General features: G+C 42.8%; 3 protein-coding genes across 3 annotated transcripts; 2 read left to right on the forward strand and 1 right to left on the reverse strand.

Moving 5' to 3' along the window:
* Window positions 1-13,621: 13,621 nt before the first annotated feature.
* Window positions 13,622-19,399, reverse strand: pck1 (phosphoenolpyruvate carboxykinase 1 (soluble)). The gene is made up of 10 exons (XM_080462179.1): window positions 19,291-19,399; window positions 18,682-18,976; window positions 17,937-18,121; window positions 17,605-17,808; window positions 17,062-17,249; window positions 16,690-16,852; window positions 16,355-16,579; window positions 15,052-15,183; window positions 14,861-14,956; window positions 13,622-14,670 (listed from the first exon to the last, which is right to left on the reverse strand). Exons 2-10 carry the CDS (start codon window positions 18,903-18,905, stop codon window positions 14,213-14,215), a joined length of 1,875 nt encoding a protein of 624 aa, XP_080318305.1. The 5' UTR covers window positions 18,906-18,976; window positions 19,291-19,399; the 3' UTR covers window positions 13,622-14,212.
* Window positions 19,400-28,779: 9,380 nt separating this feature from the next.
* LOC308109180 (charged multivesicular body protein 4b-like) lies at window positions 28,780-36,945 on the forward strand. Its single transcript, XM_080462593.1, has 5 exons — window positions 28,780-29,131; window positions 32,312-32,489; window positions 32,895-33,009; window positions 33,375-33,501; window positions 34,739-36,945. Exons 1-5 carry the CDS (start codon window positions 28,948-28,950, stop codon window positions 34,801-34,803), a joined length of 669 nt encoding a protein of 222 aa, XP_080318719.1. The 5' UTR covers window positions 28,780-28,947; the 3' UTR covers window positions 34,804-36,945.
* A 2,949-nt stretch (window positions 36,946-39,894) lies between these two features.
* On the forward strand, window positions 39,895-51,644 carry ahcy (adenosylhomocysteinase). The gene is made up of 11 exons (XM_080461108.1): window positions 39,895-39,991; window positions 41,594-41,784; window positions 43,432-43,507; window positions 44,871-45,023; window positions 45,804-45,916; window positions 46,009-46,216; window positions 46,620-46,707; window positions 46,794-46,911; window positions 49,118-49,240; window positions 49,332-49,403; window positions 50,354-51,644. The coding sequence occupies exons 1-11, from the start codon at window positions 39,964-39,966 to the stop codon at window positions 50,483-50,485; spliced, it is 1,302 nt and encodes a 433-aa protein (XP_080317234.1). The 5' UTR covers window positions 39,895-39,963; the 3' UTR covers window positions 50,486-51,644.
* The last annotated feature ends 20,149 nt before the right edge of the window (window positions 51,645-71,793 follow it).

Raw genomic sequence — 71,793 nt, forward strand, 5'->3', positions numbered from 1 at the left:
ATGCATCATGGCATGGTCATTGAATTAAAGCTTAACCCTCCCGACAAAGTCAGAAATACTTCAAGACAAAACCGTAAAATATGCAGAACGTTATCAGATGAGGAAGGAAAGAAAATAAAGAAACGGGTTTCCAAATCCAAGAGACACCCAGTGTAATGAGGACATCTACACGGTTAGAAGGGGGAGGGTGTAGCCCTGTGTAAAAATACCCTATTAGATATTATTAGATACCACACATTAGTTGGAATATGTGAATAAAAATATTTTGTTTTGGGTTGAAATTTGAAAAGCACCTTTTTTGAGGAGTTGTTTGTTTGTTTTATGTTTTTTTGTTCTAAAACTTTTTGATTTCTTTTTCTGGTGTTCAGAGATGAAGTTTGTTTTGGTTGACACCCCCATTGTGTTGTAACTGCTGATTGGAGGGAGCCAACAGAAAGGGGTGGGGCTAAGGGTGGGTGCAGGTGAAGTGAAGTGCCTGCACTCAGTCTGGGTGAGAGAGGCATCAGCAGCAGAAGCTCCACCAGTGAACCAAATGTTTGCAAGTCGACCAATCGTGGGCTTAAGGCAAGCATTTCTTGTGGCAACCAAAGAGGCAGAAGAAGGCCAACAACCTGCCACCTGTTTTGGAACGGTCCTGCTGTTTCTTCTACTGGAGAAAGACTCCTGAAAGACTCCTGCCCAGTTCCTGCTACCCCCCTGCTCTCCCTCCATGACAGAACCCCCCCCCACACACCCACACACAGCCCCTCATCAAACCCCTGTGAGTACTGCACCGATCATTTTGCAGCTCCTTGAGCGAAGCGGCCAGAAAGTTTGGGCCTCACCGGACCCAGACGTCGAAACAGGCCGGCCGCCAACCTTTTGCCAGTGGTACCGGGTGGAGGGGTGGGTGGTGTGATTAACCATTCAATTATCTTGTTTTGGGGGTTGTTTTTGTTGATTGATGATTTGTTGCATAAACGAAGCGCCTAGAGAGTTACAAGGATTTTTGATTTATTGGCAAAGTAGAAGATTGTTTTTGTTTGAGTGAAGGATTATTATTTTGAGTTCGAAGAGTTAAAAAGGTTCTGCGAAACCAGTTCTGTTGACCATAAGATTTAAACCTCATTTGTTCAACGGTTTAGCGTAAAATAGTTTTCATTTTAAGAGAACCCTTGGTTGAAATTGTCTTGCTCTAATTTATTTTTTGTTTTATAATAAATGTCCAGAAATTTGGGTATATAAGTTATTGTTGTGTCCCATTACTTTTTGTTGATATGAACTCAGGCCCTCTCTCATAGCCTTCACATGAGAATCGGGGTTACACTTAAAAGAAAAAATACAAACATTTTAACAAAGCAAGAAAGTTTATTAGATGCATCAGCAAAAATGTCCAGGAGAAAAGGAAAGATAGAACTGTTAAGAAACCAAAACTACACGTCACAATGTAGTATTTAATACTCCAGAATGCATTAGAATGCTCTATGTAAGGTCTATTACGATCAAAAAATGTTTTCATTTATTAGCGACATAAACACCACCAGATTATAGCGATGTAATCTTCATATCTGCCTGAAAAACTCTCCTCAAGCCAGCCGTTATTCATCTTGCTGCTTTCCACTTCCTGACCGAAGCTCCGTTCAACTCACCATCACTGCCTGGATTTCTTGATAAACTGGACCGACAGACAAACTCCCTGCTTCCATCTCATTTACAAAACTCCTCTGTCGCTGCAGTCCCTTCTCAATATTCACAAGACTAATCTCAGTCTACGTTCCAGTAGATTCAATCAAAGGCCACATGTCCTTCATTTTGAAGGTTTTATTTGTTTGTTTATTGTCTCATTGATTGTTGGTATTTTAGGCATGTTGAGTAGTCTTTAATAAACCAAGGTATTGACAAATTAGAATTTGTTCAGGGTTCAATCTAAATATATTTTGGGGGTAAATCAAATATCTCTTCATTTTTAAGCAAAAAGGTGTTTTTGTCTGTTTTTGCTGCTGAATGAAGACAGACATGACGTCCATCCGTTGTCTTCAAACAGCATCTCTGAATGCACCGATGTCTTCATCAGTGATGTCTTCATCAGTCTTAGTTTGTGTCTGTTATCATGACACTTGTTCACTTTCTCTGTTGAACCGCCGCCTCCTCTCTAGGAGTTTTCATTGTACTTTGTTCCGTCTTGTTTTTCGTCCCCGTCCTGAACTTTGGTTTGTTTTTCCCATTTTTCTTCGCCTCAGTCTAAAAATCATCATCTATTAAAGTTAGGTTTTTGTCCTTGCAGTGATGTGTCGGTACTGAGATGTTCTGTGTCGTTTCTTCCACACTGAGGCTGCATGCAGAGTTAAAATTCAACACTCGGAGCACATTGGCTCATTCTGGAAGATTTCCCCGGACAATAACTCACCGACATCTTGGACAACAAGGATTCCTTCATCCTGCAGCGAGGATTTGATGCTTCGGAAACCTCATAAGTTTGATCCCTAGAGGTTTTCAGTCAATGCTGCTGACAAATGAACTCTGCTCGAAGCACCAAAGTTCATTTCAAGCGAACTGAAAGTTACTCATACTTGCAGTGACGTGTGTTAACCAGCGGGGGCAGCAGTGGACTGAAATGAAGAAAACTCTCCACCGATAAAGGCTGACCTCCCAGCACCCTGGAAAAGGAAACCTCAAAACATCAACACCGATTTCTCTTGATGCAGTTTAACGTTGGCAGTCAGTCCATTTCGTCTTCCTTATCTTCATCTGGCAAAGAGTTCATCATTTTCTTACCACCTATTAGACAAATATAACAACGTGGGAATGATCACACAACACAGGGTCGAGTGCAACTGCTTTATTTCTCTTCCACTAACGCACAACAGATCTAAACTCTTATAAAAAAAAAAGTGTCACTCCGCTGATAGAAATAGTCCCCTAAATACAAAAGAATGAATATCATCTCACATTCTTCTTCTTCAAATGACCTGAACTCATTTCACAATTTATACAAAACATATTAATCTCATCTTGTTTACACGACGGTGTTTCAGGTGAAAATGTAGTTTTTGTGTTTTCAGTTTAGAAAAGTTTTGCCTTTACATGGCAGCGTTTTGAAACACACAAACAGCAGAAACACTGAAAACGATGTAGTTTCATGTTGGGCCACTAGTCGGTGCTGTTGGTTGTTCTTGTAAGACAACCGCACACACGCAGAGAAAGATACGTTATACGAAAGTTTTCTTTTTTTATTAAAAAACATTCTCAATATTCAGTACTCCAAACCAAATCAAACTGATGGATCTTCTGTTGGTCCTTCTTTTCCTGGATGCGTACCAACAAACTGATTGGATCAGAGTAGGATGGGGAGTTTCAGCTGGTAAACCAGGTTCAGACTGGATCTTTCATTTTCAAATGGAGGTTCAAACAGCATGATGTTCTTTAACATCACCTGGATTTCATTTTCAACATCGATCGGACGGAGCTGGACCGATGACGTCTGGGTGACTGTCCAACGTGGGGAAGTCCACTACATAACCAAACACACACACACACACACACACACACACACACACACACACACACACACACACACGCCTGATAAGCTCTGACCTTTGACTCTTTGCGGCCTCTCCACCAGTGTCCACCCTCGTTAAATTCCCTTTTCTAGGTAATCATTGCCAGACGAGTGCATGCGATCTATTGGGGATTATTTTAAATTGTCTGTCGGTGTGAATTTGAGTGTTTCTCTCTCTTGATGCCCTGCTGACCCGCTGGTTGTACCATGTCTTTGCCAGCTATCAGCTTGGATCATGTCCACCAATCCTGCTTTGCTGAACTCAGTGAAGCAGCACAGAAGATGGACTCCACTTATATAAGTCCTCACCTTCAGCACTTCTAGAGTTTGGGAGCAACTAGTTCAGTGTCCTGAAACTGGACAGAACGAGACTGGAGATGGAACCATGGCTTGGAAACGGCTGCTTCTTGTGTCTCTTTGTCCTGGTACCTGTTATTGATCGGTATAGATAAGACGATTTGTGAACACTTTGTCCTGAAAGTTATTCTGTTAGAAGAAGACTAAATGGACAAAGTTATTAATTTGAATGAGTGGTGCAGAGTGGTCATCCAATGACATTTTCAAAATAATAGGCCCTGTTTACACAACGTGAAAATGCATGATTTTTGTTTCAGAAAAGTTTGGCGTTTACAGAACAACGTTTTGAGAATGATGTCTGTCATTTTGAAATGCTGAAACTGATGTAGTTTTCGTGTAGGCCACTAGTGGGTGCTGTAGTTTTATTTTTGTAATGAAACTAAACATATGTTTGGAGAGAACAATTACCTCTAAATATTAACAACGGGAGAACGCTGGCGTTCTAGTGGACAGACGACCAAGTTGGATTGTTATTATGGTGACTGTCAAAATAAAAGTACCAAGTCCCAAGTCATGACACCACAGAGGAATCATTGTTCTTACTGCCAATCTACTGAGCATGTGCACTAGAACTTTTTACTACGACCGCGGCGCACATGAGCAGTAGCAGCATTTTCAAAACGTTTAATTTTCAGCAGCTCCAAGTACTGTTGTGTAAACGGTGCCTTGGGAAAGTGGTCATAATGATGTGGCTCATAGTTTTCTGTAAAATAAATGTTGGTCCAAACTAGAAATTTGTTCCAGTTGACTTCGGAAGTGGAAAATTTTGAGAGATAAGGAGGGAAAATTGTGTACACCTGAAAAAACAGTAGTTTTCAGTTACAGCGTTGAAGTTTTAATAACGAATATAAAGTATTCATCAGGAAGCACAGGAAGAGTGTGTAACTGCATTTCAACACATGAACAAAGTTTTATTCAGCAGTATTGTCCAATCCAGGGATATAAGCTCCCCATCTTTGTGATATTCATGGAGCTCAAGTTTTGATGAACTATCTTGTTGTTTGTTACTACAAACGAAGCCGCCTCTGTAATCTAGTCTCGTAGTTAAATAGTGGAACATTGACCTGAATGTGATTCATGGAAAGTATAAAGCAGACAGGAGGAAATACGGTGGGGGAAAAAAGCATAGAAAAGATGGAAAACTTCACATTTTTTCCAATCAAGTACAAACCCGGCACCATTCAGATGCTGATTTTAATCATTCTAATAATGTTTAATTGAGCCCTATAGGAAGACCGCAGCTCGCTGGCAGCCTTTACATAAGAGCGTTTTATCAGTCCAGCTGATAACCTGTCCAGCCTGCACCAGCTGAGATATCAGCATCCGTCGATTCATTCATGTTCTTCGTAATAAACAACTGTTTAGAACTGTCAGTTCTTTAACGTTAGCGTCAATCCTTTGTGCTGAGCTGACAGTTTTCATATCACTAAACCACAGACTCAAAGGGAACGACTCAGAAAAGAATTTACGCAACACTATCACTGGAATGGCCTAATTTCTATATTGACTGTCAACTGATTGTAAAAGTTTAACAAGGAAACAGATTTTTACTGTCTGTCAGGACTCAGGTCTTTTACATTCAAGGTTCAGACCCTGTTTACACGACAACGTTTCAACTGTATTCGTGTTTTCGTTTCAGACACGGTATTGTTTCGAAAGCGATGTAGTTTCATGTTGGGCCACTAGTGGGTGCTGTTTGGTGTTTTTTTGTAATGAAACTGCAGCTAGAACATTCAAATCAGACACACACAGGCCACCATTAGATTACATCTGACTGGGCTAATATCAAATAAAAAGGCTGTAAAGTAATTAAATGTCCTCACAACTCCCCTGAACAGTTCACAATGTTGGAGACTGACAGAGAATCACAATCACAATCAGTTTTATTTGCCAGATATGTTTAACATATGACGAATTTGACTTTGGTAGGAAGAAACTGCACTCTCAGGACAAGTGTAAACATTAAATAATAACAATAAAAAAATCTAAACAGTAATTAGAGACTAATATGTACAGGATAAGAATAAGACAGTGGATAACAGTGCAGTGGGTAAGTAGTGCAAATAATGATGAGTGACAAGAGGTAGTGAGTAGTTACATATATAAATACCATGCATATAGGTACAGCCGCAGTGACAGAGACAGTTGTTCTAGGTTCTTCCGCAGCAGCAGGTCTGACATTCTGTGACTAAGTAGTGTTCATCAGAGTGACAGCCTGGGGAAGAAACTTCTCCTGAAGTCCACCGTCATCTCCACAGTCTTGAGCGGGTTCAGCTCCAGATGGTTCTGGCTGCACCAGAGGGCCAGCTGGTCCACCTCCCGTCTGTAAGCTGACTCACCATCCGGGTTGAGACCGATGATGGTGGTGTCGTCTGCTAACTTCAAGAGTTTCACATAAGGGTCCCCTGAGGTGCAGTCGTTGGTGTAGAGGGAGAAGAGCAGTGGGGAGAGGAAACAGCGCTGGGGGGCGCCAGTGCTTATTGACCCGGTGATGGATGCGATGCTCCCTAGCTTCACCTGCTGCCTCCTGTCAGTCAGGAAGTTGGTGATCCACTGACAGGTGGAGGCCGATACTGTGAGCTGGGTGAGTTTGTGGTGCAAGATGTCCGGGATGACGGTGTTAAATGCAGAGCTGAAGTCCACAAACAGGATCGTGGCGTAGGTCCCTGGGGTGTCGAGGTGGTGCAAAACGTAGTTCAGTCCTATGTTGACTGCATCCTGCAACGACCTGTTTGCTTGGTAGGCAAACTCCAGAGGGTCCAGCAGGGGGCCTGTGATGTCCTTCCGGTGGTTCAACACCAGCCTGTCAAAGGACTTCATGACCACAGACATCAGGGTGACGGGTCTATAGTCATTGAGTCCTGTGATGACCGGTTTCTTTTGGACTGGGATGATGGTGGAGCTATTGAAGCATGAAGGCACGTGGCACAGCTCTAGTGATGAGTTGAAGATCTGCATGGGGGGGGGGGGGGGGCAGCACAGACCCTCAGGCCCCGTTTACACGACAACATTTCACGTGGCAACACCTAAACCCTTTAAAAAAGGAGTGTGTTTACACTGCAGCAGCGGACACAGAGACAACGATGTCGTTAGTATGCCGGGCCACTGGAGGGCGCTGTTGCTTGACTTTGTTATGAAACTACACAGACGTGTGTGCAGAGAACAAAACACTATAAACGTGAACAAAAAGGAGAGAACCCGACATCCGCATGGACTGATGATGCATCGGATGCTATCAGGGAGAGTCTCAACTATTAAACTACTGATCTAGACGATAAAACTAGAATATAGACCACAGGTCGTACCACTATGTGGCCGCCATGTTTGTTTACAACTGGATGAGCAGGAGGGAGGGAGAGATGTGCATGCGCAGTAACAGGCTCTGTAGCCTCCATCAGTCTCTGCAGGAGGGATTTGCACCGTGAAAGAATCTTTCTACCTTGGGAGCCGGATTAAAAACTTTGTGGATACAGTGCATCCGCAAACTGGCGCCGTGTAAACAGACCCCCCAAAAGTGAAGAAAGTTTTGCAGATACCCTCGTATTCATTGTCGTGTAAACGGGGCCTCAGGCAGGAGACACACCGTCTGGTCCCGGAGCCTTCCTGGTCTTTTGTTTCTTGAAGAGCTGGCACACTTCATTCACGCCTATCGTCAGTGCAGGTGGGGGGTCCGAGGGTAAGAGGGACTGGGTTGTGGGGGGGAGCAGGTAGGGCAGGGTCAGACTGTGGGCGTGGAGCTGATGCACTGGGTGATGGGTGTGAAAACCTGCAGTAGAAGCTGTTCAGGTTCTCAGCCAGTCTTTTGTTACCTGCAGGGTGGGGGGAGGGGTTCCTGTAGTTGGTGACCTCTCGGGGGGAGGGGTTCCTGTAGTTGGTGACCTCTCGGGGGGAGGGGTTCCTGTAGTTGGGGACCTCTCTGGGGGCCTTTCCAAACTGCTGAGGGGTCGTTCTCTGAGAAGCTTTGTTTTATCTTCTCAGTGCCGCTCCTCTTCGCTGCCCTGATAGCCGTCATCAGTTTGTTCCTGGCCTGTTTGAACAGGTTCCTGCCTCCACTCCTGTAGGCTTCCTCCTTGTTGTATGTGCAGATGGTCCTGGTCTGCGCACACATGTCCTCACAGAAGCTGATGTATAATGTCACAGTGTCAGTGAGTTCATCGAGACTTTCTGATGCAGCTTCAAAAACCTTCCAGTCAGTGCAAGCCTGCTTCGACTCCTCTGTCCATCTCTTTACAGTCCCGACTACAGACTTAGCAGATTTTAACTTCTGCCTGTAGGTCAGGAGGTGAATCAGGCAGTGATCAGAGAGTCCCAGAGCTGCACGGGGGGCAGAGCGATAAGAACCCTTTAATACTGTGTAGCAGTGGTCCAGAGTGCTTTCTCCCCTCTTGGGGCACCTAATATTCTGTCTGTATTGAGGCAGTTGGTGGGTGAGATTTGCTCTGTTAAAATCCCCCAGAATGATGAGCAGGGAGTCAGGATGTTTATTCTCCACGTCTGCAGTCTGCTCAGCCAGGTGTTGTAACGACTTTATTACGCAGGCCTGAGGTGGGATGTAAACACCGGCCATAACAAACGAGAAGAACTCCCGCCGTGAATAAAATGGTTCAGTTTATGAAAGAAACTCTCCAGATTTGGGCTACAGTCTTCTTCAACACTGTGACATCTGTGCACCAACCTTGGTTTATGTCGAAGCATATTACACCTCCCCTCGTCTTCCCAGAGAACTCTTTAACACGGTCCGCTCTGAGGAGCTGAAAGTCCGGCAGGTGTACTGAGCTGTCCGGGATGTGTTCACTGAGTCAGGTTTCAGTAAAACCGAGGCCGGCGGATCTGCAAAAGTCTGAGTTTCTGGTGTCAAGGAGCAGCAGTTCGTCCATCTTGTTAGCCAGGGAGCGGACATTCACCAGCTGAATGGATGGAAGCGCAGTTCGTAATCCCCGTTGCCTCAGTTTAACGAGTGCGCCTTCTCGCTTACCTTGTCTGCTGCGTTTCCGGCAAAGTCAGTAGAGAGCCGCTGCTCCTCCGGCAATAATCTCTCAACTACGAGAGAGCACAGTACCGAGGCGGCCATCTGTGACGCCATCTTGTTCCTGGAGAGAAGGATTTAACAAAGCTGTCTACATTTCACACCAAGAGCCACCGTCGAGTTCTGTGCATCTTTTGGCCCAAACCATGGCTGGATGGTAGAGAAACAAATGCAAGAGATGGGACAGACCTGGGGGTGTTCCAGACAGGAAGTTCAACAAACTGAGTCTCTCCCTGAAGTCTGAGTCGACTCACTCTGAGGTGAGAAACGCTGAGTTTCCAGTTCCAGAACAGCTGATCTGAACTAGTTCAATCAACTCTGAGTATGTGAACCTTGAACTAGTTCCAGAACAGCTGATCTGAACTAGTTCAATCAACTCTGAGTATGTGAACCTTGAGCACGATGCATTCCTCCAATGACTTGTCATTTAACTTTAGATGGCAGCAAACAGGTAGAAATAATTAATCGGTGCAAAATCTGAATTTCATTGCAGAGCAATCTAACAAGAGAAAGGCGACTTGGAAGCAGCTGAAAATTAAATATAAAACCGTATTTAAGAATGAAAGGGCAGATATGCATATATGCTATGATTGCACCTCACTTTAATTTAAATTTTAGTATTTAAATTGACGTAGGCTATTAAATAAAATAAAAAGTCATTGAGTAGTTACTTCAAGTAGTAATTTAAACCCCTAAAGAAAAGTGGTTTGAACTCTGTTAATATCCTACTGAGTAGATTCACTCAATGTTCACACATTTTCATTAGAGCCTGGTCATTTAAAATGTGACGATGTTTACATCAGCGCTCAATAAAATACTAAGGGTGACATTTCTAACCGCTCTACACACTGCTGCTTTACCAATAAAAACTTGGCTGGTAGAGCGATTGCCTCCCGATCGGAAGGTTGCAGGTTCAATTCCCATCTCTGCCTGCCTACATGCCAAAGTGTCCTTGGGCAAGACACGCAACCCCAAACTGCCCCCATTGGAGTGACAGCGCCTTGCACAACTGCTGCTTCCAATGGTGTGTGAATGTGTGTGTGAATGTGTGTGTGAATGTGATGAACCATGTAAAGCGCTTTGGGGCTGCTGTCAGCGAAAAAGGCTCTATATAAGTGAGTCCAGTTATTATGTGGTGTTTTTGGTTTTATGTGTTCTTTTGACAGATATGTTTTATTTGGTTTCACAGTGAGCTTCACGCTTTGTCCTGTGTGACTGTGCATGTGTATGTGTGTGACTTTGTATGTAATTCTATAAATAAAATTTGTAATGGAAAAGAAGGAGACCCCAGGCAGAATAGCTCCTGCAGAAAGTCAGGAGCTAACGGGGCTCTCAATGAAATGAACAAATGAACCTGAAAGGCTTGTTAACGCCAGATGATCAGTGGCTCAGTGTAGCCTGGTGCCTGGGACACACCCATCCTCTTGTGTGGAGTTTGTATGGTCTTCTCGGGTAAATTGATTAACTCAGTCTTATGCTGAAGTGTTGACCTGTACACGTCCTTTCACCTCTTGTTGGTGTGGTGAAACGTCATAGGGATGCCGATACTTTGATAAATCCTGAATTAGATCCAGCAGGAAAGTCACACACTTTTCACACCAGATCATCAAATCGTAATTGTATCAGGTAAATGTGAGATTCTTCTTGTACGTCACTTGGCTGTCAAAAAGGCAAAACGTTGTGAAACACACTCACAAAGCTGGGAAAAAAGGGAAAGTCATGCAAAAGATGCCGTAGGAAAATGTCTTTACGGCTAACAACTGATCTGTCGGGGGAGAAAAAAGAGGTTAGATAAGAAACGTGCAACGAACAGATGTTTTTCAGACATGCAGTAAAAGAGCCTGTGAGGTAATAATTTCCTCAGATAAGGAAGCTCAAAAGAGAACATGCAGACACTTCGTGGTCCATGCAACATAAAGGTGTAAATCATTATCTTAAAGTATATTTTCAGGAACAAACTCAGACAAACAAGTCTGTTATTGCCACGGGACAGCTAAGAAAAAAAAGAATCTTTGTCCTATTGAAGCAATATTAACAGATGCAGGTTAGAGAACATTATACAGGAGGTGAAACCAGCTCATTCTAACACGTTGAAGGAGATAAGATTAAACTCTGGACTTCACCTAAACAAATCCATCCAAACAGTTGGTGGCAGTTCTTTTTAGTTTAGTGTTTCTAGAAAAGAAGAACATCAGTTTCAGAGAGAAATCGATTGAATAGATTCTCTGTTTTACATTGTATTTTGTGTTACCTGTCTTTACCTGTTCTACAGTGTTTTGATGTGGTAGAATTCAACATGCTTGAAGAATGCATTGATAAATAACCCTGGGATCCTAATTGAAAGTGTTTGTATTTGTATTTTTAATTTTCATTCATTTCAGGCAAGTGACATTTAATACATTTTGCGCAGTCACATACATGTCCAATATCCCTACACTCACACACACACACACACACACACACACACACACACACACACACACACACACACACACACACACACACACCTCATATATCTGATAAACATGCCTGAAAAGGGGTAGGAAGGAGTAAACTTATCAAATCCTACCCCTTCTCCAATATTTAATAGATATATATTATAACTATCTTTCTCTATTAAAAAGGATTCGTATTATATATGTAAATATAACAGTAAGAATGTTATCTAATATAGAAGACTTCCAAATCCTCACTCCACTAACTGCAGAGCTCCTCCTCCTCATTGTTGTTCCAACACTCTTGGTTCTGAAGTCCAGATTCCCCCTGTAGTTATAGCCCCCCTCTCTATCAGTACAAAGGTTCTGTATGTTGTCTGGTAGTTGCTTGTTTCTCGCTCCGTGAATTAATATAACTGTTTCGAATTCTACCAGATCAGGGAGTTTTAGTAGGCCGGAATTAATAAATAAGGCATTAGTGTGGTCCATGAAGCCTTACGAACCAGTCTGATGGTCCTGGAAGCCGTATGAAGCAGTCTGATGGTCCAGGAAGTCTTATGAACCAGTCTGATGGTCCATGAAGCCTTATGAACCAGTCTGATGGTCCTGGAAGCTTTATGAACCAGTCTGATGGTCCTGGAAGCCGTATGAAGCAGTCTGATGGTCCAGGAAGTCTTATGAACCAGTCTGATGGTCCATGAAGCCTTATGAACCAGTCTGATGGTCCTGGAAGCCTTATGAACCAGTCTGATGGTCCAGGAAGCCTTATGAACCAGTTTGATGGTCCTGGAAGCCGTATGAACCAGTCTGATGGTCCTGGAAACCATATGAACCAGTCTGATGGTCAATGAAGTCTTATGAACCTGTCTGATGGTCCATGAAGCCTTATGAACCAGTCTGATGGTCCAGGAAGCCTTATGAACCAGTCTGATGGTCCAGGAAGTCTTATGAACCAGTCTGATGGTCCATGAAGCCTTATGAACCAGTCTGATGGTCCAGGAAGTCTTATGAACCAGTCTGATGGTCCAGGAATTCTTATGAACCAGTCTGAGTCTCTCTTCTGGAGTGTGCACAACGGTCTGAGTGAGGATTTGTAGGTGTTGCCCCACACTTAAACACGGTAATTCAAATAAGGTAGTATTAGTGAGCAGTATAAATATGTGGTGCTTTTTTGTTCAAGCAGTATTTTGCTTTGCTGAGAAGTGAAACGTTTTTAGATCATTTAGTTTGAACATGTTTAATATGAGGTTTCCAACAGATGTTTTCATCAATTATCACACCCAGAAACTTAGTTTCTTTAACCCTTTGTACTTCTACACCCTCTATCATAACTTTTATATCTGTCCTCCCCTTATACTTACCAAACACCATATATTTAGTTTTATCTATGTTTAGCAAGAGTTTATTCATGTCAAACCACTGATGTGATTTCATTACTGAGCTGTTCTAAGTTCTCCTCTGTACAGAAAATGTTTGTGCCGTCACCAAACAAAAAAAAAGAAGTATTTCAGAGATTTTACATATATTTATATAAAGAATAAATAGTTTAGGTCCCAACACAGACCCCTGGGGGACACCACAAACAAAGTCCAAGCATGAAGACTGAAAATCCTCCATTTTCACAAACTGAGTATGTTGCTTAGATAAATTTTCATCCACTGTAGAACCACACCCCTGATACCATAACGCTCCAGTATATTGATTAAAATGTCATGATTTATTGTGTTGAATGCTTTTTTTAGGTCTATGAACTCTCCTACTGCACATTTCTTTTCATCTCTGGAGTTGGTGATTTCTTCTTTCGTTTCTAATAATGCCATTGAGGTGGATCTTTGTGATCTGAATCCAGATTGGCGTTCAGGCAGCAGTTTGTGTTTATCAATAAATGTGTCCAATCTGTGAGTGAAAGCTTCTCTAAGATTTTGGAAAATTGCGTCAGTAGAGTAACGGGCCTGTAATTATTGAATCAGTGTCTGTCTCCAGTTTTATAAAGTGGGGTGACTTTGGCAGTTTTCAATGCAAAAACACAACTTTCTGAAAATGCTCGGGCTCTGCATCGATGTAGAAACGCTGCGACTGTGCACGAGCACCACTTCTGCAGTAAATCTGATTTTGTGCCCCCTTCGTGTTCCAACACTTCTTCATGTGTATTGTTTTGTTATCTATCTTATGATATACATAATAACTTCTGTTCATTCAAATCTCAAAGATGCACCTTATTTTAAATGAGCAGATCATCGTGAAAGATGAAACAAAAGCACCAGTAAGTTTAAATACTTTTTTATTGTCATCTCCCTTTTTGGAAGCTCTGGATTGCAACAAAACAAGAACAATACTTATCAGCACAGTATAAAAATAAATTAAAACATTCAAACCAACACAGGAAGTGAAAACATAATTCCCCCGTCTTGTTAGAAAGGGTCACACAAACAAGTGGCGCTGAGCTCGCGTGCTCTCCCTCTGTCACTGAAAGCACGATGTGCATTTAGAATAACTTATTATTAAATAGTAGACACACATTGGGAAGATGCTAAAAAGACACATGCATTGGTGACATTCTAAAAATAGTCATGTCTTTAGTTAGGGAACTACCCAAACAGGGTCTTTTTTTTTTTCTTTTTTTTTTTTTAAAGATACCAGTGTAAAGAATTATGAAGAAAATTGTCTTTTTTTGTAGAAGATAAACACAAAGAGAATTTCTCTCAGGAATATTTCAAACAGTCACTTTCTATTATAGAATTTCATTGTGCAATTTGAGAGTTCTCATCTGGAGATTCACGATTTTCATTGTGGAATTGCTTTTGTTCTCAATCTGAAGAGTGACCGTGGTCACTGTGGAGAATGTGGTTCTTCTCTTCACATCTGTTTGACCCTCTGCTGCAGGAGATCCAGCTGCCGGGAGACCTCGTTGGGCAGGTCGTCGTTCACCTGCGTGGTGAAGTAGTTCCTCACCTCGCCCACCTCCTTCTGCCAGAACTCCTGGTCCAGGGAGAAGAGCTCGTCCAGGTCCACGTGGCCCCGCAGGCCCTGCAGGTCCAGGGAGCCGCGGCACGGCAGGTAGCCCACGGTGGACGGCATGGCCCCGGCCTCGCCGTTCACGCGCCTGAACATCCAGTCCAGAACCCGGATGTTGTCGCCAAAGCCAGGCCACAGGAAGCCGGCGGTGGGGCTCTTGCGGAACCAGTTGACGTGGAAGATCTTGGGCAGCTTGGCGCCGGGGCGATCGGCCATGCTCAGCCAGTGAGACAGATACTGACCGAAGTTGTAGCCGAAGAATGGACGCATGGCAAAGGGGTCGTTCATGATCACCTTGCCTGGAGAACAGAAGCAACAGAAAGGAAAGATGTCAATAAATTCGAAGGTAATTTCAATGGTCAGCGATGATTGGTATATTATACTAAATTTCAGTCACCCTGCTTTGAGTTGGTTATGAGAATCAAGTTGGTTATTTATTGTTGATTAAATAGTCAACTCTCTATTGAACCTAATCAATGAGATACTGACCTTTGTGTTCGGCCGCAGCAGTGGCCTCCGACCTCATGGCCGCTCCGACGAACACTCCGTGCTGCCAGCTGAAGGCTTCGTACACCAAGGGAACGCCTGGGAGAAGCAGGAGGATTTGATTAGTGCAATCAGTCTGATTACAGATAAGTACTTCTGTCTTCTTTACTCAACCACTCTGAACTGCGTCTCACCTTCGGGCCGGCGTCCTCCGAAAATGATGGCCTCGATGGGCACTCCCTCCGGGGATTCCCACAGCGGGTCGATGATCGGGCACTGTCCGGCCGGAGTGCAGAACCGAGAGTTGGGATGAGCGCAGGCTTCACCTACGAGAGAAAATGAACGGATGGAATATTATCCTTCACCATCTTCACAGCCTACAAGTTCAGAATCTTGTTTTCACACAGTTCGGTTGCTCGAAGGACAATTCAAATTTTAATATGAACTTTTGACTTTAGTTAATAAAAGTACTTTGAGTTCCACATCTTGGTTGGATTACATTGAGAGTCAATATTTCTTTTTTAATGTGCGCTAACTTGCTAAAACTGTGACGATGTGGACAGCAGGAAGTAAGCACACTGAAAATGTTGAGCTGAAACATTTGAAATTGAAGTATTTTCACCATCATTTGATTCATATTTTCTTATTCAACTCATCACAGCCAGTCTTCTTACCTAAAGTTGTTTGATATTTGTCAATAAGAAGCTTTTTTCCCCTGTTTCCTTAGTCATATTATTCGACAGAATATAAGTAAGGACTTGATTTCAAGTGAACATTCATTTTAGGGGTCTGTTTACACGACAGCGGTGCTCGGAGCTCATAAAACTTTTTGGAAACAGTTTTCAAGGTGAGACTTTTAGAAAATGCTCTGTCGCTGTGTGAACAGGTGAAAACAAGACTTCCTGGAATTGCTTGGACTCTGTGTCCTTGTTGATGGTGGAAACTATGCTACTGCGCATGCACACCACAGCCATTGTAAATAGTTCTTCTGCACATGCACGATTAAATTGACAGTAACAAACATGGCGGCCTCCTCAGTGTCATGACTAACGAGTCCATATTTTAGTTTTAAAGACCATATCGGTAGTTTTATAGTTCACAGTTACCGTAATAGCATCCAGTTCCATATGAATGGGAATGTACACCCATTGTTAATATTTATAACGTCTTGTTCTCTGCTCGCATGTGTGTGTGTGTGTGTGTGTGTGTGTGTGTGTGTGTGTGTGTGTGTGTGTGTGTGTGTGTGTGTGTGTGTGTGTGTGTATTACAAAAACAGCCAACGGCGCCAACTCATGACCCGGCATACTAACTACAACACTACACATTCTGTTTCCATTAAAACAGACATCGTTTTCAAAACATCACTATGTGACTGTGACACTTTTCTGAATTAAAACGATGTGTTTTCACTTGAAACGTTGTCATGGTAACGAGGCCTGAGTTTTTTCTCAGCTGCAGTTTCTCGCCTCCACTTGTTTTGAAAAAGAGATTTCTTACCGTCCTCTGAGCTCCACTGCTTGTTCTTCCAGGATGTGATTGTGACTCCCTCGGGCAGCGATTGGTCCATTCCCTCCCAGTACACGCCGCCGTCGCTGGTCTCCGCCACGTTGGTGAAGATGGTGTTCTTGACGATGGTTGCCATGGCGTTGGGGTTCGTTTTGGCGGAAGTGCCGGGCGCAACGCCAAAAAAGCCGTTCTCCGGGTTGATGGCACGCAGGTTACCTGACAAGAGGAGAACACAGGAGGAATTACAATCGGTCAGAGAACATCTTACGGATTATTGGTCATGTTGCTGTTCCTGATGACTTGTACAAAAGTCTTTTCTTTGTCACCTTGGTTGTCGAACTTCATCCAGGCGATGTCATCTCCAACACACTCAACCTTCCAGCCAGGCAATGTGGGGCTCAGCATGGCCAGGTTTGTCTTTCCGCAGGCGCTGGGGAAGGCTGCTGCCATGTATTTCTTCTCTCCGGCAGGGTTGGTGACTCCAAGGATCTGAACACAACAAATATTTGATTTGGTGAGAATAAGATAGAAGGAATGTGTCCAAACATTACTACCACAGCAGATATGAGAGATATTATTCAATTATCACAAGGACATTCTTCCAACCATCTTATTTCAAACTAATGATTGATTGTTCTTGCATTGCTTGAGCTTTCCTACGTCTGAACTAAGTGATGTTTTCATTTCCATCTCCTCACCAGCATGTGTTCAGCCAGCCAGCCCTCTTCTTTAGCGATGCGGGACGCGATGCGCAGAGCAAAGCACTTCTTTCCCAGCAGAGAGTTTCCTCCATAGCCGCTGCCGAACGAGACGATTTGTCTGCGATCCGGGATGTGGGCGATCAAGGTCTGTTCGGGGTTGCAGGGCCAGTTATTCACCAGGGGCTCTGAAAGAGGAATCAGTACATCGGTTAGTTTGTATCATGAACAGAAATTGTCTTATCTTTCTTTCTTTTTTTTTTTTAAATCAAAGTGTTGGAGGACAAGCCCAACCCGACGCCAAAAACTTTTTTTTTCATGGATTCCCTTTGGAATTTAAGCCAATTATCTCATGCAAGAAAAAAAGACATTCCTCTAATCTCCTGATTGTTTTGCACATTTTTAACCCCTTCAACAGAAGCCTGCCCCACACATTTGTAGCACTTCATAAATGAAACTAGATAGTAGGATTGAAGGTTTATCCTTCTGTTTATGCAGGGGTTCACTGCACCTATAAAACCATTTGGTGTGTATGCGACTTACTTTTGAGAGGCAGGGGACAGCCGACGGAGTGTAGACAGCGGACGAAATCGCCGGTTTCCAGAGCGGGCAGCACAGCCTTCCCCATCCGGGTCATCACCCTCATGCTGGCCACCACATAGGGGGAGTCGGTCAGCTCCACGCCGATCTTAGAGAGTGGAGAGCCCACCGGACCCATGCTGAAGGGAATCACATACATGGTGCGACCTGAGGACAGACAGAGATGGTTACCATCACCCAGTCAGTTTTCATTGGTACAGCACCTCCCAGGTATCATACTGAGGGTTTGGAAGACACTTCATTCCATCTGCTGTGACTTTGTCAGTTTGTGATACCTTTCATGCAGCCGGGGAATCGCTGATTCATGGCTTTGTCGAACTCTTCGGGGGACATCCAGCGGCCAAGCTGGCTGACTCCACCCCCCAGAGGCGTGGGCACCGTGTCCCGCTGGTCCTGGGTCACAATCACCGTCTTGCTCTCAACGCGAGCCACGTCCATCGGATCGGTCCTCGCCAGCCAGCTTCAGAAGGAGGAAGAGGTGGAGAAGAAGAGGAGAGAGTAAGACATCATTAGCTGTTGGCACGTGAGCTGCTTGATCTCCAGTTACACTTCAATACATGACCAGAGTGAGAAGAGATATTGAACGAGAAACTTTGACTTTGACCACCAGCTCTGCAAAAGGAGTCATTTAAAGCCAACACAATGCTAAATATCCATGTTTACTTTATACAAGGTGCACAAGGCAGGTTTGCTTGAGCATTTCTGATGTACTGGTGCTGGTGTGTACGATTACCTAACTACCTCCACTTACAGGTTCACTAGACTGCGGACCTTTTCCTGCTATGTTGTCTGTTTAAACAGCGTCTGACGACTGACTGCTGTGCATTGTCATTAAGTGAAACAACACTGGGAACTTTGCCAGTTCCTTCCAGCGACCACTGACTTCAAAAACAACCTGAGCTGTGAGTTCAGGATTGGGATCTTTACCACAATATAGCATCTATAAAAAAATACCTTTGAGTTATTTCAACACATCCACGAATCACCTGGGAATAAAGAAAAACAAAAAGATTGATGTACCAGTTCTCATATTTGCTGAGCTTCTTGATCATCCCCTGCTCCTCCAGCTGGGCCAGGATGGCTCGGTTCTCCTCATCGGAGCCGTCGCAGATGTGGAGCGAGTCGGGCTGGCACAGGGTCACATTGGCTTCTACGAACTCCCGGACGGCCGGGCTGAAGGCGCCGACGTCGCCCTGCAGGATCCGGACGCCGTTCTGGTTCTGGGACTGGAGCTGAGGAGGCATGATGGGGAGGTCTGGAGCAAGAGAGCGAGAGAGCAGGAGAGCGGAGAGACGGAGACAGGAAGTCTGGAGAACTATTGTTCAGGTATCAAAGAAGGTGTGAGATGGGAAAGTGAATATTTAGGATAGAAAAGAGAGAAAAGTTGTGATATTTGAAGAAAGTTGAATGAAAATTGAGTTGAAGAGAAAAAACACAAAGAAAAAGAGGAATACATTAATTTTTCACGTACATCCTCTTTAAAAATCTGATCGAAGCAGCAACCCTGTGCAGAAAAACTCCATATCCAAGCTCACATCTCACACACACACACACACACACACACACACACACACACACACACACACACACACACACACACACACACACACAGATGGAGCACTCGGTTACCTTCAGGAGATAGTTTGGTGCAGGGAGCTGCTAGCTTGGCCTCATCGGCTGAAGTGTCTCTGCTGCTTGTTCTCAGGAGAGCCGAGGACTGTTCCTCCTTCTTGGTGTCTGCTGTGGAGAGGACTCCCTCTCTTATACCCGTCAGGTAGGGGGGTGTGAGGAGGTGTGTGTGCACTGCAGGAGGGAGGCCTGTCCTCAGGGTTATTTGCATGAAGCTGTTGTTCCCTGCAGGCCTGAACAACACAGATCAATCATTTATCAGCAGGTAATCTTGTTCTCATGTAACCAGTTCCCGCCGCCACCGGCTGAACACTGAGCGCTGACTCAGGTCTCAGAGGGAGACGGACTGATTGATATTCATCACTACTGCAACTGTCCGGTCCGTCTGTGAAACATTGTCCGGAATGAATATGTCTTTTATTTATTGCAACTCACAGAAAGTAACAGATCCAATTAACATAAAGGGACTGAAACACGTTTTGATTCAAAATGAGCTTATTTTGCTTTTGTGAGTTTCGATTGATTTCTACCTTTGCTTAAATAACTAAAGTTCTTGATTTTACTTTTTTACTGCAGCGTTTACTCCTGGTGAAGTAATCTGCTGTCCTCTTGTCCTTGACCTTTGACCCACATTGTCGGATGATGTAAGTTCAGGGTTCAACGTCATCAGGCGTGTGTGTGTGAGTGCGTGTGTGTGTGACGTGGGCAATGACTTGGCTGGCCTCCTTATTATTGGCTGGCTGACGGAGGCTCGAACTCTGGTGGGGTCAGAGGTCAGCCAACTAGATATATCTGTGTGTGTGTGTGTGTGTGTGTGTGTGTGTGTGTGTGTGTGTGTGTGTGTGTGTGTGTGTGTGTGTGTGTGTGTGTGTGTGTGTGTGTGTGTGTGTGTGTGTGTGTGTGTGTGTGTGTGTGTGTGTGTGTGTGTGTGTGTGTGCAGTGCTGACCACATTTACTGACTCTTGCAGGTTAATCAGATTAAAAGGCTTTGTAATAAAAACACTAAAGGGAGTAATCAAGACTATTAGTAGCGTCCATTTTCATATTCAAGACTTGTAATTGTTATATTAAAATTACATTTATTTCACGTGTCACGGAGGTGGTGTGTAAAAGCTGGCTGTTTTAATGACATTAAGACGTTCGCTTTACAACCACAAGCAGACTTTTAACTCTGTGAATTACTCACACAACAGAACAACAACAGGAAATTACCAACGGTATAAACTGTCCCCCCGGAACTCTCTAACTTAACAGGTTCCGTATGCGAATTATGTAAACTCACTACAACGCATCGTGTTTACGTTTTTGTGTTTTTGTTTCAGAGAAGTTTTGCACTTACATGGCAACATTTCCACGGCTACGGCAGAAACGCTGAATAAGATGTAGTTAGCATTGTTGTTATTGTCCCTCTATAGCAGGCTGAGGATCCACCAAGGACAGAGAGGATGCTTGGGGGAGCAGAGACAAGGGATTCAGATTGATCGGTACTTACGAAGCAACCAGTCAAATCAGTCGATTGAAGCACATCGACGGGACAAAAGGCCGACAGTTCTTAGCATCAGCACACATGTCAGTGAAGAGGTTGGTACAAGCACAGAAATACCGGGGCAGGAACCATTAACCCACCCTGCCAGAGACCTTCAAGGGAAAGATCACATTCCCATGTTTGATCCGGATCAGAGTCTCTTCAGGGAAAAACAGTTTCGTTTAGGCAACGTGAACACTTCCACAAACTCTGAACCGGAGCTAACAAGCGATCTCTGGTTCTCCTGAAATACTGGGTCTCTGACGGGAGGAGAGGATGTGATGAAGTGCACAATGCATTCTGGGTAGTAAACAAGAAAAGCTAACCGCACAAATCAGAAGAGGTTTTCTTTCTTTCTTTCTTCTTTCTTTCTTTGTCTTTTTTTGAGCGGTGGGAATGGTATGGATTAGCTGGAACCAGGAGATGGCGGTAGTGCAACTTCACAGGAGCCAACTGCCGTTAAACCCAAGCGATGAAGAAGGGAAACAGTCATCAGAGACGAGAGCGATGGGAAACAATATAGCTAGATAGAACCAGCAGATGGCAGTAATGCAACTTTGTGGATGCAAACTGCCGTTAAACCCAAAAGAAGAAGAAGAAGCAGAAGAAACAAAAAGTTGGAAAATATCTTGCAGGCAGATGTGAAGTAGTGAGGAAGAAGCAGTGAGGATGACTCTCATTGATATCTGGACTGAAGACTATATATCGCGGTTGTTTGTGGCTCCTCATTAGCCACAAGCTAGCCTCGCCACCACGGGCTAAAGCAGCGGGACTTCCGGTTTCTGTCTGGACCAATCAATGAGCCGTGTTTCTTCTTCACTTCCTCTATGGTCAGTGTTTGTTTCGGACGACAGCGCCCCCAAACCTGCAGCTTGTGTAACTGCATGACGTTTTCCAGGCGGTTTGATCCGGTCTCTAAAGTGAATGTGAATGCCACTGAACCAAATGAAGTGAACCGAGTCCCGGACTATCCCAATGTGAAAGGCCCCTGAGAGAGAGCGACAAACCGTTAACGATAATCTCATTGGCTGCGTCACTGAAACAACCAGGCAGTTCTCATGATTGAGGCTCAGGCTTGATCACCATGTGGCTGGCCAACTTTAATGAGGGTGTCTAGTGCTTGAAAGGCCAAAACTCCACGATTCAAAGGTCCACTGCTGACGATGTGCCTCAACATTTACATCCTTCCATATCTGAGACACAGCTCCCACTCCATTCTTGAACAGGAAATGTCATGTGACGATAATTTTTTTGGTACAAAGGACAGTTTAACATCATGTCTCGTGTTTAATGATTCCCTATGTGCAGAAGAACTATTTACCAAGGCCGTGGTGTGCATTAGCAGTAGCAGCCTTTCCGCCGTCTAAACGAAGATGGAGATGAAATAGTTACATTTTCCATAATTTCTACGGAGATGGGATTGGACCATCAAAAAGTTCCACCATTTTCAAAATATTGCAATTTCATTGTCATGCAAGCAGGTTCTGTTAAGTTTATGTTAATAGACGTTATGTTTCTAATTCATGTTGTAATATTTTTAACCATCTGTCCTTCCTGTTGTCTCTGGAGGATTTGGGTTAAACCTTCACTTGTCGGGATCCTGGGAATAAAAGATGGGGAACCAATCTTTGATTTATTGAGATTGGTTTCAGTGGGAGGAGCTCAAGGCTCTGCCGCCTAACAAAGTCATTGTACACCTTCAATATGTAAAATAATAGTTAGAAAATTACATCGCAGAGATGCTGCTGCAGTAAAACAGCTTCATAAAGGTCTAACTGTATCCTGATGAAACACTTGGCGAAAGCAAGTGTTTTATTGTCTATTTCAGGTCTTCTGGTAAAAGTTACATAACACAAGCAGCTGAAGTGTTTAATGAACATTATTGTCAGTTGTACAATAACCTGCACACGATCGTGAAACAACAAAGGGATCTTGAACCTGCGGCTGAGCAGTGATGGCACTTGTTCATTCCTTTGCAAAGCCATTGCCACAATAAAAGGAGATATCAAAATATATGTAGGTTAGGTTAGGTTAGGTTAGGTTAGGTTAGGTTAGGTAAGTTTGGTCCATGACTCCCAGTCCAGAGTCTCCTGGGACTTGGTAGTTTTATTTTGACAGTTCACTGGAACGTCCATGTTCTCCTATTGTTAATGTTTAGAATGATTTGTTCTCTGCTGCATGTGTGTGGTTTCACTACAAAAACAAACTAGAGCTACACTCAGTAGAGCGCAGACTTTCACCAACACCACATTTGTTTGCGCAACCAAGTTAGCATCACTAGCATGATAGCCGTTAGCTCATATCAATGCTAACTAAATTGGTCAGTTAGCTACATCACTGTGTGAAACACTGAGCGGGGAGTGTCTCCATGGCAACAGATGCTGATCTCCTTTGATCTCATCGATGAGGTATCGCTCTCATCCGCTTTGTAAGGAACATTTTCACACAGTTTTTTGGGGATTTATTCAGAAACAAAATTGAATCGATTGGTTCTTGGATGATGAGAAATCCTCCCTTAAGATTTCATGAAATTTGGGTTCATAGTTTTTGCGAGAAGTTGGTAAAATACATACATACATACATACATACATACATACATACATACATACATACATACATACATACATACATACATACAAACAAATACTGACGACAACATAACCTTCTTGCCTAACTTTCATTGGCAAGGGTAACAACAGCACCCACTGGTGGCCTAACACAAAAACTGAATCGGGTTTCAATGTTTCCCCCATTTCTGTGTAAACGGACATCGTTTTCAAAATGTTACCTTGTAAATGTGAAACTTCTCTTAAACCAAAGTGTAAAAAGGACGAGTTGTCGCATATACGTAGCCTCTATGAGGGGCATGTTTGAATCTCACTGAAGTAAATACTATGAACTAATATTGAATAATTATCATCTTTATAACTCTTTAAATGATAATTATGAGAGATGTCTGACAAAAGTACTGGTGTGTGTGTGTGTGTGTGTGTGTGTGTGTGTGTGTGTGTGTGTGTGTGTGTGTGTGTTTCAGTGCATTTACAAGCTTTCTGGGACAAAAACACTGATAGGACATTGCTGACTGAACAACATGCATACATAGGAAATTTCCCAACGACTGATAATGTCATTTTGTGTCTCCGCCGTGCAGCAACAACACAACAATTAAAGTAGTGGCAACAATTTCCCACCTGATTTCCCTTCAAATGATAATGTAGGGTTAAAATATTAGTGTTTCAGATGATAAGAGCTCTCTTCTGGGATTATTAGGTGATGGATGAACACAATCAGACGAGTGGTGTGTTGGAGTTTTCTTCTTTCAGATTCAAAAACAAGTGAATGTGACACCGCCTGCATGTCAGGACTGTTTACAGGAGCAGCTGAACTGGATGTTTCTCAGCAAGCTTATACTGTACATATTGTCAAAGATAAACCAGGTTTCTGTCCTAAACTGGCACATGCAGATATGCAGCTCGGGGAATGCACCTTTCATCTAAAGAGATTATTTATTTGTATGATTTCAATTCATTTTTTTAGCCCCGTAATGCTGCAATACAGTACAACTCCTGACAGTCGCTTTATGAGTTAAAAGTGCAAAAAATAAGAAACGTAAGAATGGACTTGTATGAATGAGGCCGAAAGCTTTCATGTGTATATTGTACACAATCTTTTGCAGATATCTGAAGATAACCCTGTATCTCTGCTTTATGATAAGAAGAAGAGAGAGTTTGACCTCTTGTATCTCTAAAGTGAAAAGATAAGAGAGGCTGGGTATAGAAACAAAGTTATTATCAGCTGAAGACGACCAGTGATCCCTCCGTGGGTGTTTCCTCAGTGAAACATAACCAGAGAATTAACACATTTCAATTCTGACATGCTTTTTGATTTCTTGTAGTTTTCTGGCCTCGGACAACCTGCTGTGGCCCAGAAGGTTCAGAACAACAGTTTGTTTTTACAGCATAAATAAAGTAAAAATACAGTTGAAATCTGATTTTTTTTATTTTATTATAACACAAAGTTCCATAACCCTTTTTATATGGCACCGATTAAAATTATTGGCCCTGACAATGTTTATAATGTGATGTTTAGAGATAATTCAAGACTTTGAAAACACCAGGATATGTTACTTTTATACCTTATATCTCCTAGTAGGAGTAAAACAAAATCAGATGAATCTCATCATTTCTGGTTTAAGAAATGCTCTTAAATGCTCTTATTGGGATAAATGTCTGTGTTATTTGCCAAAAAGATGCCCTCTGGCTCGGATTTGAAAACAACTCCCAAGGTGGAACTTTTCGAAAATGCTCTGACTCCGTGGAAACTGAGGGAAACGCAACTTTTTGAAAACAGTTGTTGCTTCAAAAACAATGGAAAACTTATCAGGTGCAATCCAGGCACGTCGTCCACATTGTCAAGTGTCCGTCTACTGAGCATGTACAGAAGAACCATTTACTATGCGCAGTGGCGCGTTTCCACTGTCTACATGCAGACGGAGCCCAAGTGGTTTCAAAAAGTTGTGTTTTTAATCGTTTCAACTGTGACGGAGTTGCAGCATTTTCAAAAAGTTCCATCTGGGGAGCTGTTTTCCAACAGTTCAATTTTAAGTGTCTTTGACCACCGTTGTCATGTAAACGGGTCCATAAAACACTCCAGAAATGTTGTGTTTTCATTTATAAAATGAGAAGAAACGGGGCCTGAGTTGTTTAATTGTTTTTGGATTCCAGAAACTAAATATGGACGTTTACGAAGGAGGGTTTGTCTTATGAGCTTTGTGCCTCCAGAAAAGTTTTGATCGCTGGCTTTGGTCAATTGGTGACTCTTATGTTGGCTGCGATCGACTCCAGTCCCCATTTAAATGACATTTTTGCACTTTTAAATCAGCTTTTAGTTTCTGCTGATCAAACTTCCACGCCCATCTGCACAAAAACAACACAATCTGAGGAGACAATCCCTGAAGTACAACAAAATCACGCAGTAGCGGGGCAGCCGGAACGTTACTTTCTTAAACAAACTCTGTGTGTGTGTGTGTGTGTGTGTGTGTGTGTGTGTGTGTGTGTGTGTGTGTGTGTGTGTGTGTGTGTGTGTGTGTGTGTGTGTGTGTGTGTGTGTGTGTGTGTGTGTGTGTGTGTGTGACGACAGCAGCAGGGAGAAACTTTGTGACGTGTGTCACCTGGAATCTGCCCAAACCGTTCGGAGCGTGATTCCAAGCAAACAGGAGTACGAGGTTAAAGTACCGAGTGTTCTGACGTAAAGCAAGGCACACCTGATAACACGCAGGGGGGCTGCACTCTTCATCAGAAGAGGAGTGACTGCAGGTAACGTGCTTTTAATGGAAGTGTGGTGGAATCTGAACGTCTGCAAAGAGGGAAAATACACAGAGGGTTGAGGAGAGTCCACCAAAGGTGGTTTGTTTCTCAATGAAAATGAATTTAAATAGTTGGAATAAAAGTGACTCACTGGCTATGTGGCGGGAGTCACAGTAACAAAGCCAACAGGAGAAGCCAACAGGAGAAGCCGACAGGAGAACTCTAGAAGCTTCACATTTCAGACTAAAGTAGAGATTTGCACACACAGAAAGAATAAGTAAACTCCACACAGAAAGACCCTCAAGTCTGAACTTCAACCTGGGATTCCTCTCTTTGGGCCGAGCCGGGGCTCCGACGGTAGAGTCTCTCGATCGGAAAAGTTGCAGGTTCAATTCCCCATCTCCACATGTTGAAGTGTCCTTGAGCAAGACACTGAACCCCAACCAGCACCTATTGGACGGATAGAGTGCCATACATGGGAGCCACATCCATCAGTCAATGGATTTCCTTCTGGCATTAATAAAGTATTTCTTTTCTAACCACTATGCCACCATGCAGCACAGGGAATTTACCTTGACACAATACGATTTATTATGTCCAGCCTGCAAAAAATAACCGTCTGTCACTGAAACATGAATTTCAAATAAAAGATAGAATAAAATAGAAATACTACATTAGTCGCAGAGGCAAATTCTAAACTTAATCTAATAAAATGGGATTTTTAAATAGAAACTGGACACTCTCTTGGTGGGGTTTTTGTGCTCATTTTCTTTTTGCAAATTTATAGTTTTCTTCTTCAGTTTTTTGTGTTATACTGTAAGTAATTATGAAACAGTTCAGATTTTCATACACACCACTACCACAGCGCTGCTTATCAGTGCAATGTCTGGGAGTAGAGCGCCACCCGGTGGGTAAAGTGTGAACTCTGCCACCCTTTCCCAACACAGTTTATTTCTATGACAGATATTACAGGCCCTACAGCTGACGTCACATATTACCATTCTGTAACTGAAAATATTCTGTAAAACTACACATTATTGGCTTTAATCTGTCAATACAACTTTGTGAAATATCCATTGAACGCAGGGTTACTTCAATCTTTCTTCACCATTTGAACTTAAGATGATCTACTGCCTGAGGCTGCAGCCAGAACATTTATTTTTAAAGTAGTTTTCAGGGCCTACAATGGCATTCTGCAATATCACCTCCACTGGATGTACGACCAACTGCAATAAACAACATTTCAGCAACTTAGAATGCCAAGTCACAGTCCTGTGGTTATTTTGGCATCTGTTGGATGAAAATGGCGAAATACTTGAATTGGATAAATTTAACAATAAATATCATCTAAATTGCTCTATTAGAGAAAAAAATAAGGTGAAAATTATTAACTGTTCCCAATAGAGTTTATTCATTTAATTAAAAGCAACCTTGACAACAATCTAGTCCCAAACTGACCAAATTTAAATGGCAATTATATGGATTTTATTTACACAAAAGATCAAATAATTAAAAAATGATGTAAAAATCGTGTTTTGTTTATTCAATGTATCTTGGATTAGTGAGAAAGATTAAAAATCTCTAAGGTTATAATCAAAATTAAATAGTGGCAATTAAATTTCAAATTTCTCCAGATATAAAGAAATTCACTTTAAAATACTAAACGAACTTTAACCAGGAAATGAATTCATTCAAAAAGCATTTAAATTTGAGGTAGAAAAATGTCATTTATGTCACGATAATGTGGAAACAACTGAGCATCTATTTTTTGAATGTGCTTCAGTGCTGATAGAAAGATCTGTGAACATAAAGTTCTTCTCTTGTCAAACAATACAGACTTTGATGGTTACACGTGGTAAACAAAGAAATTCAATTTTTGGTCAATATTATTGGCATCATATCCAAATTCTATATTCACAGAGCTTGTATGGCAAAATCCTCCCCATCATGGCCTGCTCTCAGAAATGAATTGGCTCTGTTCTCCAAGTGTATAGGTAACGTTACAGTAAAGAAAAATTTTGTTTCCTTAAATCTGAGAACAACTTATTGTGATCCTCGTTTGTTTTACTTATTCATTTCCTCTTGTAATTTGATCATATATATATATATATATATATATAGTTGGCTTCAGAAGCACTGAGGACTTTTAAAATTGAATCTAAATACATACGTGGAGAGAGAGAGAGGGGGGCTTATTGAATTCGTAAGTGGATATTCAGGAAGTTGATTTGAAAGAAAATCATTGAAAGTCAATCAGACAAAAACATTTAAACCCTTTCATTTTTTAAAAATCACAAGACATAGCTTCCATAATAGAGGTGTCTTTTATTATTTAAAATGCTTATAATTGAATGTGAAATTATGTGAATGGTCTGTGTTTGTTTTATTGTTCAATTGTTCTGACTTGAATAAAAAAAACAACCTTCTGTGGTTATTTTGGTGAAAGTTCCTCAAAAGTAATGCGAAAATAGTAAAACGCATTACAATTCAGAGACAATAATATTGTAATGTGATTAATTATTTCAATTGACAGTAACTAAAATTAGAAAACATTACATTAACGCTGCCTTTTTAAAATACTTAAAATCTTGCCGGGGAATTCCTGCCATGAGCGAGAAAGCACGAGTCACGCATGAGTCACGCTGACGTAATGACATCACGAGGCCTGTGTGGAGAAGCGGAAGTAGAGAGAAAAACAACAGAAGGAGCAGAGGCAAGAAGGAGAAGGGCAGTTCGGCAAACTAACACTCATCTGTCTACTGTCACAGAGTACCACCTGGTCGTGGAGGCCCAACACACCGGTTCCCGTTCAAATTCAACACCAAAATGTCGCTGCTTCAGAAGTTATTCGGGAGCGGGGGTAAGGGTGGGAAAGCGCCGACACCCCAGGAGGCGATCCAGAAGCTGAGGGAGACGGAGGAGATGTTGACCAAGAAACAGGACTTTTTAGAGAAGAAGATCGAGCAGGAACTCATAACGGCAAAGAAAAATGGCACGAAAAACAAACGAGGTGAGTGACAGAGCGAGTTAATTAGTTGGTTAGCCTCCGGGCTAACGGTGAAGTTGTCATCTGGCCGGTGTTTTGGATGTATTGGTTTCCATGTTAACTGGTGGCCCACTCTCTTTAGTGTCCCGTGTTACTACTAGAAACAGCAAACGTTGGGGGGGCGGGAATGAGACTCACAAAAGTCGTGACAGTTCGAAGGTTTAATGTAAGCAGCGCTCTCCGGGACATCTACGGGTTTCTGTCGGGTTTATAACATTTGCGATTATCAGCAGTAAACGACGTCGGTCACAAGTCCACAAGGAAACCAGTTAATCCGAAACACCGCCTGTTTACGTGAGGCACGAATGTCAACTTTATCAGTTAAATTAGGTTTATTCTGGAAGTCAAGTAATCAGGCAACTGGCTGGATAACGATAAGAAAAGTGATCTTCCAGCTTTAAAACTCAAGCTCCAACGTGGGTTATATCTCCAATAATCTGAAAGAAACGCCACGTTAACTTGATTGTCAAAATGTTTACTCAAAACTTTTATTTATCCTGATGTAATGTGTTCGGTTTAAGATTAGTCTTTTAACATTCTATTCCCCTTTATATTTCCACTCTTTTTGATTGAGTTAATGTATTTAGATAAAAGTCCTCAGTCCAACAAAGATGCTTTAGATGTTTGAGTTATGGTTTTAATGTGGCTAATTAAGTTTTGTTTGACCAAATGAACTTTCTATAGCTGAAGTGTAGAAGAAGGTCATCAATATTAACATCCCACAAAGCGTCTAAGAGAGAACAAGCACTGTTAAATAGAAATACAAATTCCAAAGACATTGAGATGGTTTGTTTATCTCATTCAAAATATCCTGCAACAGTTTAGCATTTTTAACTAATATTCTCTTCAAATTTTCCAGTTGCGGGACTCTGCTCAACTCTGAAACTATCAGGGCCCGATTACACAACGTTTTGAATGAAAACATGTTGTCTTTAGTTACGTTTTCAGTGTCTTTATGCACCGTTTTCATGTAAACGAACCCCAAAACATAATGAGAGTTTTGCATTTTCACTTGGAAAAAGTAGTGTAAATGTGACTTTAGTCTGTGATCATTTTACCGCAGGCCCGTTCAGAGCTGGTGTTAAGGTGCGTTTTGGATGATCCGATCACGTGGTGAGCCCAGATGCAGACTGCCCAGAACACTTGTGTGTCAGGCTAACCACTTAATTTCAAATTGTGTTACCACTTCCAACTCACTTCTGCTAGAAGGCCTGGTTACGTTACAACTCATCCAGCTTGCGCTGGACGATATCCTGTCCAGGTCGCTATAAGGCTCCGCGTCTCTGCAGATGCCCAGACATGGCCATCCCTGTTCTTTTTCATAGTTTCTTTGGAGAGTTTTAAAGACTTTATAATTCAGACCGACGCATTCTCTTAAACAAAAACAGGGCGCAGGCTGACATTTACATGTGACATATTTTCCTACAATACTACCGTCTCTGGACACATCCTCACTACAAGCTGGTCACACTGGACAGCCTCTGTGGTCTGATGCGTTCCTGACCGCCTCAGGAAACACTTTGAGTTAAAGTGAAAGCGCTTTGGTGCCTGTTCACACGTCACATCGGATCAACTGAAACAGGTTAACGTCGGTGTCTGAATGTTCCCGACTACAACAATCCTGTAGGCTGTTATTTTTTCCCGCTGGGGTTTGCATGTTCTCTCTATGCATGTTTGGGGGTGTTTCTGGAGTCTCTGACCCTTTTCTGGTGACTTTAAACTGACGGTGTGTTCAGGTCTCTGTTGTTATCCAGGTTTTATTCTTTCACATATTCTCTCTGTTTTCTCTGGTCAACACAAAATTCAAGCTTAACAAGCAAACCGTGTCTGTTGATATATATTCTGAGGGATAAATCCTCGCAGATGTCTGAAAGTGAGCACAATATTTTCCTCCATGATATTTTGGAAAAAGAGTCTTAATCACTCTAATCTAACAATCTAAATAAGTCCAAGTAGTATGAATATCAATGTATCTGGCTATTGATCTATCTGAAGCCCGATCAGCAGGCCAGCCTGATCAGACTCTGGTTTCTGGGAATATTTCCTACAGATTCCCAGAAGGCCAGCCTATGAGCTCATCTCCAACCTCTTCATAAACGTCCTCCTCGTACTGAGATTACTCTGAAACCTGATTTACAACATAGTTTATCGGTTCAGTGTCGGGAAGTATGTTTGACTCTTTATACCTCTTCATATTATGCATAGCTAACTCGTCTCTACATCAGCTGCATAGTTGCAATGTTTATCACCAGAGGTCTTCATGTCTGAAAAGAAAGCATCTATTATTGGGATAAATGGAATATTTCTTCAAATGTGTTTTCTTACCATAGTGACCGGCACCATTGGCCTTTGCAGAAGATCTAATATTCCCAGTTGGAGCTCCAGATTGATGCATTTATCTTGAAAAAGCGATGAACTATGCTTGAATGTATAAACTGGACACATTAAACTATTGGTTACACAACACATCCAACCAATAAGTCTACAAAACTCTGATGTACTCTTTAGTTTTTTTTGTAAATACCACATTGTATTGAAGGACAGTTGTACTCAATAATGTGTTGGGATTGTTGGAGAGGCGGTAAAATATGAGTGATTTATCGTAGTTTGACACTATTTTGCAAAAGCTTTTTTTAACTCTTGACATCTTGTTACAAAAACATTATTTAGTGACCTATCATAGGTTAAGAGACCTGAAATAAGGCCGTGTTTACGCGGCAGCATTTTCAAGCAAAAGCGCCAAACTTTCATTGCGTTCTGGGTGTTTGTTGATATGACAACGCTGCTCGGACTCACTGAAAGCCCAACTTTTCAAATACACTCCTCTGTGTAGACGGTGGAAAGGCTGCTACTGCACATGCTCAGTAGCTGACCAGGTCCATATTCTCCTGGGACTTGGTACTTTTATTTTGACAGTCACTGTAATAATAATCCAACTTGGTCGTCGGTCCACTAGAATGTCTGTGTTCTCCCGTTGTTCTCTGCACCATCTAAACGAGGCCATAAAAGTAAAGCTAAAGTCTCCAGTTTTATTTCGGGTTAAAAATCCCCAGACCAGCAGACCAGAGTGTGGTTCATCAGCTGGAGCTGGACGGGCTGATTGGTGGTGAGACTGACCGTGCTCGCCGTTCTCTCTCCGTGCAGCCGCCCTGCTGGCCCTGAAGAGGAAAAAACGCTACGAGAAGCAGCTGGCTCAGATCGACGGCACACTGTCCACCATCGAGTTCCAGAGGGAGGCTCTGGAGAACGCCAACACCAACACCGAAGTGCTGAAGAACATGGGCTTCGCTGCCGACGCCATGAAGGCCGCCCACGGACACATGTGAGAGACGCCTGGACACGGGTGGTCGTTAGAAATGATCACAAAGGGTTTTCATGTTGAAATTGAGCTGTTTACCTTTGAATGCTCATCATGGCCCCCGACTTTACTCTCTGCGTGAAAATTAAGCAGTTTTTTTTTTTGTACTAACGACTCTCCTATCGAGTGATTAAAAAAAGATTTATGATAATTATAGCCTTGTTTGGCGAAAAAAAAAGATCACTGATCTCAGGTTGTTGAGTTTAATAAATGTAAAAAAAAAATTCCATCTGTGAACCCCTCACACTGTATGACATGTGTAAGACCAAAGATTCAAGTCCCATCACTGTGTACACGCCTTAACTATAGTCTGAAGATGTTTTACGGTTGATTGAAGTTTGTGAAACATTTCTCGCATTTATTTCACAGGGACATCGACAAAGTGGACGACCTCATGGCCGACATCACAGAACAGCAGGAAATCGCACAGGAGATCTCCGACGTGATTTCAAGACCGGTTGGCTTTGGGGAAGACTTCGACGAGGTGAGAACAGAGAAGCTGCATGGTGATCAGAGACCAAGTGTAACTGGAGATGAGACACTTTGACGAGCCTGTTTGGTTTATTGGAGCAAAAGATCTGCAAAACACGTGCTAATCCCACTGATTTCCTCTGTTCGTTTTATTTTAAAGATAGAAATCTACCATCCAAATGGTCAGAATTAAGTTTCATCTGTTTGAAGTAGAATTTCATATCTTCAAATAAAATTTTTTTTAATGTTCAAAGCCTCGTTTTACAAAAACATCTCAAGATGCCACAAATTTAGATGAGTCAATGAGCTTCCACCCTAAACTCTGTGCTTTTCTACCTTTTTCTTCGTTTACAACCTTTGGATCTTTTCCTTGTCCAGGATGAGCTCATGGCCGAGCTGGAGGAGCTGGAGCAGGAAGAACTGGACAAAGATCTCCTGGGAATCGAAGGAGCAGAAGATGTTCCTCTACCCAACGTACCATCAACGTCACTCCCATCCAGACCAGGCACGGCATCACAAACACACAGTTCTCACTCTTGATTTATGATTAATGTTTCTTCGTCTTTGTCGTTCTTATTGCATATTGTAACTGTTAGAGATGCACGGATATCATCTGTCAACGTCAGCAGCAGGTAGACGAGCGATGTCCGTGGTTTGGAGATTCTTTAACATTAATGAGAGTGAAGAAAGTAAGACAGACTTTAAGTTATGTTCTGACAAAATGTCAAGAGGAGGAGGAAGATAGTTTTTACAACATCAGCAACTTTATCACCAGAGATATTTGGACCAGCAGAGTTAGAACGATGTCGAACTGCTCAGTGGATCAGGAGGATTTCACTCCGAGGCGTGCTACATGCTACATGCTATATGCTAAATGCTATATGCTAAAGAATTTCAGGACTGACACACCAGCGACGCCACACGCTAAACATGATTAAAGTCTGACTGAGGCCCCGTTTTCACATGACAACACCTAATCCATTGTTTTTGAAAAAGGGGAAGCTTTTCCACTGCAGCAGCAGCAGACATACTGACCACAGTGAACATGAACAAAATGGATAAAACTCGACATTTATATGGACTGATGACGAATTGGATGATGTCAGGGGAGAGTCTCAACTATTAAACTACCGAAATGGACGACAAAACTAGAATACGAGTCAAACCACTACGGGTCGGCCATGTTTGTTTACTAGTGGATGAGCAGAAGGAACTATTTACTACGAAGTAGGTGGGGGGGTGCGCAGTAACAGCGCCCGGGTATTCTCTGCACGAGGGAATCGCCACCGTGAAAGAATCTTTCCACCTTGGGAGCCGGGATGAAAACATTACGGGTGCAGTGGATCCAAACACCGGCGTCGTGTAAAACGGATCCCCCAAAAGTGAAGAAAGTTTTTGCGGATACGCTCGTATTTGTTGTCATGTAAACGGGGCCGGATACACTCGATAAGGGTTTTAACGCAGTCGTATACTAGAGCCTTCAAGGCTGCTGGAGGTGTGCGTCACGTTGAGACATGTCCTCTGGGAATCGTTTGCGAATGGAATAGAAATTAGGCTTCATGGCATTTTAATAAGTACTCGTATCCGTACTCGTCATCGGCAAGTAGCTGAAGATCAGTACTTGTACTTGTCCTTGGGAGAAGAAAAAAAAAAGAGTATCGGTGCATCCCTCGTGGCTGTGTTTCTCCTGTGTCATGTGACTAAATGTACCTAAAGTTTTGTTTCCGTTTCTCCACTTTCAGCCAAAAAGAAGGAGGAGGAAGACGACGACGACATGGCGGACCTGGAGGCCTGGGCCACTAACTGAGCTCGCTCGCCGTGCTGGCCAGCGAGCGCCCCTCCCCCGCGTTTCCCTCTGTTACCAAACGGGTCCCGGACATCCACGTAAAGAGACAACGACTCTGGGCTGCTGACATGCTACTCTGTCCTCAAGCCTTCATCCCAATATCTAACCACACTCTCACCCTGAAGCATGCACTCCAGCTCCGGTCCCCGGCTGTGACCTCCAGCCTTCCGGAGGGGGTGTGAGGAGAAAACGCCACCACAGCCGGCGGCTCGCTTTATCAAATCACAGAGTGCACGGGTGAGCGCTCAGGTGCATACTTGCAGGGAAAAGGGTGTGTGGAGGAACAGGACGAGGCTTGTTTCTGGAAGGAATGTGAAGAAGCAAGTGACAAAAAAAGGAAAAGCAAAAACAGACAAGACTCAGCCATTTTTCTGCTTCCTGTGTCGTCATCGCTCTGCTGTGTTGACAAACATGACGACAAAACACCTACAGACATAGATAAATATAAATAAAAAATATATATATATATTTAAAAGTGCAGGACTTTATCATTAATACGTCACTGTCAAATTTCAAAACCCGGACTTTGATGGTAAAAATCCAGCGTATGATCCGTTTGTCAGTCACATCTTCTGCATTAAAAACAGGATAAGAAAATTAGGATAATTCCCGTTTCTGCTAGAAATTTAACAAACAAAATGCTGCTTTCGTGTCCGTTCCTATGGTCTTCTCATTCCTGTTGTGGCGAGGAACCGAGCCCAGAGACGATGACGCTCTTCCGATACGACTGAGTCGTTCCAGATTTTATGACCATCGGTGCTAAAGAACAAGTTTACACCTGTCGCACACTCTACAGTCAACGGGTTCAGGTTTTGCACTCCAAAAGGAAAAGACACCTTTAAAGAAATGAATCTCGCTTAACACTGCTGTGATATCACGTTTTGTCACTTTACATTTAGACTTCAGCTTGTGACTACTTGAGGCTGAAGCCACTGATTTGCTGGTATGTTTAATGTAATCGTGTTGAAAACGTAACCTTTTTTTTTTTTGGTCCGTCTTATGATGGCGTCCATGTTATGGTACGATTTGCCACAGATCCCGTAAGAAATGTTTCTTTTAAGGAATGTTGAGGTACAAATGTTTTAAAATCTGCAGAGTCGACAGTAGAAGTGTCTGTTCAGTGGCTCCCTTTTACACACTCAGGGTCAAGACTCAACCCAAAAGGTCAAAAAACATCCAGATTGGAAGAAATGAGTACATTTGGTTGTGACTTCAGTCAATCGATCTTTTCAATGAGCTGATTTGTACAAACGGTTAGAACCCCCCCCTTCATAAAATCCATAAAACTTTAGAATGTCCTCCTCAGTGCTGCTGCTGCTACGCTGGAACCCCTCCTCCAACGTCTCGTGCCTGACACCTCCAGCGCCTTCGCCCCGTCTGAGATTTAACAGTGACGAGAACGTGAGAAAATCCTGCATTGGTTGAATTGTGTGTGTGTGTGTGTGTGTGTGTGTGTGTGTGTGTGTGTGTGTGTGTGTGTGTGTGTGTGTGTGTGTGTGTGTGTGTGTGTGTGTGTGTGTGTGTGTGTGTGTGTGTGTGTGTGTGTGTGTGTGTGTGTGTGTGTGTGTGTGTGTGTGTGTGTGTGTGTGTGTGTGTGTGTGTGTGTGTGTGTGTGTGTGTGTGTGTGTGTGTGTGTGTGTGTGTGTGTGTGTGTGTGTGTGTGTGTGTGTGTGTGTGTGTGTGTGTGTGTGTGTGTGTGTGTCGCACAGGAACCTCAGTCAAACTGCGAGCTTTGACTCACCTGTAGTGCGAGGACGACTTTCACACCGAGTGTGAGACGTGTTTGTTCCACGTTGGTCTTCCTGAAATAGACGAGAGGAAACTTCCGCTCACTGCCTCACTTTTTTAAAGCGGCGGCTCCATGTCGTCCTGTTAGCGGCATCATGGACGGACAAACTGGGCCTCAAACACTCCTGATATCAACTTATGTTCATTTTCCTGTACATTTGTTTTTCTCTCCTTTGTGTCGTTTCACACCGAACTCCCTTCATGCTTGCCGCACAGAAAGGCCCTGCGAGCTGCAACCACAGAGGTTTGCTAAAGTTTTCCTGGTCCGTGTGCGATTGTATGCAGATGATCTGAATAAAGCTGGAATTCAATCAGAGTCGGCACGGTGGCGTTTGTAAACAAGGAGCAGTTTTCTTCTCACACACTAAAAAGCATCTGGTCGTTATCGGCTGATCTTCAGCACTGACTTTTGGTCTTTTTTTTTTTTCTTGAATAAATGACTTTTCATCTGGACTTCTTCCAGGTTTGTAACGGTCATAAACAAATTCATTAAACTTTGCAAAGGTACAGATGCTTTTATCCAGAAAGATTAGGGGTAAAGTAACAAAAATTACCAAATTCTTCAGAACATTTTAATTGTTTACTTGGTCAGGCGACGTACTATGTATGACCACTAGATGTCGCTGTTACAACACCATGCGAGAGTACCACAGAAAGTTTCTTCTGTGTTTTGACTGACAGAGAAAAATGTCTTCAAAAAGAAAATGCACTGCAGAATTTGGAGTAAAAATGCAGCAGAAAAAGTTGGATGTGGAAAATTAAATGAATTTTAAACATCAATGAGACTTTTATGTTTTGAAGTTGATGAAGGGCAGACTGACCCCCCCCCCCCCCCCCCCCCCCCCCCACACACACACACACACACACACGAGAATATGCAAAGTCCACAGAGGGGCCCTGAATTGATAAGAATTTTCCACCTGGTGTATTTTCACTATCGAGTTGACCTGCAGTTCTACTTTAGCAGAAGAGGGAGGAACAAGCTAATTATCCCACGTTGAAAAACCACCTCGGAGAAAGTTTATCACACCCAGCAGACCCTCGGGGTGTGAGTCCACTTGAAACACACTTAAATTATCTCTAGTGTAGTATTTCAGTGAGGCTGACCTCTGGCCGAGTTAAATTTATACTATCTCATACAACAGGACATGGGAATTATCTGCGGTGCAGACCTCTGTACAAACATAGAACGTGATGAAATGCTCTGATTTGAACTCTTAGCTGTCCCTTCTGTGTATTGCAAAGTTACAGAGTAGAGTCCAAACAAACAAGTTCACAAATCTTGATTTCAATCATTCCAGGACGCACCGGTGCAGACGTCCCGCATGCGTCTGCATTTAGATATTTAAATATAGATGCATGCAGTGGTCAAAGGACCTGAGTGACACCTTCTGACCCTCGGCAAGACCGACACCCAATGTCCCTGTATCGCGCTACACTTTAACAACAACCAGCAGCTTTTTGAAACTCTCCCTGCAGAAACTCTGATCATGTGTTGTTGAGCGGCGCTGAGGTCTCTCTGCTGTTACGCCTCAGGTCTACATCAGGCAGGATTAACCAGATCAAGATCTGTTCTTTGATCTTTTCAAGAGATTCAACATTTATTGTCGTGTTGCAAAGAAACATTCTTATGTAACTGAATCAAATGGAACAAAATTCTAACTGTTCAATTTAGAAATAAGGCTCATGGCTATCAATGACATTTAGGCTGAAAACAACGACAAACTGAAGACCTGTGAGTACTGACATGAACGAGTAGCAAGTATAGGAGCTTAGGGTTCATGTTTTCATCACTGTCAGTATATCCGCTGATTAGCCATAAGATTATGACCAGTGACAGGTGAAAAACGCTGATTATCTCTTTATAATGGGACGTTTTGGTGAGTAAGATGCATTTTATCCTTGAAACAGATGAGTGAGAAGCTGAAAATTACTAAAGGTATATTGCAAAAAGCCTCACTTCTGGGTTAGACTATTTTTAAAACTGCAGCTCTCCTTGGATGTTCACATCCGGGAGTGGTCTGTGTCTGCCAGAGCAAACGATCTTATGATCAAATTGGATTCATAATCATTGCAGATAGTCTACTTTTCAACCAGATTTATAATATATTCATACAAAATTGGCCATTGATCATTACATGTGATAATATATGCTTATTTTAAAACATCCACCTTCTATGCCAGCTCCAGCTTCAGACTGGGGTCATGGCGGCAGGAGCTATATGTGGCCAACACAGTAAGATATTTTCAGAAAGTTGTGTTTTCCCTTGATTACATAACAACTATCAGCCCATTTTCAAAAGTTCCACCTTGGACACTGTTCTTAAAAAATTGCATTTTCAGTGGCTCTGCCACTCTGCACACCGTTGTCATGTAAAAACACAAAACGCAACAACAATTTTAAATCTTCACTTGAAAACATGAATCTGGTTCGTCAGTCAGAAGACTTCAGCCAGTGTTCATATAAGCGGGACAATCTGATCTCTCAACCAGATTGAAAATACAGTGACCATGTAAACACAGCTGGTGCAAAAAAAAAAACTGATATTCATTTATTAGTTTGTATATATATATATTTGACCAACTTTTCACAAAAAATACTTGCCCAAATTGCATGAAATTTTCTGGAATGATCTGACATCATCCAAGGGCCAATCGATTATATTTTGGGGTGATAACAGCAAACCGTTTCTGAATACATTCCCAAAGTACGGTGATAAAAATTTCCCATGCAAAGCAGATGAGAGAAAACTCACGGAGGAGATCAATTGAGATCAGCCTCTGTTGCCATGGAGATGCTCCCTGCTCAGTGTTTCACACTGAGATGTTGCTACCTGACAGGCTAGTTAGCGTTGACCTGAGCTAACAGCTAACTAGGCGATGCTAACTAGGTCTGCGTTCTACTGATTGCCAGTTCTAGTTACTATTTTTGCCGTGTGCTCTTTTAATTAGTTTTACTGATTTTACTGGTAGAACGTCAGTGCGCGTTAAACTTGACAAGCCAGGATTACATAACAAAATACAATAATTACACTGCTTCTGTTTAACAAGAAAACACTGTGGGAGTCCGGACAAAACCCGCTAAAACCACTCGGCAGGTCGACTTCTGATTGGCTGCCTGGCTTACATCAACCGATATCCAATCACATCATCCGTGCAGGGGGCGGGAGTTTGAACAGCAAATGGGAATCCAAAACAGGTCCGACTTGGTCCCGCCCCCTCGTGGAAACGTAAAAAACGAGCCGTCGCCTTTCGGTCCCTCCCTCTCTGCTCCAGTCTGTCGTTCTGCCTGACGCGACACTCACCCTGGCTGCACCAAAACATCTCAAAACCATGTCTGAGAAACTCCCCTACAAAGTCGGTGAGTTCCAGTTTGCAGGTGTAATGTGCTCGTCGGTAAAGCCTCGAGCTTCGTTGTTGCTAACTTGATAGCACCCAGCATTACTTTTTCTTTATAGTCGTCTAGCTGTTAAACAGTTATTCTGTCTTGCATTTTGCAGTTTTGTACTCTTTGATATTCGTAGTTTGCAGACTTTGTCGTAAATATGAGAATGAATCGACATGAATCCGTCAGCGTGTACTTCTCGTCCCCCAAACTATCCTGGGTATTGTAGTTCACCTACTGCTTATTCGACTGTGTCCGGGCGTGTGCGTGAACAACACTTCCCATGATGCCGTGCGCGTGACTGACAGGAACAGGCAGAAAATAAGCTGCTCTGGAAGAAGCAGCTGCTACACGTGGTGTTTCTTTCTCTGAACGGTTACGTATTTTATTTTGAATTGTTAGATTTTTGAATCACAATTATACTAATTAAATTGGTTCCAGAAGTTGGAAAAAGCACCACTACTCACACGAGTCGTGTGTAAATTAGAAAAAAAGTGCAGCTTCTGCTTTCGTGTAAACATAAAACAGTTGAGTAGTGGAAACCCCCATGTTTTTGGAGCCGAGCGTTCTGTTATAAGGTCTTTGAATGAATTCTCAGTGTGAAGCGCACCTGCTGTGACTGCTGCCCTGCAGTGTGCAGCAGCTGGCTGCAAAGCAAGTTGCACAATGTGCTGCTAACAGATAGGCCAGAGGCAAAGTCCACACATTCTCCTTCAACTTGGACAGACCTGTTGGTTCCTGCACTCTCTCATCTACTACTCACTTCTTTATTTGAAATGCACATTTGTTTGTAGTTTAGTTTGCTTTAGTCTATTGTTTTTTTTATATAATTTCTTTCCTCCCACAATTCCAGTGGTTTGACGTAATTCAACTGAATGGATGATTGGTGGTCAACGCCTCAGACTTATTTAATCGATCAGTTACTACATGACAGAATAACCAGAGTCTTCACTGATTATTTACATGCCCTTATTATTTTGAGTAAACTTTAAAACTTTGACTTAGAGATTTAAACAAGTGAGAGACTCATTGGTTTTATTTACTGGTTCTTATAAAACTTTATGTTCATCAATTCTGGTTTTTTTTTTTTTTTTTTATACTGGTTTCCAATCCATGGTCTCACTTCCTCCAGGTTTATGTTATGTGTCGTGACTGTCACAATTTGACAAGTAAAGGGAAACGTTGTCAAATAGATGGTAAAAAGAAGAAGCTGCCCTTGAAACACAAGCTGATTAATGTTTATGATCAGATTATTTAATGTTGGCGGCTCATAATTGTACTTTCATCTTTGCAGCGATGAATTCTGCACGCCATGGTCGCCCTTTGCCAATATTTCTAATAAATCCATAAAGAACGAGATGTCAAGAAGCGGCCTTTTGTTTTAAAGGAACACGTGATGAGTTTCACAGTCAATCATTAAAGTATGTGAAAAGAAGTTTTTCCAGATATGTGTGATTCCAACCCAGTGAGTTGGAAAAAAAGCTGTAATTTGTGAAATGTGTGACCTGAATGAGCACACTTGGAGTACTCGCCGTGTTTGTCCACGGTTTGACGTTTTTCCGTCTCTGTCTCTCCCAGCTGACATCAGCCTGGCTGATTGGGGCCGTAAAGCCATCGACATCGCCGAGAATGAGATGCCCGGCCTCATGAAGATGAGGGAGATGTACAGTCAGTCCAAGCCCCTGAAGGGCGCCCGAATCGCCGGCTGCTTGCATATGACCCTGCAGACCGCCGTGCTCATCGAGACCCTGCAGGTCCTCGGTGCCGAGGTGACGTTTACCGGCTGCTTACTGCTCTTTCTTCTTCTCTCTCACTGTTACAAATAACTGGCAGCTTCTAAACACAAGAGAACAAATACAAAAGGTTGTCTGTATCTGCAAGGTTCTCCACCTGTCTGGTTCTGCAGGTTTCTTCCTGTTTAAAGGGCACTTGTCTTTTTTTTCCGTGCTCGCTCAAATGGAATTGTTTTGTTTTTCTGAAAAAGTGCTTTGAGATGATCCTTTGTTGTTTTTACTGCTATATAAATAAAAGCAAGTTATAAAAGTTGAATTTTAATGTGGGATTATAGTCAAAGCATGGAGATTTTAGTGTAAGTAGAGAAACCAGATATTAATCGAAATAATTCAGTTATAATTACACCACATGTTAAATAATTTTTTGTGTGTTAAATGACCCAAAACAACAGTAGTTGTATGAATATGAAAACCTGTGTTGGTTAACCTTCAGCTATTAAACTGCACTTGACTTAAATGAGCCACAGCAAAGTGTTGAAACTGTTACACACACTCACACTCTAAAGTATGACGACTGACCTGTTGGGAGCATCTTGAGGTTCAGTGTCTTGTCTAAAACTTCATATGAGGCACAGCTGCTTGTTGTTTTACTGATGTGGTGCAGCTCCGATTTGAAATGAGGAAAAATGAGCATCACTTATTTGAACATTGATTAGAGGACAAGTTGATCCATTGTGCTTTTGCTGAGAGTTTCCACAGAGATCCACTAACCTCTTTGAACGTCCTCCAATGTGGTCAAACATTTCGAGGAGGAGAAAAACAACCAGTTTCTCCTTTTCCTTATTTGACTCGATTAGAGTTTTAATTCAGTGCAGGTCCTCTGGACTGGCGCCTGCGTCACAGCTACGTTCTGCTTCATTGATCTTGTTACTGGATCAAACCTGTGCGCTCTGTCCCTCACCGTCTCGAGGCCGGTGCGTCCTGTTATCGTGCTGGTTTTTATCAGCCTGGCCAGGACCGGTCTCATCCTGCAGGATACACACACACACACACACACACATATAGAACAAATATTAGTCTGAAGCGGATTGGGTGGGAAAACAAACCGGTCTGTCATTCTGCGTCATCTGCAACTCTCAAACTGGTTAGTTCTTATTTTATTACATGTGTTCAAGATAAAAACAGATTATTTACGTCTTCCTTTCTTGGATGCAGTTGTATGTTTTAGACACTAGATGGCAGCCTTGACACGTATTACAAAACATTGTCACCTCTGTCTTTAATCTTAACAATTTTTAATCTCAATGCATGACGCACCATTTACTGCATAATCCCTAAAGTACACTTTGTATTTGAGTTTTCCAGATCCCTGGAGGAGAAATGAAAACATGGCAGGCTGTACAGATTTTTATCACCAGACATGCATGATTGCATTAGATTTTTGTTTATTTGTTTTCCAATGCCCCTCGAGGCGTTGCAGCTCGACTGTGTGTGTCACAGCTGTGTCATGAGGCGGCAGAGAGCGACCGGTGGCGGTCTGCACTGAGACTCGGATACCTCGAGGATTCGGAGTGACTCACGCCACTGACATTCAAATCACAAAACCACCCGGATGTCTGCAATTATATTAGATATTTTTTAATTCTGTCCTGACTGACTTGCCTCTTTCTTTGTCGTCCTCAGGTTCAGTGGTCGAGCTGCAACATTTTCTCCACCCAGGATCACGCCGCTTCCGCCATCGCAAAGGTCGGCATCCCAGGTCAGAATCAGAATTCCTTTGTCATTGTTCCTCGGAGGCACAACGAAATTAAAAATATCAGCTCTCATAAGCAGTGCAAAGATAATTGGTGCAAATGCTATAAAAAAACACAAATCTATAAAACTGCAAAAAATAAAATCAAAAATTACAGACATCATAACTGTACAGTCCCAGGGAGTATTTATAAGACGGGGGATAAAACAGCAGTTCAGGGTTTGTTGGTGTTTGAGACGTTCAGGGTAACAACAGCTCTGGGGAAGAAAGAGTCTTTTAGTCTGCTTGTTTTAGTCTTTATTGCCCTGAAACGCCTCCCTGATGGCAGAAGTTCAAAGAGGTGATGACCGGGGTGTGAGGAGTCCCTGAGGATGTTGTGGGCTCTCCTGAGGCAGCGGGTGTTGTAGATGTCTCCCAGGGATGGGAGAGGGCAGCCAATCAGTTTCTGGGCGGTGGTGATGACCTTCTGGAGCCTCTTCCTGTTTGCTGTGGTGCAGCTGGAGAACCACAGCGAGATGCCGTAGCTCAGCACCGACTCCACCGAGCAGCGGTAGAAGCACAAGAGCTCCGGTTTGAGGTTGTTCTTCCTGAGGATCCTCAGGAAGTAGAGTCTCTAACGCATGCAGTCTGTTTGAAGCGCCACCTTCAGGACGGAGCCAAGACCGCATGGGAATACGTCTCATAACTGCTGTTTGATAAGAGGATTTGCCTATTTAGTGCCTCTAAAAAAGAACAAGTGTGAACAGAAGTGTGCTGCTACTATGATATTAAGTCCAGTCTAGAGATTTGCAGCTTTCAGAACCAAACTAGACGTTCTTGTCCTTTTCCACCAAAAATAATTAATCTGGAAACACAAAACATGGTAAACCTTTAAAACAGCAACAACTCGGCTTTTTGCCTCATTGGCTCCATTCTCAGTTGTAGGCAAGTGTCATTAATTCAATTTGAGACATTTTACTACATTCTTAACCATTTTGTCGCAGCTTTTATCAATTTCACCTTTTTCCTTTAGTGGTTTAAACCGTTTTACTCATTTGAGCTGCTTAACTTCCTTCAGCAATTCTAGCCCTTGCTACTTCTGGCAATTATAGATCTTTTAGATTATTTTCCTTTACACGTTTTCCCATGTGTGAATCCTACGCCTGGCAATTTTAGTAAATTCTTTTGCCCTTTTCGAAGTCTTTTCTGCTTCAAGATGAGTCATTCTGTAAATGGGTGTGTAAATAAAAAAAGGTTTTAAAAAAGATGTTAATCAGCGTAACATTTAGTTAAAGTTCCACTGCAGAACTTGGAAAACAATTGTCGCTTTACGAATAACAAGTTCAGCTTCCTGCTCCATTCCATAGCAAGCCTCCGTCTCTGTCCGCAGTGTACGCCTGGAAGGGCGAGACAGACGAGGAGTACGTGTGGTGCATCGAGCAGACGCTGTACTTCAAAGATGGCCAGCCGCTCAACATGATCCTGGATGACGGCGGAGACCTCACCAACCTGGTGCACACGAAGTACCCCAAGCTGCTGGCGGGTGGGTTCAGATGTTGCACGTTGTCGGAGGACCCGTTGACAATTGTAGATTTCCAATGCCCCTCGAGGCGTTGCAGCTGGACTGTGTGTGTCACAGCTGTGTCATGAGGCGGCAGAGAGCGACCGGTGGCGGTCTGCACTGAGACTCGGACACGTCGAGGACTCGGAGTGACTCACGCCACCGACACTTAATAAAAACATGCGCTGTTCTTTTGACTAGGAGTGTGTTTATATCGTTTATATATGAGGCGTAAGGATCCGAAAGCCACACGTCACCACCTCCACACAGCCTCTCCATCAATACTACTGTAGCCTATCAGTCAGACTTTAATCATCTTGAGCATGTGGAATCGCTGGTGTGTGAGCCTGAAACTCTTTAGCATGTAGCACGGCTCGGGAGTAAAATCCTCCTGATCCACTGAGCAGTTAAACTACTGAGCGACATCGTTCTGACGCTGCTGGTCCAAATGTCTCTTGTATCTTATCCTCCTCCTCTTGATATTTTGGGAGCGCTTCATTTGTGGTCTGTCTTACTTTTGTCATTAATATCAAAGAATCTCCAAACCGTGGACGTCGTCCTCATCTGCTGTGACATTGCTGACGCATGATATACAAATACTCGCCAGGTAGCATCTGTGACCTTTAATGTGCACGCATACTCCATGCATTATTATATCTTATACCTGATACTAATATCCATGCATCTCTAAGTGTCACACAGAAAGGTAAACATCGCCTTTTAATCCCAGTAGAATGAATCTAATGGTCATGATGTCTGCAGGTATCCGTGGCGTGTCGGAGGAGACCACCACCGGCGTCCACAACCTGTACAAGATGTTGAAGAAGGGCGAGCTGAAGATGCCTGCCATCAACGTCAACGACTCCGTTACCAAGGTAATCAGTCAATCTTCACAAAAATATAAAATCTTGACGCCATCATCTGACCAAACCGTCCGCCTCCCTCCCTCCCTCCCTCCCTCCCGCAGAGCAAGTTCGACAACCTGTACGGCTGCAGGGAGAGTCTGATCGACGGCATCAAGCGAGCCACCGACGTGATGATCGCCGGTAAAGTGGCGGTGGTGGCCGGCTACGGCGATGTGGGGAAGGGCTGCGTGCAGGCCCTGCGAGGGTTCGGCGCCCGTGTCATCGTCACAGAGATTGACCCCATCAACGCCCTGCAGGCAGCCATGGAGGGTGAGTGGAGACCGACGACACAAGGAAACGTCCAGCCTGTTAAAGCTGGCCGGCTCATTGAAACGTAAAGGACTGGCGGCTGGTAAACAATGGATCATGGCTGCAGTTGGGACACCGGATACAAGAGTTCATGTGACTAAATACTGAGAAGCGTCTATTTATAGCTCAGTCACATGTAAACACAGTCCCCCCGAACCGTCTCCTGATGTGTGAATGTGTTCAGTCTGTTAGAAGTTGGACATGAAATCAGTCTTTTAAACCAGGGATCAAACCTGAGGCTCGTGGGCCAATGATTAACAGTAATACTGAAGAACTGACGAATGTTTAAAGTAACCTTGTTTGTTCTTGTTTTTGATGGTCAGCCTCGAGTGTGTGAACTGATTCATGTCTATTGTCTCTGTAGGTTACGAGGTGACCACGATGGACGAAGCTTGCAAGGAAGGAAACATCTTTGTGACGACCACCGGCTGTGAAGACATCATCCTCGGACAGTGAGTCTGACTGAGCTTCTTCTGCCTCCTAATTCCCGTCAGTCTGACGTGGGTCGGGATTCTGACCGGCGTCTCTTGCCCTTTAGCCACTTCGAGCAGATGAAGGACGACTCTATTGTCTGCAACATCGGACACTTCGACTGCGAGATCGACGTGAGCTGGCTCAACAAGAACGCCGCCCAGAAGATCAACGTCAAGGCTCAGGTAGTAACATCCAGAACAAAGTTGATCCCTTCAAAAGTTTCAGTTTGTAAATCTGCTGCAGCTTCGAGTCGCTCACGATGGAGCGGACTTCGTCCCGCTGGATGAACGAAGTTTCCCAGTGTTTTGATTCATATCAGATTTATTTCTCCTGGGGCTTCATTCCACGCAGCCGTCTAATGAGGCTGACACGTTTACGGGACATTTCAAGTGAAAAAGCAGTATTTTTTATTTTAGTCTTTTGTCTTTGTCTCTTGTCATTTATATCACAATGTTTTGAAAACTGTCTGTTGCCACGGAAACTGATGAAAATGCTGTAGTTAGCCATTGCTGTTGTTTACTTGCATTTCATCTTGGAAGCTGTTCTCCAAAAGTTGCACTCAGTGGCTCTGAGCAGCGTTGCCATGGTAACGAACCCCCAAAACGTGACAGAAGTTTTCTGTTTTCACTTGAAAACATTGTGAAAATTGGGCCCAATGGTTGTTTCCTGTGTTCCTTTTTTTTAATGGATATTTGTTGATGGAGAAATGTGCCTCATAAATCGTTAACACATTTTATAGCCCATAAAGATCATTCACAAGTTTTTCAGACCCAAAAAGACCCGAGTAACAGAAAAGCAGAAACGGGAAAGAAGAAAATGGGGGGGGGGGAAACTAGACGACAAAATTGGAGCTTATTAAGCACCAATTTGTTGGTAATGGTCTCGGATGGATATAAAGCTGGTTGTCCATGTGATGATTTATACGGGACCCCTCACACACAGTGTTGCCCAAAGTGCTTCACATAAATAAGCAAACAAGTTTTAAGCATTAACAGAGGGCCAAAACATTAAAACCAGAACTACATGATAAAAGTGGTGGAAACCGGGCAGAAGGCTGCATTAAAACCAGACGTGTGATTAAAATGGAGGGCAGAAGAATCCGCCTTGGTCTGGTTGTTAAAAATGGAAGATGTTCTGATCCATGGGAGCAAGAAACCCGGAGAGGAACGTCACATGTTCCCGAGCCTGGAGCTCCGAGTGGAAACACAGCGAGCGGTCGGACCGGTGAAACGACTGAAATGAGATTACACAGCAATGAAGACATGTTTTTATTTTTATAGGAGTTTAAATAGGTGAAGAATAATCCCCTAATGAGATTCTTTATTTATTTTCCAATGCCCCTCGAGGCGTTGCAGCTCGACTGAGTGTCGCAGCTGTGTCATGAGGCGGCAGAGAGCGACCGGTGGCGGTCTGCACTGAGACTCGGACACGTCGAGGACTCGGAGTGACTCACGCCACCAACATGTGATCAACAGGTTGACTTTCAGGCAGACGATTTAAAAAAAAAAAAAAAAAAAAAATGGTACCATTCATAATTCTTCCAAAACAATCCCTCACTTTTCATGTAAATAAATGGATTTGCTTTAAGGCGGGGGTCGGGATTTAGGCCATCGGCAATATTAAGTGTAACGAAGACGACTCAGGGCCCCGTTTAAACAACGGTACTTTTTTGAAAACTATTTCCAAGGTGGGACTTTTTGAAGACACTTTGTCTCCATGGAAACGGGTTCAGACTCCCAGTCCATATTCTCCCGGGACTTTTATTTTGACAGTCACTGTAATAACAATCCAACATGGTCGTCTGTCCACTAGAAGGTCCGTGTTCTCCTGTTGTCATTTCCGTGTAGTCGGACTATCAAAACATTGCTGTGTGAACGGGAAACTTCTGAAATGAAAATATAAAAACGATGCGTTTTCACTGAAAACGTTTTGTGTGAACGAGTTCTTAGAAAATACGGCTTATTGGAGAAGAATGGGTTCACTAGAACAAGTATTAATGTCATTAAGAGGAACTATCCTTTTACAACACATGACAAACCTGAAATTTGAAAATAGGCAACTGAGGTTTCATCAACGTCACGCCTCGTGATTTACAACAGATCAGTGGTATTTTATTACAATGTTTACATCTTCAGAGGCAGAAAATATGTGATCAAAGTAACTTAAATCTGAAAATTATTGTTAATGTGGGCACATTTGTACTTCTGTAGCTCAATCCTAATTTAGCCACATAATACAGACTAAAGTGTGTCCCTGGTGGTCAAGTAAATGTACTGCAGTTAGTCATAATTTGTCACAGCTGGTAAATTTCCTCTCGTGGGCCGGATTAGACTCTTAGGGGTTGGCTCGGGCCTGCAGTCTCTCTATTTAACTCCTCTTCCTCTTCAGGTGGATCGCTATCGCCTGAAGAACGGCCGTCACGTCATCATCCTGGCCGAGGGCCGGCTGGTCAACCTGGGCTGTGCGATGGGCCACCCGTCGTTCGTCATGAGCAACTCCTTCACCAACCAGGTAACGTCGGCGCCTCAGCGCGTCTCCTGGCGCTTTGAGTTCTGATGAACCGGCTCTTCCTGGTTCGCTCACCTCCGGTCCCGTCCTGCAGGTGCTGGCTCAGATCGAGTTGTGGACCAACACGGCCAAATACCCCATCGGGGTCTACTTCCTCCCCAAGAAGGTCAGTCGATCCTCCGTAACCTCCCGGCCCAGCGCGTGCATTGATGTTTGGGTTTTTTTCGATTTCTTAAGCGAAGCAACACGACACGTAGATCTGAGTTGAGATATCGCTGACGCTGTCATGGTGTGAAAACGCCCATAATGCAACAGCTATAGGAGAAGTTTTTTCAACATTTCACTGTAGTTTGCACCAGAAAGGTTTATTTAAAATTGGCTTCATGTTGAGATTGTAGAAATTTTCAGTAGTAAGTGTTTGGTCATTTTCATCACGTCGACAAAGAAAGATTTTAAACTCGAAATGGAACGTGGCCCTTTGATTAAAATCAGTCTGACGTCTCTGGTTTCAAGTTTCTCCAGATGTTAAAGATATTTATTGTCACATGTACAGATAAATAGACATTTACCCTGTTTTCAGGAGAAATTCCTAGTAAAACCATAGGAGACGCAATACACAGGAATCAGACAGAGAAAGTTAAAGTTTAAGAGAATTTTAAAACTTTATTCTTGCAGGAAGAGACAGACGTCACCTTAGCGACTGTTTAGTTTTGTCTAACAGCACTTTAAAAAAAAAGAGAGATGTTTTGAGAATGATCCAGATGCTGCTTCTCTCCAGACACTGAAGGTTAAAAACGCAGGTCATGAGACAAAAACAACTTTCCCATAACAACGGTGCAATGAAAAACTTTGCTGGTTCCCCAACTGATAATAAACTAACAGATAAAGAGAAGGAACACAGTATGTACAGATAAATAGACTACTATTAAGGTTTACACTGAATAAATAAGGAAAAGGCAGATTATGAAAGACGACAGCAGAAAGAGCTCGAGTGACTGTGTCTTGTAGTTTGTGGAGAATCTGAGTGTCCCGGAATTATTGTTTATTCTGGTTCAAAATGTTTGTGTGTGTAATCTATTCCCGTACGAGTGTGTGATGGTCTCTTTGTGTCTGCAGCTGGACGAGCAGGTAGCGGCGGCCCACCTGGACAAACTGGGCGTGAAGCTCACCAAGCTGTCAGACAAGCAGGCTAAGTACCTGGGGCTTCCGACCGAGGGGCCCTTCAAACCCGACCACTACCGCTACTGAGGGACCGACCAGCAGGGGGAGCCGGAGGAAGAGCGAGGAAGAGGAGGCGGCGGCCTCCAAAGATTCAGAGACGCTTCCGGATGGATCTGAAGTCGAATCGGACGTCGGCTAATTTGGCTGAACAAGTTGCTCGGTCACGCCTGGAGTCGCTCTCTCTTCCAAATCCAATTCCCCCGTCGCCTACGTCATTCCCTCCTCTCTCGTGGAATCTTCCAGCTTCCCTCGTCTCCAGGCGAAAGGCAGCCGAACGCTTTCTCTCTTTCTCTCTCTTCTGTACCGCGTCGACTCGAGGCAGACAGTTTAAACGCACCGCGGCCTTATTCCAGTGTACTCGCATTAACACTGCCCTCCGTTAGCACTTAATAAAAACTGTACTTGAACAGCGCGAGACGAGCGGCGACGCCTGTAAAGCGCTCCCAGGGCGAGAGAAGAAGAAGAGACACCAAAGCACATTATGTTCCTGCTCCATCGTTAAAAGTCTTAACTGTTTTGTTGCCTCATTTTCTTCCTTTTTATTGTTGATATTTAATTTGACTTGAAGGGCCAAAACATGTGCGACCCCCCCCCGATTCCTCGGCCGTCTCTGCAGCTGGCCAGGTTCCTGTGACCGCCGGCGAGTTTTAACGGTTTCACAGCCCAGCGAGCTCAAGCGTTTGTAATCAACAGGCTGACGTGTGAAAAATAAAAGATTAAAAAAAACCTGCATTGACTTCATGTGGTCGTTTTCATGTCTTACACTCTTTAAAGTGGAAAGTTTGACGTTTTCAAGAAGATCTATTATAGACGTAAAGTGGAAAGGCCTGAAGAATAAAATAATTCCAGATTATAGAGCATCTTCCTCCCGTTGACTGATGTATGAAGATTAAAATAATTTCTATTGAATCAGAATCAGGAAACACTCGCATGCAGCATGACTCGTCACACAAATCAGTTTGTTGTTCAAAAATGCTCCAATAATCCACATTTGGAGCTCAGATTAAGAGATAAGTGAAGAAAAAGATAAAAACTGGCATCTTTTGAATATTTAAACTTGATGCACAAATCAACAAAACTGATTTATGAAGATGCATTGAGGAGAAATCCTCTATAGTTTCTACTGAAGCTGTTATTGTCTGTACTGTAAAGTTCCTGCTGACAGTAATAAAAAAGACTGCATTTCTTATTAAAGTGTTTTTTTGCACTTTTATCACAAATAGCCACACATTGTAAAAATGGAGTGTGTGTTGTGTGATCTCTATTACTCAGTTGGATGTTTGTCTTTTTTCATTGTTTTTTAGTTTTTTTGTAAATTTTTCCAATTAAATAAATAGATGAATAAATAAATATATAGTGGAAGGGGAGTTGTTACATTCACTGAGGATACACACTATGCAGCTCTTTCACAAGCATCTGTGTAATTTGAGTTATTGGTGCTTTATTCTCTAAAATAGTGTGTGTGCTATTTTGTTAACTTTCTGATGACCAGATCTGTCTTAAAAGATGATACAATAAACACATTAACTGCAATTTGTCGGGGTTTTGTGCGTTAATATAAAAGCTCACTTCTTTTTAAACTTGTTTCAGTGGATGTCATACGTCATGTGAACAGCAGAGGGCGGCAGCGAGGGAGCTTGAAGAGCATTGGCGAGCGTGTGTGTGCGCGCGTGTGGTGTTAAAACAAGCATGAAAGCTGCAGAAATCATGAAAACCAAGAAGTTTGTCTGAAGCCTTTTCTAATAGACTTTGTGAAAAAAGAAAAGTTAATGTAATTGTTATTAGTTTTTTGCATTTTTGATCAGTAAAGGTTTGTGTTTACACAAGAACGCTGATGTACTTTTACTCAAAAACGATGCATGTTGGGCCACCAGTTCCTCCTGTTGGTTTTTGTAATGAAACCACATGCAGCAGAGAACAATACGATATAAACATCAACAAGGGAAGAACACAGACATTCTAGTGGACAGATGACCAAGTTGGATTGTTATTACGGTGACTGTCAAAATAAAAGTACCAAGTCCCAGGAGAATATGAACTGGGAGTCATGACACTCTGGAGTCCGCCGTGTTTGTTATTGTCAATCTACTGAGCATGTGCAGAAGAACTATAAACTGCAGCTCTGGTGCACACGCACAGTCGCAGCGTTTCCAGAAAGTTGCGTTTTCCCTCATGTACACGACAAAGGAGTCAACGCAATTTCAAAAAGTTGTGTTTTCAGTGGCTCCGAGCACCGTTGTTGTGTTATTGTACCCCAGAGACGTTTTGTGTTTACACTATGCAGGCCCGCAGTCAAACATTCATGCAAACTCCACACAGACAGTCACAGTCAGACTCAGACTGGGATTTTTCTCCTCGTGAGATAAGAACACTAACCACTACACGCACTGTTCAGCTCCACTTCTCAGTATTTTTAGTTTATTTACATCCCATTTCACTGTTGCTTCAGCTTAAATGAGTCTAAAACTACATGTAATGTAAAGTCACAGCCATATAGCATCACTATTGAGCATGTGTGAAATATGAAATAACTTTTCTTTCAATAAAATTATATATTATGATAAAATGTATTCTACCTCTTATTGAGATAGAGTTTACCTATTTAAACCACATTGGGGAAAATATAGTATTTGCACAAAATCCCACTTATTTTATTTCCGATGTTTCTGTGTTGCTGCAGAGTCTTGTTGACCAACGTCACATGCTGTTAAAGCTGCAGTCTTGATTTCTGAATAAAGCCACAGCAGTCAGCGTAACTTTTAGTTATCTTGTCAGCTATTTTATGTCTTCCATCAGGGGGCAGAATATTTGTTTCATGGTGAATGTGGTCTTCTTAAATGTCCGTATTCAAAAATGTATGATAAATGTAGCTGTTATTATTAACTGAGGAGAGAGAAAAAGAAGGTATCATATTGGTATCAGTATTGGATCAGATCAGATTGGCACTGTATCGAATTAGTATTAGTATCTGGTTCGTTTCAGTATTGGATTGGTATCAGTATCGGATTTCTTTCAGTATTGGATTGGTATCGGTATCAGATTGGTATCAGTATCAGATTTCTACCAGTATCAGATTGTTATGGGATTCGGATCAGTATCGGAGTGATATCAGTATCGAATTTGTATCGGTATTGGTTTGGTATCAGTATGGGATTGGGACTGGTGTTAGTATCCGGTTAGTATTGGTATTGGATTGGTATCCGTATCAGATTTCTATCACTATCAGATTTCAGTTTTGGATCGGTATCAGATTTCTATCAGTATCGGATTAGTATCGGTATCGGATTGGTATTTGTATCAGGTTAGTATCGGTATTGGACTGGTATCAGTATCCAATGTCTATCAGTATTGGATTGGTATCGGTATGGGATTAGTACCTGTATCGGAGTGGTATCAGTATCAAATCTGTATCGGTATTGGATTGGTATTGGTGTTAGTATTCAGTTAGTATTGGTATCGGCTGGGTGTCAGTATCAGGTTTCTATCAGAATTGGATTTGTAACAGTATCATATTTCTATCAGTATCGGGTTAGTATTGGTATTAGTATCCGGTTAGTATCAGTATCAGATTGGTGTCAGTATAATTTTTCAATCAGTATCGGCTAGGTATTGGTATTGCTATTGGTATTAGTATCTGGCTTGTATCGGTATCGAATTGGTATCGGTATTGTTTTTTTTATCAGTATTGGATTGGTATCTGCTGATACGCAAGGCTGTGGTATTGGTATCAGATATTTAAAAAATGGTATCGCGCCATTCCTGATCGAAACCCATCCAAATGCATTTATTAACTACATTTTGCGAGACGAGATGCATTTTAAGGTGAAAATGATTGAATGAAAACATGATTTAACAAGTTGCAGACACTTGTTTGGCTCTAAATGAGTAGTTCCAGTGTTCATATATCATCAGACAGTTTGGTCGATTCTTGTGGTCGTCACTCTGAGCAAAGAGGAACATAATACTAAAGCATATAGTCAAGTTACTCTGAAGAGTCCAGTGATGAATGATTGTAGTTATTTAATATGAGAGCTCTGGGTCATTAATAACCTCCTGCATGTCTTGTGATGGATTTCTGTTGTTGGATCTTTCTGCATGCACTCAGATCATCGATAAAATGTCAAACGTTTGAATAAGACAGGATCAACACATCTCCCTTAAGTCAATTTTTAAACCGGAGCTATGATGTGTACTGCGTTCATGTACATATCAAATGTTTGATGTGATGATTTCTTAAAAATCAAACACAATACGTCTATTCTAGGCGACTTGTGTTTAAATTTGTGTTGCTTTTGTGATACACCGTTGTGAAATGAGAGGATAAAGAGGAAAAAGAGGCTTTAAGGCGTCGCCAGTTCATCCTGGGAGGCTCCGTTCTCACCGCAGGTCAGGATGCTTAATTCTGATTTCTTTACGTGATCGTTCACACTACATTTTAAACTCCATCAGGCTGCAGCTGAACGTTTTCCCACACCAAAGTGATGTCATACCGAACACGCTGTTTACACAAGTAAACATGGGCTGGTCAGTGCCAGGGTTGCCAGATCTGACTCACTGTTTCCAGCTGAAACAACGTAAAACCTGTCACCTCAATGAAGAATATAGAGCATCTTCCTCCGCCAACCTCCAGATTATAGAGCATCGTCCTCCTCTTAACCCCAGATTATAGAGCATCTTCTTCCTCTAACTTCCAGATTATAGAGCATCCTCTTCTGCTTAACCTCCAGATTTTAGAGCATCTTCCTCCTCTAACTTCCAGATTATAGAGCATCCTCCTCCTCTTAACATCCAGATTATAGAACATCTCCACATTCTTAACCTCCAGATTATAGAGCATCTTCTTCCTCTTAACATCCAGATTATAGAGCATCTTCCTCCTTTAACCTCCAGATTATAGAGCATCCTCCTCCTCTTAACATCCAGATTATAGAACATCTCCACATTCTTAACCTCCAGATTATAGAGCATCTTCTTCCTCTTAACATCCAGATTATAGAGCATCTTCCTCCTTTAACCTCCAGATTATAGAGCATCCTCCTCCTCTTAACACCCAGATTATAGAACATCTCTCTCCTCTTAACATCCAGATTATAGAACATCTCCACATTCTTAACCTCCAGATTATAGAGCGTCTTCCTCCTCCAACCTCCAGAATATAGAGCATCTTCCTCCCTGAAAGACTAACCGACCCGACCACTTCTCCTGTATGCAGCTGACTGGACGCTGTCCTGGATGAAGTAGCTTTAGGAGATGGTAGTGTGATTCTATTGATCTTGATCTTCAGGCTCAGCCCTCCAGGATCGCCCCCCAGGATCATCCTTCTCAGAGTTAATTGCCCCTCTGTGGTGGAAGTGGCCTGGAAACACTGTAATCCCCAGGTTTCTGTGCTGTAAAGCCTTCATAAAAGCTCCTTCTCCTCCTCTTCCAGATACCATCTATGACAGACCCAGACCCTTCCGATGCTCAGGTGCTCTCTGCTCTTATCTCCTACTTTGAGAGGGAATAGATTTCATTTCTACGGCCCAATTTCGAAAAATTTGCCCAAAGAGGCTCTGTGATTTGTCTTCAAGCCTTTGAATCCAGAAGGGGAAAAAAACAAAAAGAGTTAAAAGCAGGTTTTTGTGTCTCTCAGGTCAGACTGACATGATGGCATGTGTACAGAGGAGCGAAATAACAAGTCGACATGAAACGCCTGGGCCGCCGCCACTGCTCGCCCAGCCCCTCTTTATCTGAATCATCTTTGCCAAAAAGCCCTTCAGTACCACCTCAGAGTTTTAATCTAATCAGCCCAGTGGCTCTGAGAGCGATTTGAAGAGCGTACATCTGTGTCAGATCTGCTGCGTGCACATCTGGTTCGGCTTTCGTCAGGTAACTCGATTTCTATAATGAAATAGAAGCTCCCATTGAAGCCCGGAGGACTTGTACAGTAGACGATCTTATCGCGGCCCTCAGATGGTGGGGATCCGAGGCCTGTTTGGACTGCGGGGGCCAAACATTGGCCGCCTCCTTCGCAGGACTTCACGAGACGAGAACGCCACAAGAGTCCAAAAACTCCCAGTGAGAAACCCCCAGCCTGGCACCTCACCAGCAAATAGCATCAGTCACTTAGACCAAGAGAAACTATTCCATCGTTATTATTACAATTTTTGTTTGATTAAAATTTAAATAGATCCATGGAACAAGTCGTCTCCATAAGACTTGCAGCTGCAGCTCAGTCGTATCTCCAAATATAAACTTTCATAAACTCTGGAATTCTCTCAATAATTCACTTAAAAAGATGAAATAATTAATTCTCTGTTGTCCAAATCGGATTCCACTGATTCTGTATTGATTTGTTGTGTTTTAGTTTAAGGTGACAATTTTTATAAACTCATTTCTTTGTTTTTCTGCTTGTTGTTGCTTTTTAATTTTATTATAGAAAAATACAAATGTTTACTGATGGCGGATTTCATAAAAGCCCGCTGGGCCTCTCTCCTCTCCAGTCTTGGAATTTGTTTATTTCAGATTTTGTTTTAAATCAAAACAAATTCTATTCTTCAGAGCAGATGTGTATTTTTGTTTTTAAATTGTGTGCCGAAATCAGAACTGAAGCCTCATTTTGAGTTTTTAAAATTTGGGTCTTATTCATCTTAGTTTATTTTAATGCAGCAGATTTATATTTATTTGCTGGAAACAAAAAACCAAACCAAACCACAGACTTTATTAGGTATTGTCAGGGTTTTGCAGGGTGGACCCAAACACAGACTCAGCCAGTTCCGTAAAAAACAGGTTTATTGTAACAAAGTCCAGGAACACGAGGAGACACAGGAACGACACGACAAGAGGGGCAACAAGATGACATGAGGCGAGACAAATCAACGAGGAGGAGAGACATGTTGAGGAGACGATCCAACAAGGACAACAGAGGGAGAGGAGTTTAAATACACAAGGAAGGGGGGGACACAAGTGGAATATTGGTTAATTGGAAACACGAGGTGAGACACACAGGGGCAGACACAGAGACCTGACACGTATCTAGTATAAAGTCCTCAGAACAGCTGGGAATTTCGCCCCGATGATAAATGTTTATTTTCAACATGGAAAACAACGAAATCCGTCCCAGAAAACAAAAGCCTCTCATTTCATTTGGTTCAATTTAATCCCGCCCTTTTATCCCACATTACTGTATCTCCTGTTCATCAAGCACGAATAAAGACAAATTAACAACCAAGATAAAACCGGGGTTTTGTTCCCTTCCTTTCAACGAGTCTTTAAATAAATCTACCTGTGAGATCTGAAGTTCATGTTTCCTAAACATGAACAAAATCCATATTCTCTCCATTATTTAAGAAAAACACGTCCGGCCAGCTCGGCCCCGACGGAGACGTAGTTTGGGTCAAAATGTTGGCTGCTGCCTTTTATTAGAAGCTTTCGCCATTATCTTTCCACTTCCCCCTGTCCGCAGTGACTTTTGATTAAAACCTTACTACAAACAGCTGTCTTCACAAACTAAACATTTATACATTCATCATATCATCCATCCATTGTTTACTGCTTATCCGGGGGCGGGTCGTGGAGGCAGCAGTCTAAGCAGGGATGCCCAGGCTTCCCTCGCACCAGACATTTCCTCCAGCTCTACTGGTGGGACCCCAGGCCAGCCGAGAGACATAGTCCTTCCAGCGTGTCCTAGATCTGCCCGGAGGACTCCTACCGGAGGGACATGCCTGGAACGCCTCCCTCGGGAGGCGTCCGGGGAGCATCAGAAACAGATTCCCAAGCCTCAGCTGGCTCCTCTGGATGTGGAGCAGCAGCAGCTATACTCTAAGCTCCTCCCTGGTGACTGAGCTCCTCACCCTATCTCTAAGGGTGCGCCCAGCCACCATACAGAGGAATCAAATTTCAGCCGCTTGTATCCGGGATCTCGTTCTTTCGGTCATGACCCAAAGCTCATGACCATAGGTGAGGGTAGGAAGGAAGATCGACTGGTAAATCCAGAGCCTCGCCTTTTGGCTTAGCTCCTTCTTCACCACGACGGACCGATACAGCGACCGCATAACTGCACCGATCCCCCCGTCGATCTCACGCTCCATCTTCCCCCCACTCGTGAACAAGACCCCGAGATACTTAAACATTTATACATGGAAACTAAAAAGGTTAAACGTATTTGAAAGATGCAGCGTGAAGTGTTGAGTACTTGTGGTTGACAGTGATTTTCTAAAACCAACGACGGCTTCAAGTTTAACACATTTATTTAAGTTGTTTTGATTGGAGAAGTGCTAAAGCATTTCATACTTTATTTTGTGACCAATAGTGGGGATATTATCACGACAACACAAATGTAAAAACTGCAGTTTAGCTTTAATGTAAAAGGCAAAATATGGCCATGTGGGGGAAGTAAGTGTGTAGTTCAACATTCATCCCTCAGCTTATTTGTTCCACTGCAAGAGCAGCAGACTGCAAACTTATATTAAATTTCCCGTGTTATTACATTTCCTGTATTGTCACGTGATGATTTCCACATTTCTTACAATGAGAAATTTATGAAGTCGAAGAAGTTGAATGAACAAGGAGCAACTTTACGTTTCTCATATTAAACATAAACTACATTGTATTTTCTGATGATTCGCATAATGAACATGAAACATTTCTAGAAACGAGAGCTACACTCGGTAGAGCGCAGACCTTCGCCAACGCCACATTTGTTTGCGGAATCGAGTTAGCATCGCGAGCATGTTAGCCGCTAACTCGTATCGATGCTAACTCGGTAGGTCAGGGAGCAATATCACTGAGTGAAACATAACTCGTTGCTATGGAAACGGCTCAGCTACCAGGTTATGGAGAGGCTGCAAGACTTCCTAGGAGATTTATTAGTGCTATTATTACTAGAACATCTCAAAGGAAATTTAGTGTGATGAGATGAAAGGAGATCAATGGGACTTTTTTGTTTCGCAGTTTCTTGGGATTCTATCGGAAACGGTTAGCCACTAATGTTCCAAAATCTAATCAATTGGTCCTTGGAAGATGACAAATAATCCCTGAAGATTTCATGCAATTCGGGTCAAGAGTTTTTGCAAAAATTTGGTAGAATACATGCAAACCAATGAATAAATAAATACACGCAGACAAACACATGACCTCAGCCAAATTCATTGGCGAATGTAATAATATCTTATGTGTTCAGAAATGAGAATTTTCAAACCTTCATTTGGTTCGATTAGTGTTCACATTCACTTTAGAGACCGGATCAAACCGCCTGGAAAACATCACGCAGTTACACCAGCTGCTGGTTTGGGGGCGCTGTCGCCTAAAACAACAACTGACCAGAGAGGAAGTAAAGAAGAAGCATGGCTCATTGATTGGTCCGGATCGAAAGAGGAAGTCCCGCCGCTTTAGCCCATTATGGTTAGGCCAATTAGCACTATATATCAAGTCCTCTCCTCACATCCACTAGAAAGCTTGTTTGCAAATGAACCGAGACCAAGGTTTTTGAGGGGACCAGAGATCGCCTGTTAGCTCCGGTTCAGAGTTCGGGGGAGCCTTCAAAACGCCCAAACGAAAAGATTTTTCCCAGAAACTCCATGAAGATACTCTGGTCTGGATCAAACAGGGGAATGTGAATGCGCCTTTACTCGTCACTGGACTATTGGGTGCTGGTCTAGACCAGACCAGGGGGGTCTAAATCATTTCAGTTCAGGGGCCACATGCAGCCCAGTTCCATCTTGAGTCGGCCGGACCGATGAAATACAGCCGCAATAACCTTTAAATTTAAAGTTTTTCTTTGCAGAGTATACGTGCTAAAAACATCTCAGCATCCTGTTGTGTCACTACTCTTAAGACATTTGTTGAAAAATCATTGTTTTCTTTGAAATATTTAACGTTTTCTTGGGGGGTGGGAGTTCAGAGGTCACTCTCGGTTGACTGTGACCCTTTGAAGCTGGATTATTGACTCTCTTAAGCACTTTTGGTCGGTTCTCTCATGTCCAGCTGTAGAAAACACTCATCCACCTTCTGAACATCTCTGTTGGTTCTCCAGCAGGTGGCAGCCTCGGTTCTGTAACGCTCATCTGCATCAGTCAGTGGTAAATTTAATTCATATCACACGTTCTGGTTTTAGAGCTGCACTCAGTTTGTATCTAGAACAGGAGTCTCAAACTCAGTGTACCTGGGGGCCGCTGGAGGCATCAGGGATTCCACAAAAAACAGTTGTTCAAAAGAATCCTCAAACGTCATTATTAACAGTTTTAATGATTTCTCCTGAACATGAAGTGTCCTGAACATGAACATTGAATGAAGATCATGAACGGTTCTTCTGAACATGGTTTCTCTTGCCTCCTCCTGGCTGCCAGAGACTTGGCAGCTCTTCTTCTTATAATATCTGAGCCACATTTGTCTTGAGAGAGGAAGCAGTTGAGACCCTCAGAATGTCTCTAACAGGGGTCGGCAACCTGCGGCTCTGGAGCCGCATGCGGCTCTTTTATCCCTCTGATGCGGTTCTTTGAGCCTCGGTCCCACTGCAGTACATCCCTGAGGGTGGGCCGGATGGTACGGTAAGGCAAAGCTCACCCAGACCGACTGTGTTGCGCGGACCTACAGAGAGTGAGGTAAAATGTAGGCGGGGCTGTAAACGACGCATGGATGTAATGTCATTATGCAACAATAGTGGGGCGAAGAATGTGGAATTGCGGCCGCAGCTCACTGCAGCCGTGTCCGAAGCTCTGCGGCCGTCCGGAGCTGTGAGCTCCAGGCGGCCACAGCTCCAGACCTACGGAGTTGTTCTTCATTGACATGGACCTACATGTACAAGTGGTTCGGAGCTGCCTGTAGGGGGCACTGTAATGAGAAGCATGAAGCAATGATAGCCAATCAGAATCCTGGGGGGAAAAAAAAGGACATCACGAATTCTGATGTAAATCTACGCCGACCCCTTCTTTAAGATGCAAACGGAGACACAGAGTTTTTCTAAACCTCCACTGTGGCTGGAGTTTTCAGGAATCATCATTTGTGGTGAGTCGTAGCTGCGTTTATGTGTACACACATTTTTTTTAAATATCCGGGTTAACGTGGCCTCAATCAGCCCAGACACAACATCCTCATCTGAATACTGTCGTTTCCCTATGGTGGAGTCTGTTTGCACTTGATGGATGGATGGATGGATGGATGGATGGATGGATGGATGGATGGATGGATGGATGTCTTTCTCAACAATTGAATAGAATATATGTCCTTGTTCCAATTTTAAGACCCAGATTTTGTCTTTGTACTGTAAATATTCTCCTGAATACAAAGAAGTGAGCTCTTTCTTTCTCTCCAGTTGCTCCAGATTCAGCAGGATGTTGTCAGTCACTCCAAAGTGGAGTGTCAATGTTCCTCTCCAGAGCCAAGGATTCCGTATTTTGCTTGGATTCTCGCTAACTTTAATAAAATCACTGGTTCTTCCCCTCCTGGTAATGAGACATCGATAGGACGCAGGAATAAAAGAAAAAGCTGCAGAACATCCGCGGACATGGGAGAGTAGATTCTGCAGAACTTTAGACCAGGAAGCAACGAAAAAAGATTTAGTTCAAACAACGGAGCTGAATTCATTCAAGCAAGCACCTATTTATCTTTCTCATATCGTGACAGGACCAGATGAGTAATGTTGGACTAGGAGAGAGTTATAGAGTTATTGTCCGAGAAAATATCCACCGTACGCTTCCTGCAGACATCGCGGAGCATCCAGCACTAAATAAACCAGACATCCACCGCAGGATTTAGGAGCGGACATCAGACGATCCAGGAAAACACACTCTGGCACCATGATTTTGTACAAATTCCAGACTCGGAATCCATTGGATGCAAAAGGAAGCGACACACCGGGAGGTAACAGCCTCCAAATGTGAACATTCCTTCTGTCATGAGTACCTTACTGAGAACAAGAGAGAGAGAGCCGCCATTTCTCCCTCTACACTGCAAGTCATGCGATCTTTATACAGGAAGTAAGTCTTAGTGTTTATTCTTTTTTTTAAATTTATTATTAATCACTTTATATGAAACATTTCAAACAAATAAGGGAAGAGCAAAAACAAAGTCAGTAATATACAAAGTAAGTCTTTGTGTGCCGCAACATTTATTCACATTTAACAGTTATTCAGCAGGAAGTAGCCAGCAGGTCTTAAAACATTGTTTTAAATAGGTACATAACCAGTGAATTGACTCACTTTTAGCAACTTTATATTCTCTGTAAAACTCAATTTTTATGGGGTCCCGCAACTCTGCACAGGAAGTTACTTCCCTCGAGTGGCAGTCTAACAGATATTAAAAACATGACAGGAAAGTCCTAAAAAAGATTTTGCTACTTGAAAAGTTCAAAATTGGTAAGACTGAAGCGAAGCAAAAAATGAAAATTATTTTCTGAATCAGCATTCACATAATCAGTCTTCTTCTTCTTCTTCTTCTTCTTCTTCTTCTTCTTCTTCTTCTTCTTCTTCTTCTTCTTCTTCTTCTTCTTCTTCTTCTTCTTCTTCTTCTTCTTCTTCTTCATAGTTTAACAAGTTTGCATCCATAAAGTCCATACACTACCGCCATCTGCTGGTTCCAACTGCTCCCAAAAAAAAAAAAAGACTGATAAATGATTTTCACAATGCATCGTGGCTATGTGTAAACTGAGATTTTAAGGATTATTAAGGGGACTAATGTGATTTTATAAGCATAACTATTAGAGAATAGCATCGCTTTCTTTGAGGACAAAGCTGTGAGATTATTTCTTAAAGTGATCTGAATGTTCGAGTTTGTCCGAGTAGACCTGGCAGAGCTGATTCCATAAACAAGTCAGCTCCAAGCTAATATGACACCACAGGAGGGTCAAGTGGATTTACAAATATTGTACCTGAAGTAGATTATCTCTCTTTCAGGTGCAGAAAGAAATTATCTAATGAGTTTCTGGTGATCTGCGCTTTCAAAAATAAGTCACAACAAGAATATTTCTTTTAGATGCATTCCTGTGATTTTAATTGTCCCAATAAATCACATGTGCGTTCATTCTATATTAAGACTGCAACATTAACTGTGCACACCAGTGAACATCTTTATTTTCAAAATCAATAAAGAAAATTGTAAATAATATGCTAACTCAGCTGCAATACGTAGACAAGTTAGACAAAACACTTAACCGAGGCACACACACACACACACACACACACACACACACACACACACACACACACACACACACACACACACACACACACACACACACACACACACACACACACACACACACACACACTTTCAAGTGGAAACGAGTCGTTTTTGTTGCGGAAAAGTTTCGACTTTACACGGCAATGTTTTGAAAAAAATTACGGTCGTATGGAAACACGGAAAACAATGTCGTTAGTATTTAGGGCCAATGGTGGATGTATGTGTGTGTGTGTGTGTGTGTGTGTGTGTGTGTGTGTGTGTGTGTGTGTGTGCGCGCGTGTGTGTGTGTGTGTGTGTGTGTGTGTGTGTGCGTGCGTGCGTGCGTGTGTGTGTGCGTGTGTGTGCGAGTGTGTGTGTGTGCTTTCATTACAAAAACAGAGAACAATATGTTATAAACATTAACAATGAGAGAACACGGGCATTCGTTTGGAGGGACGACCAAGTTGGATTGTTATTACTGTGACTGTCAAGCTACCAAGCCCCAGTGTCGTTTAAACTGACACCCAAAACGTAACGGAAAATTGTTTGCATTTTCACTTAAAACCCGAGTGAGTTTCAATTCAAATTTAATTGAATAATAAAGTGGCACAGCCCTGCACATACAGAACACCTGAGGTATTTTGCCTTGCTGCATAATCCCAGCCACCTGTCGTTCCACGCTCTATCACAACACACGCACTCACGCACGCACGCACGCATGCACGCACGCACGCACGCACGCACGCACGCACGCACGCACGCACGCACGCACGCACACACACACACACACAAAAATCTGGAGTGTTACTGCTTCTTAAAGGATACTTTTTATTGCTGTTCAATTACTATTACTGTTGTTATTACACATATAAATTATCCGCATTGAAAAAAAGAAAGTAGTTTTAAGGAGCAGTGTGTCTGCAGTGGGCAGTGTTTTAATGAGCATCCTGAGGGTCTAACACCGTCCACGTCAGGCCGCAGTTTCATCAGGATCAGACCCTGAGGAAAGGGCCTTGTCCACTCCAGGTGGGAGCTTCAGCACCAAGAGAAAGCGTGGAGAGAGCTGCGAGCCTCAGGGCCGTAAGAGACAGAGGTTGACTCAAGATGAGCATCCTGAGGGTCTAACACCGTTCACGTCAGGCCGCAGTTTCATCAGGATCAGCGTCTGGGACAAGGACCCCAAGGAAGTGGCATCGTCCATGTCAGGCCGCAGTTTCATCAGGATCAGCGTCGGGGACAAGGACCCCGAGGAACCGGCTGCATCCAACCCAGCTTCCCACGCTAACAGGAGTAAGGACGAGGACTCCATGGACCTGACTGCTCACTCTGAGATCCAGCTCCGCCACCCCTCCACTGAGGATGCACGACAGCAACCCTGACTGACGCAAGTTTTGCACTTTGGTCTGTGCCTATAACCTTTACCTTTGATCCATATAGATGGGTCCTCCTCTGGAGTCAGGAGGGGACTCCTGCTCGTCTGTGAGCCAGGAGGTAGAGTTGGTCATCTAACTGTTGAGTTGTTGGATTGATCCTCAGATCCTCTTGCAGACATGTTTGTGTTGGATTGATTACCTATTCATTATTGTGAAATTACATTTTGAAGGGGTCATATAATGCAACATTCACTTTCTAAAGGTTTTCCAACAGTAATGATCATCCTCATACCTGGAATGATGTCCCAGAAGTGAAGACAGTCTGTCCTCTCTCTCCCTGGCTTGTTTCAGGTTTTAAAAAGTGTGTTGCTCCAACCAGCCAATCAGAAATCAAACCCTATATAGCAGGGCTATTCAATTAATTTGGAATCGGGGCCAGTTCATGAAACTGATGAAAAGTAAGGGGCCGGACAAAATGAGTAATTACAGTAACAAATAAAGAAAAAATTACAACATATTGAAGAAATCAATGTATTGTATTTTGCAAGTATTTAACAATGTACTTTGTGCTACACTGACACATACTGCCATTGTGACACTTAAATTGCTTGTTTAAATATTAAAAAATCTGACCAGGCGAGCAATATCCAGGCCATATTAACAGGCAATTAGAGAAAAACAATTAACCAACAGTAAACATCACTTTATTGAACATAACTGTACCAACACAACTTTACAGGTCGCTATCCTCAATATTTATGATTCCAGTCATTTGATTAACAGGCAACATCAAATGTATCTCCACCAAAAATAACAACAAAAGTAACAAAGTGCAAAATAAAGAGAACTGCAGCAACACAGCAGTGCATGGTATTTCAAACTGAAGCACCAAATCAGTCATTTAGAATTTAATTAATCAAACAGGCAAACAACCTCCTAGTGCACCAACAAATCCAAAACAAAAGTGCATAGTATGCCTCCAAATATAATTATAACAAAATAAAAGTGCAAGATACTTTATCAAGACAAAATGATTCAAATAACATATAACCATCATCTATTTGAAGACAGAATAATCACTGTGACCGTCCCTCAGTTGGCCTCTCTACAATGCCAGTGTTCAGCAGTTCCTCTGCTGAGGGCTTTTCACTACATTTTCTTTGATGGGATTGCATCAGACACCCCAAATTTCAGTCCAGCTGAGCCAAACAGTAAACATAAAACAATACTCATTGCTTGCTTGACTGATTACTTACATACAACACGAAAAGATTTGCCATCTAATGGGAAAAATGGCATTTTTTTGACCTCGCAAGACCAGTGAAGTCAGGTGTATAGGTTGTCAAGGCAATGCGCAGGCAGTTTTGCAGATGCTGGTCAGTAAGGGACATGCGGTCATGAGTTTTAATTGCATTCATATGTGAGAATGACGACTCACAAGTGTATGTTGAACCAAACATTGTCAAAAGAAAAAGTGCAAGAGCCCTTGAGTGTGGAAATTTCTCTTGGCTGACTTCACAGGTCCAGACTTTTTCAAAACCTGCCTTCTGAAATGACTGTTGCAAGTCATCTGATGACTGAATGTCAATGAGTTCCAGTTGTAAAGACGCCTCATCCAATGATGATACCAGCTCCTTTCCTCTCAATGCAAAGTCTGACTCCACATTCACACAGAAAGGGTCCTTCACAAATCTCATAACTTCAGTGGCGATGTTGAAGTCATCAAACCTACTGGCAAAGTTGCTTTTCAATGACTCTATAAATCCTGACATCACCTTGGTAATTTTCAGACCAGATTTCCTCAATGTGGGGAAGTGAAGCATCCTCCCAGGACAAAGATCAGCAGAGAAGAGGGAGAGCTTTCTTTGGAATGCATGAAGTTTCTCAACAAGCTCTGCTACTGTCTTCTCTCTGCCCTGCGGCTCCATGTTTAGTTGGTTCAAATGATGGAAAATGTCGCTCAGAAAGCAAACAGCCGCATTAAACTCCTCATTTTCCATCAGAGACAGAAACTTGCCAGCTTTTTGTAATGTTGAAGTTCGCAGAAACATCAGAATATCCTCCCTTAGTTCACAGAAACGTTTCAATGCATTACCTTTGCTCAGCCATCTAATGTCATTGTGAACAAGCAAATCTTTATATTCAGCAGACGTGTCCGTCAACAGTTTGCGGAAAAGGCGGTGTTGTAAGCTGGATGTACAACGGATAAAGTTGATGATTGCCATGACAGAATCCATGGTCTCTTTTAACTCACCACTGAGTTTAGCGCACAGGACGCTTTGGTGGATGAGGCAATGTAGCGCTCTGATCTGCGGAGCCGCAGCGGCCATTCTGGCGGCCAGCCCGCGGTGCCTGCCAGCCATGGAGGGCGCACCATCCGTCACCAACAGGTTGATCCGCGACAAATCCAAGTTGTTCTCCTCAAAGAACGAGACAATTTTGGAGAATAGAATGTCGCCGGTAGTGTGTCCTTCCATGGGGATTAGTCCAAGCAGATCCTTGTGAAAACGTTCCCCATCAAAAAATCGCACGTAGAGGCACAAGTGCGCAACATCGCTGTTATCCGCCGACTCGTCCGCGGCCAGAGACATCACCTTGGCCTTCCTCAGCTTGTCCAAAAGCGTCTCGAAAACGTCAGATGCCAGGGACTCCACTCTCCTCATATTTGACGTGTCAGATATTGGAATTTGCTTGACGGAATCAATGATGGTTTTTCGGGATTTCTCATCGGTTACCACCTCCTCAATGGATGCAAGCAGACACTCCTTCACTGTCTCCGAGTCAGTAAATGGCTTTTTCTTTTTAGCTAAGATCCATGCGATTCGTAAGGATGCCGCAGTTGCTCTCTCTTGATCCGAACAGGCACGAAACAAAATGCGACGTCTTTGCTCATAACAAGATGTAAGACTTGATAACCTTTACCTCCGAGCAGCAGAGCCCCGCGGGAAAGTGGCGTCAAAGTTCGCATGCGTTGTCGTGAAATGCCTTTTCAAGTTGTATTCCTTACAAACAGCGACACACTCATTGCAGATTAAACACACCGGATTCTTTTCCAGCGCAATAAAGGCATATTTTTCAGTCCATTCGCTGTTGAACTGCCTATTTTCTGAGTCGACTTTTCTTTTTTTTAAAGTAGAGAGGGACATTTTGGCTGATTACCGGCGCAGCTTCATAGAAATGAGTCGGAAGATCAGAGCGCAGCACGTTGGCACCGATCCAAAAAGCTGATTGGTCAAGTGTTGTCCCTCAAAATATACGTCCGGCTAAAACAAGTCCTAATTTTACCTGTTTTGCAGTTTGATTAAAAGACACAAAAGCTATCGCCAGTCTGGCTCTTGCGAGCACACGCCACAATCTACGCTACATTCCGGGGGCCGGTAGAAATTGTCTCGGGGGCCGGATCTGGCCCGCGGGCCGCCAATTGAAGAGGCCTGCTATATAGTGTCATCGGGGGTTTAGCCACTCCCAATCAAGATAGGCCCTCCCTTTGACTCCTCCCACAATTAGGCAGCTCTGCTCTGGCACATGGCACCACGAGAGGAAGTACTTCCTCCTCTTCTCAAGATGGGCATGTTTGGGCGGAGCCAGTCCAGCTCACACAGACACAGCAGATACTGAATGCAGCTCCTAGGATCCAATATTCAAATGGAGGAAAATCAAGGTGAAGCTAGAAACTTTGAAAACACAACATTTCTGGACCAACAAGACCATGTGGAAGAGTTGAAGAGCTGGATTATATGACCCCTTGTACCTTTGAGCTCAGAATGTGTTTGTCCATCATTTATGTCCTCAATATATTTACTGTGTAATTCATGTCAGACATTTAGTCTTTAGTCACTAACATTCTCTGTCTCTCTCTCCAGCGTCCATCACGTCTGCAGCAAGTGGATTGTGTGTGTATCTGGGAGCCAGGTCAACCCCTCAGGATGTTAGGGTTTGGGTTAGAAAACCAGTCCGTATAAGTCCCCCCCCCAAACCCCCCCGCCCATGGAATGTGACCACCATCTGCCACACGCAGTGCAACACATCTCCTTGGCATTGAGTTGATCAGGTTGTTGATTGTGGTCTGTGGAGTGTTGGTCCTCTCCTCTTCAATGGCTGTGCCAAGTTGCTGGATATTGGCAGGATGTAGAACACACTGTCATATACGCCGATCCAGAGCATCCCAAACATGCTCAACGGGTGACATGTTCGGTGAATATGCTGGCCATGCAAGAACTGGGATGTTTTCAGCTTCCAGGAATTGTGTCCAGATCAACATGGGGCCGTGCTTTATCATACTGCAACATGAGGTGATGGTCGTGGACGAATGGCACAACAATGGGCCTCAGGATCTCCTCACCGTATCGCTGTGCATTCAAAATGCCATCAATAAAATGCGCCTGTGTTCGTTGTCTATAACATACGCCTGCATGCCAATTGCAAGCTCCCTCAAAACTTGCGGCCCATGGTGGCGGTGGGGTTATGGTATGGGCAGGCGTTCAGCATGTTTGTAATGCTCTGGATCGGCGTATATGACATCTCGGCAAAGGAGAAGTACTCACTAACACAGATTTAGACAGATTTGTGAATAATATTTGTGAGAAATAGGTCTTTTGCATACATAGAAAAAGTCTGTGAGATGAGCTCATGAAAAATGGGAGCAAAAGCAAAAGTGTTGCATTCATGTATTTGTTCAGTGTATATCTGCATAATTTCACCAGAAAAATTTCCATAAAGGGGTTTTCTGGCCCCTGAGACCAATGGCCTTGAGTTGGGAGGTCAGTACCAACTTGTGATGGCCCACGATATATATATATATATATATATATATATATATATATATATATATATAAGTACAAGCTCGGTTGGGAGAAAATTATGTTGTTGGTAAACAAGCTCGCGTATGAAGCGCTTATTCAGTTGCGGATCTCTGGCCTGAGCGCGGAAACGCATGCGCACCCCGTCTCTGTATTTTTTTCACACTTCTCGGAAACCGGAGTGCAAAAAAAAAAGAAAAGAAACTGGAGCGCTGTTTTCCGCACTTTCGATTGTCCAAAACATCCCGTAAGACAGTGGTTGAACTTAGTAAATACTTTTTGTCTTCCAAAAGCTAACTTCTCAGTTATACATACTGTTCAAAGTCATTAAATAGGTCAATTGACTATGTAATCATAAAATTATGTTTTCCAATTTGCCAGCTACTTCACGCAATATAAATACAAGAGTATGTTTTAAAATCCGCTGCCTACTATACGCAACATAAATGCACAATCATGTTTTAAAACCCAGCGGATACATTATACTGTGAAAAGTTTCCAGTATATCGTTGAGAAATGGTAGTGCGCCTCTTTTCTCTGGGTGAAGGAGACCACCTCCTGTATAGTGGTTACTTCCGGTGTAGAGGGAGAAATGGCGGCGCTCCCTCTCTTATTCGGAGTAATGCGCCACTCAAACTTTTTGTTTCTCATGCAAACTGGATTATAATCCCAACGTCTTTCAAATAAACACACACCATGAGAAAATGTATAAGGCGGAATGGGTAAAAAAAAACCTGATCAATGTGACACAGATTACTGAACGTTTTAATTAATTACAGTTATGACTTCAGTCCATAGAAGATGCTCTATGATCTGGATATTAATTGAGGAAGATGCCCTATAATCTGGATGTTAGTGGAGGAACGTGCTCTATAATCTGGATGTTAGAGGAAGAAGATGCTCTATAATCTGTATGTTGAAGGAGGAATAAACTCTATAATCTGAATGTTAGTGGAGGAAAATGCTCTATAATGTGGAGGTGCATGGAGGAAGATGCTCTATAATCTGAATGCTAGTGGAGGAAGATGCTCTATAATCTGTATGTTGAAGGAGGAATAAAATCTATAATCTGAATGTTAGTGGAGGAAAATGCTCTATAATGTGGAGGTTCGTGGAGGAAGATGCTCTATAACGTGGAGGTTAGTCGAGGGAGATGCTCTATAATCTGAATGTTAGTGGAGGAAGGTGCTCTATAATCTGGAGGTTAGTGGTGGAAGATGCTCTATAATCTGAATGTTGAAGGAGGAAGATGCTCTATAACAGAGGTCTCCAACCTCGGTCTTCGAGGGCCCCTGTCCTGCATGTTTTAGTTCTCCCTGCTTCAGCATACCTTAATCTAATGGAGATGTCATCACTAAGGTTGTGAAAAAACCCAATAACGAGCCCCTCATTGCAATCAGCTGTGTTACAACTGGGAGAGAGCTAAAGCCTGCAGGACAGGGGCTCTTGAGGACCAAGGTTGGAGATCTCTGCTCTATAATCAGAATATTAGTGGAGGAAGATGCTCTATAATCTGGAGGTTAGTGGAGGAAAATGATCTATAATTTGAATGTCAGTGGAGGACGATGCTCTATAAACTGGAGGTTAATGGAGGAAGATGCTCAATAATCTGGAGGTTAGTTGAAGCTGAATGAACTCCACCAAAAGCATAAAAATTTTGTTTTTAGCTTTAGCTCATATCTGCAGGCTCCTTTGAGGAAGAACATGCAAACTCTGCAAAGAAAAATGTCCAAAAGCCAAACTTCAACTGTTGATATGATGCATATTATGTTTATCCTTTAAAAAGAACATAACTCGGCTCACAAAGAAAATAAAGCACAATAATCACCAAGAATCGTTCAATTCAGCTAACAGGCGTTTATTAACAAAAATGTATTAATCCAGAAATAATTCTGAAATCATTTCATAAATCAACACATTCAACTAGCAAACGACATCTAACACGGAGATCTAATCTATTAAACAGCAAACACTATGTACAAAGTGTGTGTGTGTGTGTGTGTGTGTGTGTGTGTGTGTGTGTGTGTGT

This window comes from Lipophrys pholis, assembly GCF_963383615.2.
Source record: "Lipophrys pholis genome assembly, chromosome: 4".
In the NCBI taxonomy this organism is placed as follows: Eukaryota; Metazoa; Chordata; class Actinopteri; order Blenniiformes; family Blenniidae; genus Lipophrys; species Lipophrys pholis.

Excerpts from the sequence above, each read along its gene's own strand:
- pck1 (XM_080462179.1), bottom strand. The coding sequence starts at position 18,905 with ATGCCTCCTCAGCTCCAGTCCCAGAACCAGAACGGCGTCCGGATCCTG. Across the intron at positions 18,122-18,681 it reads CTCAGCAAATATGAGAACTG|CTGGCTGGCGAGGACCGATC; the intron begins GTACATCAATCT and ends CTCCTTCTGAAG. Across the intron at positions 17,250-17,604 it reads CTGTCCCCTGCCTCTCAAAA|AGCCCCTGGTGAATAACTGG; the intron begins GTAAGTCGCATA and ends TTCCTCTTTCAG.
- LOC308109180 (XM_080462593.1), top strand. The coding sequence starts at position 28,948 with ATGTCGCTGCTTCAGAAGTTATTCGGGAGCGGGGGTAAGGGTGGGAAA. Across the intron at positions 29,132-32,311 it reads TGGCACGAAAAACAAACGAG|CCGCCCTGCTGGCCCTGAAG; the intron begins GTGAGTGACAGA and ends CTCTCCGTGCAG. Across the intron at positions 33,502-34,738 it reads GTCACTCCCATCCAGACCAG|CCAAAAAGAAGGAGGAGGAA; the intron begins GCACGGCATCAC and ends CTCCACTTTCAG.
- ahcy (XM_080461108.1), top strand. The coding sequence starts at position 39,964 with ATGTCTGAGAAACTCCCCTACAAAGTCG. Across the intron at positions 46,708-46,793 it reads GAAGACATCATCCTCGGACA|CCACTTCGAGCAGATGAAGG; the intron begins GTGAGTCTGACT and ends CTTGCCCTTTAG. Across the intron at positions 49,241-49,331 it reads GCAACTCCTTCACCAACCAG|GTGCTGGCTCAGATCGAGTT; the intron begins GTAACGTCGGCG and ends CCCGTCCTGCAG.